The sequence below is a fragment of the Xenopus tropicalis genome, chromosome 7, assembly GCF_000004195.4.
Source record: "Xenopus tropicalis strain Nigerian chromosome 7, UCB_Xtro_10.0, whole genome shotgun sequence".
NCBI lineage: Eukaryota > Metazoa > Chordata > Amphibia > Anura > Pipidae > Xenopus > Xenopus tropicalis.
In genome coordinates this window covers 55,025,455-55,097,543 of record NC_030683.2, presented here as the reverse complement: position 1 = coordinate 55,097,543, position 72,089 = coordinate 55,025,455, and the positions used below count along the sequence as shown (strand labels likewise).

At 38.2% G+C, this 72,089-nt stretch overlaps 2 protein-coding genes across 2 annotated transcripts in view; both read right to left on the bottom strand.

The window, feature by feature from the left end:
• Nucleotides 1-28,787, bottom strand: part of LOC105947969 (dual specificity protein phosphatase 13) — a 29,509-nt gene extending 722 nt beyond the window's left edge. Inside the window, exons 1-4 of the mRNA XM_012967573.2 lie at nucleotides 28,702-28,787; nucleotides 20,585-20,710; nucleotides 8,291-8,511; nucleotides 1-1,368 (exon numbers count right to left, since the gene is read on the bottom strand). The exon at nucleotides 1-1,368 is cut by the window's left edge and continues 722 nt beyond it. Of these exons, the coding sequence (XP_012823027.1) occupies nucleotides 1,145-1,368; nucleotides 8,291-8,511; nucleotides 20,585-20,709 (570 nt within the window). The 5' untranslated portion in view covers nucleotide 20,710; nucleotides 28,702-28,787 and the 3' untranslated portion in view covers nucleotides 1-1,144. The remainder of the gene's footprint in view (nucleotides 1,369-8,290; nucleotides 8,512-20,584; nucleotides 20,711-28,701) is intronic.
• An 8,384-nt stretch (nucleotides 28,788-37,171) lies between these two features.
• On the bottom strand, nucleotides 37,172-61,116 carry LOC100492691 (dual specificity phosphatase DUPD1). Its single transcript, XM_031906393.1, has 3 exons — nucleotides 60,951-61,116; nucleotides 52,333-52,550; nucleotides 37,172-38,224 (listed from the first exon to the last, which is right to left on the bottom strand). The coding sequence occupies exons 1-3, from the start codon at nucleotides 61,067-61,069 to the stop codon at nucleotides 38,013-38,015; spliced, it is 549 nt and encodes a 182-aa protein (XP_031762253.1). The 5' UTR covers nucleotides 61,070-61,116; the 3' UTR covers nucleotides 37,172-38,012.
• Between the last annotated feature and the right edge of the window lie 10,973 nt (nucleotides 61,117-72,089).

Below are 72,089 nucleotides of genomic sequence, written 5' to 3'. Positions count from 1 at the left end.
TGTTTGGGGAGTAAGTGGCGTGGAATGACCCACCCATGTGTAAGGGACAGAGTTTTGCTACCCAATGGGGGTTCCTATGCTTTCTGCCTGACCACAATTGAGGAAGAATTTGTCCCTGAAATAGTTAACAGTGAAACAATTGAACAGGTTTGACCACTCAAAGTTGTAGGTGACATCAGAGAAGAGGCAAGGTAACAGCAGAAACATATTAGGCCTAGGGCCCGCCGGTCATGAGAAATTATAATAGACATGAACAATAGTAATATGGCATGGAGCCACCAGAGAGAGGGTTATGCAAAAGTTATGAAAAGTTGACTGTACATAGGAAAGATAGGATCCATGCGTAGGCATCAATGTAGTTGTTGTTTTCAGAGTTTAAATGCAATGTGGCCCCCTTTGGACCCCCCCTAAATAAAAATGTTTGCAGGTTTGATCTTTCAAGTACCATTGAGTCCTATGGAGGCTTAGAATAGCAGAGGCATTGAATAGTCAGTGACAGCCTGTCCTTGACACCTTTGTTAAAATTAATCTCTACATTGTTTTCTATTTCATAGACTTTCAAGGGGGAAATTAATCCCATCATTGTTTTTTATTTCATAGACTTTCAAGGGGAAATTAATCCCATCATTGTTTTCTATTTCACACATTTTCAAGGAGAAGCTAATCCCATTTTTGGTTTATTTATTTCAAAGCTAATAATAATAGTTATTCAACCCAACTTACTATGTTACTATGTTACTATGTTACATACACACAAGTAAAAAAAAACCAATTACAGTAAATCTTCAGACCTTAGTAAAAAGCATATAGACAAACTTGCATTTGCATACAGCTTATGCAACCTCCTTGATTGAATGTCTGTCAATGTAGTTTGGGACCCACATCATATTTACTTTTGATAGGACAATAGGACCATAGGACAATAAATCACAATCATGCAAGTCTTGCCTCAATCAATATACAAGCTTATACAAGCTTTTTTTACAGATACTATTGAATGGAAATAAAAGTAGGTAACCATGTAATTCTATATTGCTTTGCATTATCTACTTCTTAGATCAGTAAAGGTTCTATGTTGTCCAGGACCATTTATAAGGGTATTTTTTTTTTTACCAAAACAGCTGTCTTGGCTGTTCTTGGAAAATTATGTATTTCTGGTCCTACTACTCAAGGACCTTCCCTTGCCTGCCAGTTCTATATCCAGTTGGCGTAACTGTTCCAGGAAGCCATGGTTGGGTGAAATGTCCCGATGTTCACTCACACTTCTAAGGGCATCCAGAAGAGAAAATCCCTCAGAGATCATTAGAAATGCAAGGACAAGAGAGGCAGCACGGCTTATTCCCATTGCACAATGCACAAACACTCTTCCTGTAGGGACAGAAATGGCATAATAAAATACTTATTGCAAACTGTTTGTTGATTGAATGAAATGTGTCACCTATATTTACACTGAAAAAACTAGAATAAAAAAAGGTACATAAATATATCTCCAGCCTTTAACATGTAAGGTCTGATCATGAGCATTATCTTACCATTATAGTGTAGTCCTCAAGCAGACTTTCTATTTATGATAAAATGATACTATCAAACACACATACACATACATACACAGTATTTGTTTAATATAAATCACTTTGATAGCTTCTGCTTCCATGTTCTTGTTTTGCAAATAGATATGTAATGACCCGGATGAGAACAGAAAGTAACTTATTTAGGTCCATATTTAGACAATTTCCTGAAATAAACAACATCATGTTATAGAAAACATTTGAAGCTTATGGCTTCAATCATCCCAAATGACCTCCAGTAAAGATTAATTATATGTTAGTTGGGATCAAGTACAAGTTACTGTTTTATTATTACAGAGAAAAAGGGAATTATTTTTAAAAATTTGAATTATTGTATTAAAACAGAGCCTATGGGAGATGACCTTTCGGTAATTTGGAACTTTCTGGATAATGGGTTTCAGGATAAGGGGTCCAATACCTGTACAAATAAAAAAAATATATACCAACTGGCTTGTGGTTTCTTATTTTCCAATCATGTGATGTAATGGAATATTTATGCTTCTGTATTCTAATGTTCAACTGTCTGTATGTTACTCATATGTATGTGTAGGGGATCAGAGAACCTTTTCCCCTGTTTTTTTTTTTTTCTGTGACATCATCCAGCCCCAACCAGGGGTGGGGCCAGCAGGTTATAAAACAGCCCCTGCTACAGTGGGAAATCTTGTGTTCTTACCCCCTCACATATGTCTGAATTTACCAGTCTGTTTGTAGGAAAACAGTGGTGGGGATTTGGAAATGTTCCCTTTGTAAGGAAAATGGTGTGTGGCCAATGTTATAATGCCAGTTTTTCCAATTACTTTTGGGATCATGTACTGACTGCCAAAAGAAATTCTCTGCTCCATCTGCTAATAAAACTTAATACTACCTTCCTATCCTCTTCTTAAGTATCTTATCCTGTATTCTACACAATGTAAGGTAATCATGGCCCTTTAGTAAAAGTCTTTATTAGAGTATTGGCACTTAGTAAATACATGTCTTCATTGTACTTGGGGTGTGATAGCTCTCTGGCCTCAATATAGTATTTCTCTCTGTGGGTTTGTAGTATAAATCAGTGACAATGTGTTAATAAATGGCTCCTTACACCAAGGTGGATACTGTAGTTACAAGTTACTGTAGCTACAAGTTAATGTAGTCTAAAAATGTTAAAGACTTCCAAACTACCTAAAATAGCAGTGGATCTGGTCATTAAAACTGTAATATCAGTTTTTGTTCTAATGTATCCTTAAATATATTAGCATAACTGGCTGTTAAATTGCTTTCCCTAGCTGTACTTTGGATCTGGACATAATATGCCTTGTAAAAATGGAAATAGTTTTGTTTCAATTCTGGAAAAAGTAGCACTATAAGAAAAATATTGAGTGTGTGGCTATTGTACGCCATAGTGCTTTCTAAGTGATCATATGATATTGATGTGTAAATTGACTGCACATCAGTAGTACTTAGGAACCAATTTGGAGAAATTTCCTGTAACCTACATAAGAAATCGGTGGTATCTTGTAAGCATTGTATTTTTTTTCATAATATCCTGTATGTACAACCTATGAAAGAGGTTGTAAAATAGGCCCAAACCCTGAAACAATAGGTCTCCCAGTGGGTGGGCTAAAATTTCATGTATTTTGGCCAGGAAATATTGTACTGGAGTTTTGGGGTGCTCAGTAGTAAGGAACGCCATGTTCATTTCAACTGATAATTAGTGCTTACACAAAGCAACATTTATTTCTTAATCTCCCAAGTAAGATCTGCATGACAGTGTTTATATCGCTGTGCCCCCTCCCCCATTTGTTAGCCTTTTTAATTACTATAAAAGCCTGAATAGGGTGTATTGCCACCATGTCTGCTTTACAATTTCTTTTCAACTTAGTAACACCATGATTTTACCATAACTTTGCAGCCTTGTGCAAAATGATTTTAGTCTATGAATGAACTTAAATAGATCAACTTTACAAGAGAAAAAAGTCAGATGTATAAGTAGGGATAAACCTAAGCCTTTGTTAATTACACTGTGTTCTGTCTCAGTTAAGTTAAGTTATAATTAGAGAGATTAGACCGTACTGTGCTCTGTAGAACTGTCTCTATATTTGTGTGCTTGAATACCTGCAATGAATCAATACCATAAGTTACTGTTTGTGCTCTCTAGGTGATTTTGTATCTGTTTGTACGAAACTGCAGCCAACACAGTGTTTGCCACCTGTTAAGAAGCCTGCACTAAAAGACAAAAGGACCAGGTAAAACTCTAAATTTTGCTCCACCTGCACCCAGGCAAGTCGTATATACATATTGTAAGCACGGCGGAAATCTGACACATACAAACAAACTCAGTTTAGTTCACCATAGAGTGTACTGGAGGGCAGATTTGTGCATTGACTGGGGTCTGTAACCAGAGAGATAAACATATATATGTGTGTATGTAAAATTCAAACTGAAGAATTGGAAGATCTAATAGCTTAACCAAGTCACAATTTTTTTTTGCACAGCTTTATCATGCACAGTAATCTCAGTCTATGTTACCTAATCTTTCCCTTTCAGGCAAACTTCTCCCCCTATCTCTTACAATGGTCAATCCATATTACAACTATTACAGCTATTTGGCTTACAACTAAAGATACTTATCTTTGTGTTGCACAGATGTATTACATGTACTCATATAGAATTGAATTCTATCTTTGATGTTAACTTTTACGTTCCCTCCAAGTGAGTTTGCCATGGTATCAATATGTTTTGTCCTTTTCTTGTTTTCCTTTTTTCCTTTCATTTGGTTTTAATTGTGTGATATCACTAATTAATGGATAATTTAAACTGTGCACTTTTCTTCATTGCATGCCTATGACTAAGTGTGCATGCGCACAAAATACGTCAGGCTTGTTGGTTTTAAAGGAAATGAATAAAGGCTGAAGTTAGATATTCCATGGCTGTCTGGTGTGATGATTGAAGCTGCATTTCGTTTCTACACCAAACTATCAAACTGCAAAGCTTTACTAAAAATGGAATGGCAAAGTCTGAAAATTGCCCCAGAATTAGGGACCAAGATAAAATATCCTAAATATATGAATGCCAGGGATCCACTGAATAGTTTAATGCCTATTGTGTATAGCTTTTCCTAAGTATGTGTCAAGCAGGGACAACAGAATGTAAAAAATACCATATGATCTATCATTTCTGTAACTTTAGCTAATTATTATGAAATGACCTTGTGGGTCAGGTACACATTTATGCAGTTTACATTTGTTAATCCCCAAAAAAAAAAATCCCAACCCTTTCCTGTTTGTTTTCCGTGGTGGCTAAAAAAGCATGTGGAAACATCCGATGAAAATATGTATGTATTAAAGATCAGGAGACATGTGTCTTTTGAAAAAAAGTACTTGTGTCCCTAAAGGTTTCTAGGAGTGGAAGGCCATTGAAAGTTTCTGGTATCTATTAAATATTTTGATGTTATGTGTGAGGAATGCAATCATCATGTCAGGACAAAAGAAACGTATAGTAAGGATGATATCACACAGGTCCCCATGGCAAGGTCATATTGGTGTATACTTGGTCAGATAGTTGAACAAAAGGTACCCAGTGTAACATCAAGAAAAAGAAGAATAGAAGAACATAAAAAAATAAAACACAAACAAGCTGTTGAGTTCATATAGAGCTAAAACTAGTAAAACATTGAGAGCCACATTATGGCTACAGTGTGGACAAGACCACATACAGAACAAACGCCATCCATGGGGAAAAATTCCCCAATTTTAGGGGAATTTTAGGATGGAGCATCCTCCCACCTGAAGATTATGTCTCAAAATTCTGTAAATTGAAACAGAATAAAAAGCTCCAGAATAAAGTCAAAAGCAGTAACATATATCATTATGCCCATTAAATTGAATAGCTAGGAAAGTCATTTTGGTGGTGACTTGTTAAGGGGCTTCTTGGAGAAGTATTTCCTAGGATTGTGGAGTAGTTTATGCAGCGCTGTCTGTAATGATATGTAAAGTATAAAGGAGTTTTAAGTGTGTGTTGTCTGTTACTGTAAGTAAATATTAGTTTTAATGAAAAGTCCCATCAATACATAATTTTATTTTTCTAAAGGAGTTGTGTCACACAATCAGAGATTATTTGGTATGGGTAAGCCTTGTAGTTCAAATCAGTGGTTCCTTGTACTGCCACCATAATAGCTTTGTTAATGGCATAACCTGAGATTAAGGTCCCAAGGTGGTCCATTTTCTCTCCTAGGTGAAGGAACAGGTAGGGGGAGTTTTATGCGTATGGTGCATATTCTCGGCAAGTGTTTTTCAACTTGCTGAAAATATGCGCCATACACTACGTGTGACACAAGCAGGTATAGCTTGTCAATATTTCTGGGCTCTCTGCCAAAAGCTACTTTTTAATTAAGTTTGTATCTTTTTTAGTGTTCAGTGAGGAGATAAAAGGGAAATGAGGGACTTTTCAGTAAGAATCCGGGACTGGGGGCTGAGATGTTAATAGAGGGACTGTCCTGTGAAAATCAGGACAGTTTGGAGGTATTACCCAGTGGCAATAAAAATAAAACTTAATAATAGTCAATTGGTAGAGACTTAGTAATTTACTCTACTGAATCGCCAAAGGAGACTGAGAGTTGCAGTTGCACCTAATATGAAAGGCTTGTATACAGGCACTGTCTCCCTGCAGCAAGGGAAGAAAGTTCTGACTATATAACAAGACTACCCAATTTCCCCCCAGTATGCTTATTAGCCACCCATCCCATATCAAGCTAAAGCCAAGCAGTACAGACCAAAAACAGGGTTAAGTACCCTAAAAGCTCTCTTACAACAAGACAGGTTGGCACACATACACCAACTATCTCCAGCATGACTCCCCACCTTGCTTACACAACCCAATACCTTTTTGACAATTAAAAAAAAAGCCAGAAATAATCCCACACCTCTGAAAATTAAAAAAATATACTGTATGTAAGTCATCATATAAAAATATACAAACCCCACAAACTTTACATATTTTATGTCTTAACAACACTTATTCATAGGCATATATATGCCCAAGCACTGTGGCACAATAGATATAATGCAAATTCTAAGAATAATTATGGAGAAAGTCTTATTTTCACATAAACATTGGACTAGAGTATGAATAGCAGCACACTTATTGTTGAGTAACATTCAGGGTCGGACTGGGGGTGCAGGGACTACTGGGGCTCCCGCCCTCACTGGGAGGGAGCGGGGAGTCTTGCTAATTATGCACATGCATAGTAAATAAGGTGGGCGCCCACAATTGGCTGGATGCCCCAGTGCACTGTTGGGAGAGAGGAGGTGTGCCTAAGTTTGGAGCCAAAAATCAGGGGAGGGTCCATCAGTTTATAAAGGGAGCCCGTGTTGTTTTGCCAGCACTTGAGAGATAGAGAGAGAGATAGAGACACCTGAACCATGAGTGATTTCCCAGCAACTGTACTTTGTCTGGAATTTGAGTTTCAGACTCTGCTGCTGGTGACTGGTAATCTCCGGTGTGTGTCCCCTGTGTGAGGACAGGTGTTGATTGTGTGCCTGGGGAAACTAAAGAGCTCTGTGGAAGGGACTTGGTCAGGACTTAAAGGACATGTAAACCCCACACACAAAAATTTAATCAGTGAACAGCCTCTTTGAAATATTTCAATACCTGCCACTCTGGTTGTCCAGAGGTTAATAGTAAGACTGCAACATCCCCTTAATCACTTAGATTTCCTTCTACTCCTGTAACCCACTCGCCCCCCTCCCTCGGGAATTTGCTTTGGTTGTTGGCTTGTGGCCATGCTCAGTTGTTCTTAGATCAGATTACTAAACACACCTCCCAGTCTAGCAGCCAGTGAAGAGATGGCATTGCTGGTTCCCATAGAAACTCAGCTCTAGCTGCCTGCTTCAATTTTTTTCTCCCAACAACTCTCCTGAGCTCAGCTCAAACAAAGCAGAACTTTTATGAGACAGTTGTGCCTGTGTGAGGCTGTATTCTTGATGAAATGTATGCTGAATAAGGGTCTGTGTGTGTGTATTCTGTTTGCAGATTTAAATGTGTCCAATTATGTATCAGAGGAAAAATGGCCACTGGTTGAAAGCTGCTATAGGAAAATGTGATGGTGCTAGCAAGCAGAGGGAATATATGCAGTACAAATTATGCCATTTGGGTTGGGGAGACGTGCCCAACAGATATACATTGTAGGCAAATGTAGGCTTTACATGTCCTTTAACTGAACAAGGGTGTTTACTCCAGGAGGGGAGTGTGGGACTGCGTTCTGGGAGAGACTGAGCCAGTAGTTGGCTAAAACCACACAGGTTTTCCATAGCAAGGTTATGGTATTTGCATCCTACAGTTATGGCTTTATTTCAACTGTTATATAAAGTTTATCTTTACTGCACAACTGTGTGTGATTATTTTGCTAGTGGAATCCCCCTGAGTGTCCACTAAGTGGAGGCACTGCGATGTAAATCCCAGTTCCCGGTATCCTTATGCAGGAAAAATCAGAGATCTTCTGAACTAAGCAAGTAAATACAGCCCAGAGAAGTGAATGTAACACTATTTCTGCAGAGTGTGCCAAGAAAGGGTTACAATTACTATACAAATCTGTCAAGTATTTTACACATTAAACCCCAGTCTTGTTTATTAAATTGTGCTCCACAGGATACCCCCATATCAGCAGCCAGTTATGTAATTATTTGTTAGAACATACAGTGCAATCAGCTAGTGCTTTATAGGATTATTGTAACAAATTGATTTACCTTTGGCAGATTGTAGACCTGCTTTTATAAAGTGTGCTGCTGGATGAAAGTAGACACTCAAATCAAAATTTGGGTCATCAAATGCTTCTATCCCATAGTAATCAATGTTGAGGTCTCTGTAAAATTCTGGTCCAGTGTTGATTTGATACTTCCCAGAGGCAGCGTTCAGAACATGAGTGATACCTAATGCACGCAGAGCAGCTTTATCTCTAGCTGTAAACCTGAGCAAAGAATATGTTGCACAGATTATGGTTAAAGAGATTATTTAAACCATTTTTTAATGTTGATCCAAACAAAGTCAGCCATCACAGGTTTTTTTCTCCACTTTCTATTCTGCTTTTCTGTACACTGAGGGGCATATTTATTAACATTGTAGACAAACTTTACCGGTGATATTGCCCATAGTAACCAATCAAATCTTTTCTTTTGTTGGTGACCAAATCTAATTGCTAATTGGTTGCTATGGGAAACATCACCAGTGATGTTTGTCTCCGATGTTAATGAATATGCTGACTGTGCTGTTCAATTATTGGAGGATTCTTGAAGTACAGTTATAGGATCTACTATCCAGAATGCCTGGACTTGGGATTTTCTGGATAAGGAATCACCATACCTTAAGTCTATTAGGAAACATTCAAAATTTGTTTTGCATAGACCCTTTGAATATTAAAGACAGACTACGTGGAGTGCTATTGGGTGTTTCCTCTAGCTGAAATATGCCAGCAGTAAAAATGTGTGCAATAGGCCTTCATAAGCATTCTTTTAATGCTTAATTAGTAATAGATTAGATGCAACATGCAAACTGTTGTAGTTTATAAATGCAGTAGAATGTAAATGGCAAATGTATTCACTGCTAAATGAATTGAAATGTAATCTTTACCTCAATAAAATATTGCAATACAAATGCAGTTATTTCGAAATAGTTACACTTTTAAAGTATAAATAGTTGTCCAAGTCCATCTATATGTTCTTGGAAGGAAGGCTAAATGCGGCTTTTGCACTTGCAATCAATATATCAGGAGTGAATAAATGAGCCCTGAGATTGACCGATTTCATAGTTTTCTGTTTAAAATGTTTTAACCAAGCTGTTTTACAAGATCATAGTGAAATATTAATAAAATCCTTTGTCCACCATAAAATGTGCCAGGATTTTACACTTGGATTGGATCATTCTGAAATATGCCACAGTAAGGCTGAAATCTTGCTGTGTATGAATACCTTATGAAAAGAAAAATGTGGTTGTCATAAAAAAGAGGTTATGGGAAATATTTATAAAACTGGCAATAAAGTAAACTTTTAGTTTTTCATAAGTCCTGTGAGTGCGGCTTCCGTTTTTTTCCCTATATATATATATATATATATATTAAGCACAAACAAACTGCACCTGCACTCACAGGACTTGTATGAAGCAAAAAAATGTTGTTTAATTCAATGTTTGGCTTAGACTCAAGCCGTCTTCAGGACACACAATTAGGGGCACATTTACTAAGACACGAATTCAAATCCGAATTGGAAAAATCCGATTGGAAAACGAACATTTTGCGACTTTTTTGTATTTTCTCTGTGATTTTTTCGACTTTTTCGGAAATTGTCGCGACTTTTTCGTTACCAATACGATTTGCGCGAAAAAACGCAAGTTTTTCATAGCCATTACGATTCGCTCGTATCTTGTCGCAACTTTTTTGTATTGAGCGCTCGTAAGCGGCAGGCGAAACTTTCAGACTTAGCATGATTTTGGAAGCCTCCCATAGGACTCAATGGCATCCTGCAGCTCCAACCTGGCCCAAGTAAATTCACCATACTGAAGCTTGAATGAATCCGAATCTTTCGTACTTGGCACGAAGGCTACGAAAAAGTTGCGACAAAATCCGAGCGCATCGTAACGGCTACGAAAAACTCGCGTTTTTTCGCGCAAATCGTATTGGTAACGAAAAAGTCGCGAAAATTTTCCGAAAAAAATCGCCAAATACCGATCATTACGAAAAAAACGCAATCGGACGCATTCGGCCGGTTCGTGAGTAAGTAAATGGGCCCCTTTGCTTCTGAACACTGAATATTCAGTTTTAAATTTAAACCAAATGTTACACTTTTTGTATTAATTTGTGTATATATACACAAATTAACACAAAAAGTGTAATATTTGGTTTAAATTTAAATATTCAGTGTTCTAATACCAGTACTCCTGCTTGGTGTAACTTTTAACTGTAAAAGCTCTAGGAGCACTGTTTAAAATTGTGTGTAAAGTGTGTTTATATAATTTGACTGAAATTTATGCAAAAATGAAGTGCATGGAAAAATTGCTTAAATCTGACACACATGCACAGAACTTGGGGGGATAAGAGGGTAACATTATAGGGGCTATTGCAAAAATCTAAATTTTATATAAGCTTTATCTCATGGAAATAAGAAACTTTCTAAATATAATTAATTAGAATTTCTATACTGTTTCTGAAGGAACCAAGTTTATCTTCTTTATTCCCCTCTGACTCCTGTATAAAGAGAGACAGATTGCTCAGTCAGATTTCAATTAACAGTTAGGTCTCATATGTCAGTAAGGAGGGTTCCTTTACCTAAAATAAGCAATACATTTCATTATTTTATTTCATTATTTTAAAATAGTTGTCTATAACACAAATCCTTACTCTCTACATGAAGGATTTGCACTAGCTAGCTTCGCATTAGTGCAAATACATCTTCTAGGCAAAGGCATTCCTCCAAAATTCTTAGTAGATCTTTCAGTAGAGATGTAGCGAACTGTTCGCCGGAGAACTAATTCGCACGAAAATCGGGTGTTCGCAAGTTCGCGAACTTTTAGCAAAGTTCGCAATTTTGGGTTCGCCTTAGCTGGAGCCAAATTTTGACCTCTCACCCCAGAGCCAGCAGATACATGGCAGCCAATCAGGCAGCTCTCCCTCCTGGACCACCCCCGGACCACTCCCTTCCATATATAAACCGAAGCCCAGCAGCCATTTTACATTCTGCCTGTGTGTGCTTGATGAGTTAGCATAGGGAGAGAGCTGTGCAGGGGTTTGAGGGACAGTTTAGGTAGCTTTGCTGACTAGTAATCTACTTTCTACTGCTCTGTATGTAGCTGCTGGGGACAGCTGTCCTGCTGATCTCATCTGCTGTAACCCAATAGTCCTTGTAAGGACTGCTTTTATTTTCTGATTACTGTTACTCTTCTTTTCATTGTGTACTGCAGCTCCGTCTGTGTGTGTTTGCTACTGTAATTTATAGAGCCCAGTGCTATTAGTCTAGCTGTGTTGGGGACTGGTGTGCTGCTCCTAGTAGTTCACCCCCAGCACCAACCAGGAATTTAAGTTACTGTTCTTTAATGTGTCCAGTGCTGTTTGCTGTCGCTGAGCGATGTTTTTCCACCAGCAATAATATATTCCGTATCCACTACTGCGGCGTTTTGTCTTTGCGTGTGAACCGGCTGTAACCTTTACACGACTTGATTGGCATGTAGACGCCGGACATTTTAAAGCAGTTTATTACACAAGTTTAGAAATGTAGTGTGATTTCTGCCCTTTACAGCACAAAATGCAACGCTGTGTCAACAACGTATTTTTCAGAGACATTTTTGCCCTTGATCCCCCTCCTGCATGTCACTGTCCAGGTCGTGGCACCCTTTAAACAACTTTAAAATCAGTTTTCTGGCCAGAAATGGCTTTTCTAGTTTTTAAAGTTCGCCTTCCCATTGAAGTCTATGGGGTTCGCAAAGTCCGCAAAAGTTCGCACTTTTTGGCAGAAGTTCGCGAACGGGTTCGCGAACTTTTTTTGTGAGGTTCGCTACATCTCTATCTTTCAGTCACAATCTTACTCTGACTTCCTCATGAAGAGAGACAAATTGCTCCAAGGTGAATAGTGAAGATTAACTTGATTATTTAGATACAATACAGAATTTATAAACAATATATGTAATGTTATTCAAGATGCAGTGTTATACTGTGTATTACATTTCAACAGAAGATGCTTTTCACTTTCCACTCCCTAACAGTGCAAGCATTACATGGGGCTTTGTCTTTCAGGTGGGCCTTTGATTTAGGATGTAGGGTTAATGGCTCTGAGGCCTTTCACTAACTTGGGCTCCAGTGGTACAATAATTGACAGTTTATGCTGAATCATAAAATAGTCTATTTGATGTTACAACCAGCAATAGTGCTTACGTACTGTTCTGTGAACTAGTTCACAGCTAGAAGGGTTACTGACAGTGGTGCTCTTAGTGCTCAGCAGATACATCTGTCCATGAATATGGCAGCTTGAGGACAAACAATGGGGAGTGACACCCTGGGGTATAAACTATTCTGCCCTCCTTGCTGGAGCCTCTGACTACCTGAGCCTAACTCTCACTTTTACAGCAATAACATAACCTTACTTTTCACTTCTCCTAATTAGACCTTCAACATCAGGCTCTTCAGCACGGACTACTCTTTCCAGCAAATAGGGTCCAAAGAGACAAAACCACATGGTGACTCCCCTTTTAAAGACGAAGCACACCCCTGACCAATACAAAACATATAGGGGAACCTCTAACCTGCAAAAAGAAGCAGCTCCCCCTTCCTACTTTTAGGGTTAGAATTATCAACGTGTGAGCTTACCACTGTTTTCTAATGGTTTCTATGGAATTTTTAGAGGCATATTTATCACATGGTGAGCTCTACCTAACTTTCACCCATTGATAAATATGTCTCTAAAAATCTCATAGAAATAAATAGGGAGCGGAGGAATTTTACTTGTGTAAGCTCTAATTTCACACCTTGATAAATCTGCCCCATTAACAAGTCCAGCCCCTTGATGATTAACCCTTCTAGGCTTGTTTTTAGAAAGTTTCTCATTTCCGTGAGATGTTAAATTTTAATTTACAAAACAAGCTTTTATATCAGTCTTTAGATTTGTATGCTGCTGACATAAAAAAATTAACCTCTGAACTACCTCTTGTGATTCCCACTGACTTCCAGGGTTACCGTGCAAAAGTAAGGGTGGGAGTAAGATTGTAAGCAGGGCAGGGACCTCCATCCTCTTGTGTCCTCGACTCTTAACTTATTGCAGCTGTATTTATCTTGTATTTATTGTTATACTTTGTATTTATCTATTATTATCTTATTAACACTCTGTTTGTATTAATGTATTCTACTGTACAGCGCTGTGTACATAAGTAGAGCTTTATAAATAAAGATATACATACATACATACATAATTTGGCGCCCAGTATACCAGGATGTGCTTCACTATTGCAAATTTTTAACTGTAGCTGTATACAGCATGCAGCATCTTACTATAGCAGTAGGTTTTTTTATTCATATTAATATTAATTAATTAAATTAATTAATTATTAAGTCAATTAATATTAACAGCTTAATAGATGACTCAAAGGAAAATTATATCATAATTACTTTGATTTTTGTTCCCTTGACAACGTCTTGTAAGCAATTGCTGGTGTATGTCCTTGCCTCATTGCTTCCACTAGAATCACCCTAACAAAGGTTTAAAAACCCAACCCCACCACCAATGCAGGGTGACAACCTTTAAGAAAATTACCGGAAAAGGAACATGGAGATGTCCAGGAAATGAAAATTATGATAAATATGATAGCGTTTTTCTTTTTCCCTGTGCAACTCCATTTCAGCATTGACTGGGACATACCAACATTTCAAAAACAGAAGTATCGCAAAATGTAACCTTACATTCCAGAAAAACACAAAGAGAATCAAAACCTCCAAAGGAGAACATAAAGAGAAATTTCAGGTACAGAATCTGTGAACTCCAGAATTATCACATAAAATAAAATAAAATAGGAGAGGAACAAAAAGTATGAATAACCAGAGGAAGAGAAAAATCAATAATCCTTGTTAAAAGAAGAGTTCACACAAAAGTAATGAAGTGAGTATAGAACCAGCCTGGCACTCTCACTAACCTACTTACTCCCGCTACTTATCGAAAATCATATAATAAATACATGCCCAGAGAAAGATGCTATTTAGAATATTGTATTCAAGTCATGTACCAGAAGTATCTTTGACTGTATGTTTCTTTCCTCTGTTATATATTTTCTTGCAGGTGTTCTGCTACCAGTACTGCTACTTACAGGGGTATCACACTGCCTCCACCGTGTTTTACAGATGATGTGGTATGCTTTGGATAATGAGCTGTTCCACGCCTTCTCCATACTTTTTCCTTGCCATCATTCTGGTATAGGTTGATCTTGTTTTCATCTGTTCAAAGAATGTTTTTCCAGAAATGTGCTGGTTTTTTTAGATGTTCTTTAGCAAAGTCCAATCTAGCCTTTATATTCTTGTGGCGTATAAGAAGCTTGCCCCTTGCAATGCACCCTCTGTATTTACTTTCATGCAGTCTTCTCTATATGGTAGACTTGGATATCGATATGCCTACCCCCTGGAGAGTGTTGTTCACTTGGTTGGCTGCTGTGAAGAGGTTTCTCTTCACTGTGGAAATGATTCTATGATCATCCACCACTGTTGTTTTCCGTGGACGTCCAGGTCTTTTTGCGTTGCGTTTGAGTTCACCAGTGCTTGCTTTCTTTCTCAGGATGTACAAAACTGTAGATTTTGCCAATCCTAATATTGTAGCAATTTCTCGGATGAGTTTTTTCTGTTTTCGCAGCTTAAGGATGGCTTCTTTCACCTGCATGAAGAGCTCCTTTGACTGCATGTTGTCTGTTCACAGCAAAATCTTCCACTTGCAAACAAAAGGCCTGGAGTAGATTTGAGGTGTGGTATCTGCTTAATTGATAATGACATAACAACGGACTTGCCAACACCTGCCCATGAAATAGCCTTTGAGTCAATTGTCCAATTATTTTTGAGCCCTTGAAATGAAGGGATTCTGTTGAAAAAAATGCTTTAGTGGCCTTACATTTTTATGCAATAGTTTTGTTCACTGAATTAAAGCTTAAAGTCTGCACTTCAACTGCATCTGAGTTGGTTTATTTAAAATTCATTGCGGTAATGTACAGAACCAAAATTAGAAAAAAGTTGTCTCTGTCCAAATATTATGGACCTAACTGTATAAGTTAGGTTAATTACTCCTTTTTAAAAGAGTGAATGCAGCATACCTCATGACTCAAATTAGTAGAGATTGCAGCACACCCATTCTGTTATAATCAAAAGTACCTTTATTTCACTTATGGCACAGCAAGGTTTCAGACCTTCTGGTTCTTTTTTTCAATCTGACACGTTATTGTTGTAAACACTCACAGCTTCCTTATATACTTTATATAACAATGCCCTCTAGTGGTTATTACACAATTGAACATAATATATTGAAAATACATATACCAGGGTTCTACTAATCCTCTTAGTACAGCACTTTACATATAACTTCATAATTTACAGTAAAAGAGGGCCCTACTTGGCTTTATTACTCCACTTGTGTCAGAAGACTCTTTGGTGGGCACTAAGAATAAAAACAAGAATTAAAATCCAGTAAAACCAACCAAAGCCAAAACTATATCAGTTGACTTAATTCATACTTTTTGTTCAGGTCCCCAGGCATTTAAGTCCCTAATCTCCTTATCTATCCTGCTTCACATTTAAATAACTGTGTAACCAAATCCCCACCTCTTCTAGGTTTTGGAATCTGTTGTAATACTTGAAATCTTAAAGTAGAACTAAACCCTTCTGTGGATAAAAGGCCCAATAGACTGCCCTCAGTTGCCCTGCTCCCTTCCTATAGCGTCTATTAGGTAGAAAAGTGTCTTTGTTTAGAAAGCAGCTGCGTTCATAGGCGCCATCTTTTGGATCTTCGGATCCTCTTCTTTCCCTTTGCCAATGGACAGAGCTTTCTGGTACATGCCAAGTTGGAGCTAGTCCAGGAAAGCCAGAAAGCTCAGTGTTGTTGAACTTGCCAAACAAAATCTGAAGACCTAGAAGATGGCGTCTGTGAAGTATGCTGCACTCTTATGCATCTGTAGGTTAACTTTCCAGACAGGAATACTTTTGCATCTAATAGACACTGTGGGAAAGGAGCTAGGGAGGTGGCCAATTGAGGGCAGTCTATGGGGTCTTTTGCCTAAGGGGGGTTTAGTTCTTCTTTAACTGTGCTACCATGTGACCTGCTTCTACAAAATGACTTGCTACTGGGCTTTGCATTCCTTCATATATCTTAATTATGTTCTCTGATTCTGTACTTCACTTGTCTTTTAGTCTGGTCTACATACATAAGCCCACATGAGCATTTTATCACATACACAACATGAATTGATAAGCATGTATGATATCCTTTTATTTTAATCACAGAACCCTTATGTGGATGGTACACTATATCCCCTTTTACATAGCTGTTGGAAGGTCTACAAGACAAGGGAAAGTACCATTTTTGTACTACATAATGTGCCCTACCGTAACGTTCTCCCCGGCACAAATCAATCTATCACTAATCTATCTCTCAAAGATTGTGCTTTTTTATATTAAATCAGTGGTGCTCTCTGGAATGCTGCCACCCCAGAACATTCAACTTTCAAATAGCCCAATGTTTATAGACTTTCTTACCAATCTGTCTAGATAGACTATTATAACCACTAACAAATGCCAGTCTGTTACTTTTTAGGACCTTCCTTGGATTTCCTGTTAAAAAATGTATTCATCATTTCATCCAGGGTGTTTTTATCCGTTAGAGGGCAATGTTATATAAGGTATATAAGCTCTGAGTGTTTAAAATAATACTTTGTCAGCTTGAAAAAGATGGTTTTATTATAAAGAAATGGGAGTGCTGCAAACTCTACTAATTCAGGTGGATACTATCCACATCTTTGTCATTCAAAAATGGGTCAAGCACAGCGCAGAGACTCCTCTGATGCCACTGAATGCTTCTGTGGATGCGCATGTTGAATTTTGTCTGGAGAATCAGAAAACCAGTGGAATGACCTATAGCGATGGAAGACTGGAGGAGGGAGTCCAAAATCAGGTAACTCCTTGGGAAAATAGGCGGAAAAAGATGCCAATGAAATGCTTCTGTACATGTGCACATTGAATTTTGTCTGGAGAAATCAGAAAACCAGTGGAATGACCTATAGTGATGGAAGATTGGGGAGGGAGTCCGAAATCAGGTAATTTCTGGGGAAAAAAGGGGGAATGGTATGCCAGCCAGGCATCCAGGGGTATAACTCAAAGATAAATTCTGAAACTAGCTCTCATTACCATATACCCGTGACCTCCAGCCACAACTGATTTGTATAGACTTAAAGGACCTACATGTCAAATGATAATAGCAGAAATATGCCCCTGAAAGCAAGCTTAAAGGGGATGTTCACCTGCAGACAGTAGTCGGAATTTGAACAGCCCCATGAAAAAAAAAATTAAATCATCTTATTATTTTGAATGTTTAGTTTTGAAGCTACAGACCATATAAGCTGTGGATCAATGCTGCTAAAACTCTTAACTTCTCTGATCTCTTTGTAATGGATTTCCAACCAGGACTGCTGAATAAGAAAGTTCACACTGGCACTGTGCATGCTTACCATCTCCTGATTCATTTGCATATTTTTGATACCATTGGCTGGCAAGATTTAGACAATCAGATCAATGAAATGTAAATAAAGAAGGAGAGAGAAGACAGCACCAGGTCATGTTAGGGTAGTCTGCTAATTGGTGTTGGTAATCCATCCCCAAGAGAGAGCGGAGAACAGAGCAGAGAGAGTTTTAGCAGCGCTGATCCTCAGTTTATATTGTCTGTAGCCTCAAATAATAAAGAAAAAAATGTTTCTTCTGACACGGGCTCTTCAAATTCAGACTATTGTCTGAAGGAGAACATTCCTTTAAGCATAGGCTACCCATGATGCATGTAAACATGCTTAGCATTTGTTAACACAGCATGGTTGATAACTGTTGCATACTCCAAAAACACCCACCCGCTAATCAGGAATTGGCTGCTGCATTTAAGCAAGTGTGCACTAGATATATACACCGACTGGTGTATTAAAACCAGTATTAGCTACTGCATTTAAGCAAATGTATTAACAATTTAAGCCAGTAATAGCTTCTGTATTTAAGCAAGTATATAATGGGTAGATGAAGCTTGAGTGTTGTATTTACACCAGTATTTGCCACTGCATTTAAGCAAATGTATACCACACATACAAGTATATAATACACAATATAGGAACTCGTGGGTTAAATTCCCTTATTGGCCCAGGAAGTCCTGGTTAGTGATACCTATGTCCTTTGGAAGGGAAGTATCGTCTATTGGCCCAAGGGTGTTATGACAAGTTCATGTCCTTAGTTAATGAAATGGGAAGGAACTCATTCCTCTTCCTTTTTGGACTGGAAAGCCTGGAGCATATTATCCCAGTAAAGAAACTGTGTCCTAAGGGAACCAGCTCTTAGTGAATCAGGGAGACCTAATAAAAAAGGTATTAGTGACAATAAAGCTTATGCCATAGTAATCCTCAAAGGTGTAAGATAGTTAGGACGGATTAGAAAGAGCAGCACAGATTGCCTGGGAGATAGATATCCTAGGTCATACCTTGCCTAAGAGGCTTCTAATGGAGGAGATTTAGACAACTAGCAGGTATCTATCTCTACAGGTCAACTTAACTTTCTTTGCTGGTAGTTGTCCCTATGTAACCTGAATTTCACTACATCTCAAACTGCCGATTAGGGATCACAATTCTGCTGGAATTCTGGGAGGGGCGTGTTGCATTCTGGTTAAAAAAACATGGCAACTTACATCCAAAAATAAATTTTGCACATTGCACTTTAACAATTTAAAGGTAATCTTAAAACAGCCTTCTCTACTTTTGAGCTAGCAAATTAATGGTAATTTTTTTTACCTTTTACATCAACAGCAAGACAGACTTTGGAGGATGGCAAGTGGCTTTGAACCCTAAATTCTTCCATTCAAAGAAAAAAAAAGTATGCCCCAATATTTGGGAAAAAGAAAAGAAGGCCATAAACTGCAGACCCTAACTAATTATCTTGTGGCCATAGAGCTGTTTGCTCACCCCACACCACCAGGCTGACAGCAATCCACCCCTGATACTTCAAAAACCATAAATGGTTCCCCTGTACCTCAATGAGCACCTTAACTAACTGCCACCTCACTCTCAAAACAATAAACATCACAGGGGTGTAGGGGGCACATACAGCACTGCCTGGCTGGTAAGGAACATGAGTGGGGGAACCAGAATTTGCCACCTGATATACTGTAAGCTGGCTGGGGAGTACACATGGATCTAAAACAACCAAGTAATATTAGCCATAGCACCACAATGTAAGGTTACCAGATTTTCAGAGCCTTCAAAAATAGTTGTGTGCTGCTGCAAAAATATTAAGCCAGGCCCATTTTTGTTCCCACCCCTGACAAACCTTCCTCCCTATTTTACAGACATGCCTTCAGATTGCAAAGCTGCAATCCTGTACTCACTCCCTCTTACCAATTTTCTGAGTAGCTCTACTCTACCTCAGTCTGTAGGTTTGCGCTTCTCAATACTATGTTCAATGTTGGGGCTAAAGAATCTGTGCAGGGTCCAAAATCAGCCTCTTTCAGATTCTTCAATGCCAAAGCTCTGCTTTGAATTGTAATTTAAGAAATGAATGCCTACAGACCAAAATAGCTTATTCTTACAGATCGCCAGTGTCACCAGTGCTAGATTCAAATACCAGAGACATTTCCCAGGGCAGTTTTTCCGAGGAAAAGTTTCTTAAACGGGGCAGATGGGAACCTTGCCATCCCTACCAGCTCTACCCGATTCAGAATGTGAAGCACTAAGGACTTCATACAAATGATGTAATATGCTTGAGTGGATTAAAGATTTCCAAGGACCAAGGCCCTAGTCCCTAGGACACCATATTGGAACGCCTAATGTTTTCACAAAACTAAAAAGAAAATTTGCTTCCAAAGTGATGAAAAAAAGAATCAGAAGGACAAAAATATGCTGGATTTTGGGTGGGGCTGGGCTTTTGAATCTTTGGGGAAAGTTGGACAGGTAAAAGTACAATTTTTAAATTAATAAAGAAGTTTTTTTTTTGATAAGGGAAAAATTAAGAAATAAGCAAAATACCATTTTCATAAGGGAAGAATTAGAAATTAAGCAAAACACCACTGTGTAAGTACAGCAGACAACCAGTTTCATAAGTGTTTTAGAATAGTAAATGTTAGTTATTCCAAAAACTAACCCTCAGTCTGTAGCCCTTAAACCACTGCCTTGGCTTGCCTATGGTAGCACCCTTCACAGTTTAACCTATGAAACAATTAAATGGAAAGCTAGCTCGCTCACTTTAAAATGTTTATTTGCCTTTAAAATGTGTCAAATCTTATTACTCCCTGTCATCTTACGCATCTCCGAGGTAGAGTCTTGGCCACACTTGATTGACATGACCAGTGGATCCTCTGTGGCACCAAAGAACGCGCTGAAGGTCAGAAACAGGTAATGGTTCATAGTGGGATTGATGGACTGCCATTCTGAAATAAAAAAAAAAAAACAATTTAAATTTGCTAATGGATGTAGTCTTGCTTAACTTTAACATATATAACATTCATATATAATTATATAACATATAATTGTTTAATAATATTTAAATGTGAAAATAAAAGGAAAAATTGCTCAGCAGAGCACTCTGAACAATTTTACATTAAGTTGTGTGGGTGGTTACATTATATTTAAAGTTATTGATTTCAGTTTTGTGTTTCAGTTTTGTTTAAGTTTAAGCTTTAAGTATACCAAAAAAGTGCCTTAATAATATTTGAAACTCTGAAATAGATACTTCAAGCAAAAGTTATCAATAATATCATGATGACCTTAAAATAGAGAATAAAAAGGTGTTTGGCTATGATTTATTCCTTTATTTAGAGGGAAAAGGGGTAGTGGTTGGTTGGTTCTATGATACTTTAAATTGAAAAGAAAATAATGTTCTGTACTGTGGTAAAAACAATCCCCGTCCAAAACGAGGAGGTCCCACAGTTGGAGAGAGGGACTGTCCAGAGAGAATATGAGAAGGTGAGAAGACACCATTGTCTATTTGGCTTGGGGAAATTACTTCTGAAGTGGTAACTCGGTGAGAACCAAGTCTTTCTTTCTGTCTAGTAGCCAGGCAAACTAGCATAAGGACAGATTCTGTTGAACTCATTTTGAACTCATTTAATACAGCAGTTAACTATGGAGTCTGTAATACCCCTTCTCTATATATGGGTCAAGGGCATAGCTACAAAGGAAGCAGACCATGCCTTTGCAGGGGGCCCAAGAGGGTAGGGTGCCCAGTAAGGTCCTATTTACAGGGCAATATATTGTGGCAGAATTAGTTCATTTTACAATGTTTTGTGGCCCTAAACTGAACTTGCTGTGGGGCCCAGTAACATCTAGTTAGACCCTGATATGGTTGGTTCTCTGGTTCAGTGCTATGTCATCCTTGAGTTGCTCAGCTGTTACTAACTGCAACAGGATCTCTGAGTTTGCCATCAGCTACCCTATATGATACCCAGCTCTGAACTCATTCAATGTTAATTGTAGATCACGTTTGTTTTTTCCTGGTTCTGAATGTTACTCCTTTATTCTGGTTCCTGTCCTGTTCATTCATTTTCTGATTTTGACCCCGCCCCCCCCCAAAAAAAATGGATTTGGATTGCCTTACATGACATTACAACAGTCCATGACTGTCAAAGGAGCCTCATCATCTTCTGTTCCAGCCACGTAATTGTTCTCTGATGAATTGTGATATGGGAATCCCTAAATTTGAGCTTTAAACCTAACAGCTTTTGTATTCTGCAAGAATCACTTTAAAGCATTTTAGGGCCATGGCCTGGCCTTATTCTATGATGACCACATCATTGTGCCTCTATGGATTCTTTAACTTGAGCCAGGGTAAGAGATGTGTGGAAGAATATTGTACTGTAAGCCTGTTCAAGAGCAGAAGGAAGCAGTTTCAAAGGAATAAAAGGAATCATTTTGGAAAATCTGTCAACTCTCATCAGAATAGTCATCATACTTAAATAATGAAGTCCAGGACTTTCCTCTGGGCAGATGTTGAATAAGCAGTAATTTCAGCTTGCATCCCCATAGAAGGCAATTAAACTTGTCTGGCAAGATCTATTGTACATAAAACGATGAAGACAAAGTATTGTTTTGTGCACGATATTCAAGTATATCATGCTTTATTATTCCCATTAGAAGCTTTTCTACTACATAGTAACATTGTGTGTCATTTTAAAAAAAAGACACACGTCTTTCAAGTTTAACCTTTTATGTCTATATAAAAACTGCCTAACTGCTAGTTGATCCAGTGGAAAGCAAAAAAACCTTCTGAAGCCTCTCTTTGCTTTAGAGGGGAAAAAATCCTTTTTGATTTTAAAATGGCAATCTGACCAGTCCCTGGATCAACTTGTACTAAGCGCTATTTCCAATAAGCCTGTATTTTCTTGCTTGCTAAGAATCCATCCAACCCCATCTTGAAGCTATCTAATGTGTCTGCTAGTACAGTGTCGGACTGTATATAGACACATTAAGAAGTGTATGAAAAATAGTTTGTAGAGTGGGCCCCTGCTATCCCAGTCCGACACTGTGCCAGTACAACTGATTCACTGAGAGGATTCCACAACTTCAGAGCCCTCACTGTAAAAAACCCTTTCTAAATATTAAGATGGAACTTCCTTTCTTCTAATCGGAATCGGAATGCTGGCAGGACCTGCTGGAAATTAAAACATTAAAAATAATTATATGATCCCCTTAAATATTTATATATACTGTATTTTTCATGTCCCCTCTTAAGCATCTCTTTTCCAGGGTAAAAAAACCTAATTTGGCCAGTCTCTTTTCATAACTGAGACTTTCAATGCCATTTTCCAGCTTAGTTGCCCTTCTTTGGACCCTCTATGATTCTATAATGTACCCTTTGAGCACTGGAGAGTATAACTGCACAGCATATTTTAGATAGGACTGTACCAGTGCTCTGTAAATTGTAATTCCTCCCGTGAATCTATACGCCTTTTAATACAGCTTAAAACCTTGTTTGGCCTTGTAGTTGCTGCCTGGCATTGCTTGCTACAGCCAAGTTTAAGCCAAGGTCCATCTTCACAATGATTCTTCCTAGTACAGTGAATCTCATCTGTCATTTAGTTTCCCAGATAGCTGGTTTGCCAAGATCCTGCTGCAAGGAGGCCATATCCTGGATGGAATTAATTGGGCTGAATATATTTTCTTCATCTGTGAACACTGATACATTACTTACAATAACCTTACTAGCCTTACTCATTAATGAACAAGTTAAACAAAAGTGGATCTAATACAGAACCTCTGCCCCTCACTACATCTCTTCCCTTGTGTCTCCGTACGTTCCTGGCCGACTCCTTTGTTCCTCGCAGAGCAACCGTTTGGTTGCGCCCCCCACTACTACTGCTGTTTCCCGCCTTAAACTTTTCTGCCTTGCTGCCCCTTACATCTGGAATGCCCTCCCCGATTTCCTCTGGAGAGAATCCTCCCTCAGTCTTTTTAAATCTAAACTTAAAGACTACCTTTTGGAGCACTCACCCAGCACCTGATCTGGGAACTGGCACTTATATTGTAGTGTCACCCACTGTGACCTACAGTACTTACATTTGCCCATTTGTGTCTGTTAGTTACCCCTCCCATATAGATTGTAAGCTCTACGGGGCAGGGACCTCGTTCATCTTGTTTCTGACTCTTATTGCAACTGTACCTTGTATTTATTTGTATTTATTGTTGTACTTTGTATTTATCCATTATCTTTAACCCCCTGTTTGTATTAATGTATTCTACTGTACAGTGCTGCGTACATAAGTAGCGCTTTATAAATAAAGATACTGTATACATACATACATACATACAGAACAGTGTGGGACCCCACATAGAACCTTACTCCAAGTATGTACCATTAACAACCAACCTCTGTACATGACCCTGCATTCAGTTCCCTATCCATGTGCAAACAAAGATCTTAGCTTAGAAAAGCAGTCATTTGTGAGTCACTGTATCAAAAGTCTTGGCAAAATCCAAACAGATCACATCTAGTGCAAGCCCCCTGCCCTGCTTCTTACTAACCTCATCCTCAACCTCAGTCTTTATTTTTATTAAATACATCTTCTGTCCCCCCTGACTTGTAGCTTTTATATGCCTTTTTAGGGTGGTTGTAATGATCCTACATTAACTTCATTCCTACATTAACAATAAATTGGTAACAGTAATAATTTAACATCATTTTTAATGACAACCATTTTTGCTCTGTATTATTAGCAGAAAACATAATGCCCCTCCCACAATGATAAGCCACATGTACTTTTACAATAAGCCTTGTCTACCAACACTTCCTGGTTTCACGCAAAGCCATTTTGCTATTTTCATCTACTGAACAGCTTGACATGCATACATTTATCAATGCATGTGGAGTGTAGGGACCCCAAAATTAATTTTCTTGGCTGGCAATTCAGCTTCTGCAAAGACAGCACCCTGCCTGTGTATAGTATGTTGTAATGCAGCACAACCTCAGCATATTCTATACTGACCCACATTATTTAATATATATTGTGCTCTCACTTTGCCTCAGTCTGCTACTGTTCTTTACCTTTTTTTTAATCTTTTTGTTTCTCCTATTTTCTATCTATACTATCTTTGATGCCACCACCTTCTTCATTTTCCTCCTTTCTATAAGAGGCCATACATGCACAGATTTGAGCTGCCTTTTTTTTTTTGTCGCATGGCGAATTTTTGCGTCCAATGACGAAACTTGGAAATTCACCACGAATCCATGCCTGGCAAAACATTTTGCTCATCACTAGTAGCAAGTTCTAATCTCACCCTTTGATAAAACTGCCCCTTGGACTCTAAACATTTGCATGTCTAACATTAAAGGAGAAGGAAAGGTAAAAACTAAGTAAGCTTTATCAGAAAGCTCTATGTAAATACAACCACAAGCACTCACAGAAACTCAGCACTGAGTTCTCTTTCAAAAGATACAGGACACGCAGCTCTCTCCTCTCTCCCCTCTCCTGCTCCCTCCTCCCTCAAGAATGCTAAGAACTCACTCCCCCCCTTAGGAATGTGGATCTGAGCCAATCAGCAGGAAGCTTCCTCATAGTTTTACAAACTGAGCATGTACACCGGTCTTGGTCTTGGTGCAGGAGTGAGGCATTACGAGAACTTTCTTTACAGAGCTCAGCGTTTTTTTTTTTCCTATGAGGCTTCTGATCATCTGAATGGGGGAAACATGTGGAGACTTAAAGGCACTATTGAGAAAACTGACGGTATGCCTGCAGCTTGAGATTAACTCTTTATTAGCCTTTCCTTTTCCTTAAAAGTCATTTCTGGGCACAAAACAACCATTTTTAGAAATTGACATCCATTATCTAAAATCAATGGTTGCAGAGAAAACTGGGCCATAAAATGCAACTCAACTGCATTAAAATGATGATTTTGTCACACATAACGAAACAAGGGCACTATCAGCTTTAATCGCTTAATGCACATGCTCCAGCAACTGCTTAGAGATCTATATACAGCCTGTCATTGGTTTGGCTAATTATCCAGTAGTATTTTGCTGGCTTGCTGTGATCAAGGTATCTGACATGGCAAAACAATACTATTCGGTTTATTTAATGTTTAAATGTTTTTTTAGTAGACTTATAGGGGCTGATTTACTAACCCACGAATCCGACCCGAATTGGAAAAGTTCCGACTTGAAAACGAACATTTTGCGACTTTTTCGTATGTTTTGCGATTTTTTCGGATTCTTTACGAATTTTTCGTTACCAATACGATTTTTGCGTAAAAACGCGAGTTTTTCGTATACATTACGAAAGTTGCGCATTTTTCGTAGCGTTAAAACTTACGCGAAAAGTTGCGCATTTTTCATAGCGTTAAGTTTTAACGCTACGAAAAATGCGCAACTTTTTACGCAACTTTCGTAATGTATACGAAAAACTCGCGTTTTTACGCAAAAATCGTATTGGTAACGAAAAATTCGTAAAGAATCCGAAAAAATCGCAAAACATACGAAAAAATCGCAAAATACCGATCATTACGAAAAAAACGCAATCGGACTCATTTCGACCCGTTCGTGGGTAAGTAAATCAGCCCCATAGTATAGTGATCCAAATTACAGAAAGATCCCTTATTGGGGAAAAACCCTAGGTCCTGAGCACTCTGGATAACAGGTCCCATACCTGTAATACTCATGTTAAACAGATTAGAACCATTGCCAATAGGAAACTAAAATATTACTATAATACTATTAACTAGGCAGCAATTCCCAATGCTTTAGAGCAGTGATCCCTAACCACTGGCTCTTATGTAACACGTTGCTCACCAACCCTTTGAATATTGCCCCCAGTGGCCTCAAAGCAGGTGCTTATTCTTAAATGTCTTGAAGGAAAGTTTTTAAAACATAAAAAACAGGTGTACTGCCAAACAGAGCCTCCTGTAGGCTGCCAGTCCACATTGGGGATACCAAATAGGCAAACATAGCCCTTATTGGGAACCCCAAGAAATATTTTTTATGCTTGTGTTGCTCCCCAACTCACTGGTAAAAAAAGGTTGGGGACCCCTGCATTAGTGGCTTCCCAAAGGCCCAAAGAAAACAAATTCTCCAATGCAGAACACAGACTGGGTCAACATATTTTAATGTCATTCATTATAGCCAGCAACTGGAAGAAACCCTCATTCCCACTATCAATATTAAAAGCCAAAAGATTGCATAAAGCCACCAAAGAACAACTCACCTATTCTCTCAAAAAGGATATGGGGGCATATGACAAAATATGGATCCTATAGCTAATGCAGGACAACAATGCCCAGCTTTCTTACACCTTACATCAGTGTTCCCCAACCAGGGGCTCATGAGCAACATATTGCCAACCCCTTGGATGTTGCTCCCAGGGGCCTCAAAGCAGGTGCTTATTTTTGAATTTCTGGCTAGGGGCAAGTTTTCGTTGCATAAAAACCAAGTATAATGCCAAACAGAGCCTTCTGTAGGCTGCCAGTCCACATATGGGTTATTAAGTAGCCAATTATAGCTCTTAGTGGCACCCCCAGGAACCCTTTTCATGCTTGTGTTGTTCTCCAACACTTTTTCTATTTAAATGTGGCTCATGGGTATAAAAGGTTGGGGATCCCTGCCTTATATGCATTAAATTGGATAAATCATCTAGCTGTATCTCCAGCTCTCTATTAGTATACCTCCTCCATATTTAACAAACATACACAGCAACCCATCTACTAACTTCCCAATGTTCAGATTATACAACCCAGCTGCCCTCTACTCAATATTTGCAGTATGATATTTTTATTTTGAAATCCTGCCAGTCATTTTGTAGGTTTTTTTTCCCTGTTATCACCTGTTTCTTATAGGGACAGCAGCTCATGTTCCTATATCTTTTATTTGGAAACATGAGTTAAATACTTCATAAAAAGCCAACCTTTTGTCCAAATTACTTATATGCTATTGTGACTCCAACACTTCGTTGACCCTTTTTGTTGTAGTCCAAGTGGTACAAAAATCCTCCAATGTGAACTGCAGGGGAATGCAAGAAATGCCCAAGGAAAGTTGTTAAAATGAAATGCTGTAATATGCAGATGTAAAGAATATGTATTTTGTAATTAGTGAGGATGGTGCAGGGAGAAATGTATTTTCTTCCTGTATAATACAGACATTTTTATAAAACAACTTTTAAAGGAGTAGTTCACCTTTAAAAATTTAGAGCCATTTTAGACCTGAGGGAACTAAACAAGTAACTAAAAGAAATACTTTACAGACTGAATCTGTTCAGTCCACCTTTAAATAGGTATTTAAATAGGTATTAAATCAGGTATTTATTTTTTATATTTTATAGTATAAAAATTATGTAGTTTTTTGTTCAGCAAATCTCTAGTTTGCCATTTCAGTTGTCTTGTAACTAAGAATAAATAATACAGAAAAAAAGTGTCTTTATCTCATTGCTAAGGTCTGTATATGAATACATACAATAAACAACAAATAAGCACTGAAACATGCAAACATTTAATGGTTCTAATTAGTCACAAAAATTCAAAAAGCAAACCATACTATACCAAACACCACAGGTTTCACTGCTAATTTGTTGTTTATTGTATGTTATCTTGTAGCTAAGGTCCAGTTTACCTCAGCAACTAGGCAGATGTTTCCATGAGAGACTGAAGAGATAAAGATAATTTGGCATGAATAGAAAGATAAGGAATAAAAAGTAACAGTAAAATTGTAGCCTTACAGTACAACAGTTTTTTTTGGCTGCATGGGGCAGTGACCCTATTATTTGATGTGAAATATGATAACTTTTTTATTTTTTATAGTTTTTAAAGTAAACGTACAGGTAACTTCACTTTAAATTTTTTCATACCTTCTTCATCCATGAATACTATTGATACAAATACATTTACAGGTAATATTAAACTTGATTTGTACCTTTAACCATGCCTATCTGAATTTAGAACACACCTGTTTCAATCCTTTTCTTCTGTTTCACTTTAATTTTCTCACTCTCAGCGTCTTGTGTTTTCCGTCTCATGCAAAGCTGATCCTTCTTCCTAATGTGTATACAGTAACTCAAGGATATATTTTTTAGAATCTATTTTTATAATTGTTAATTTTATCATATGATGTGCTAGGTGCCACATACAGGAAGCCTGAAAGAAGACCAAAAGTATAGGGTTACTTAGGATAGTGTTCCAAAGTCCAGGCCTAAAAAGCTATTTTTGATAGAGCATGACAGTGCAGTTTAAACTTTCACTGGCAGCAGAATTTCACACTTCATTTGGATTTCATTTGAATGGAGGCATAGCATCGAACTATCCTCCTACCTCAGACAGTCTTTTGCAAGAAGCGTAATAAGAAGAACATTTTAAATATTTGTATTAGTGTTGAGGTAGCTGGCATGGTGCACATCGTGATGAATCTCAGGAAACCAGTGAATTGGATGAATGCTTATGCAGACTCAACTAAATGTAACCATATATTAACTAGAGGACTGCTGTTTCCCAACTTCCTACTTGAGCTTTCCAATGTATAGTATCAGTCTGATGTATAGCATCTCTGATGAGTTCTGTAGTAACCTCTAAATTTGATGTATAACTAAGCAGGCTTAGGGGCACATTTACTAACCCACAAACGGGCCGAATGCGTCCGATTGCGTTTTTTTCGTAATGATCGGTAATTTTGCGATTTTTTCGGCGTCTTTACGATATTCCGAAAAACTCGCGTTTTTACGCAAAAATCGTAAAGACGCCGAAAAACTCGCGTTTTTACGAAAAAATCGTAAAGACGCCGAAAAAATCCCAAAAATACGAAAAAGTCACAAAATGTTCGTTTCCAATCGGAATTTTTCCAATTCGGATTTGAAATCGTGTCTTAGTAAATCAGCCCCTTAGTGTCAGAATTGCCCTTCAATACAATTCTTGCCTTGTGCACTTGCCCAGACATTGCATCCACAGTGCATGAACTTGGGTTGTGAATAGCCTGTCATGCCTGCATTTTGCCACTGCTTTATTCCTGTTCATGAATAATTTGGTGCACACATAGATGACCAGTGGAAGTAACATAACTGAAAGTGTTTCTGGGATGCAGTGCAAAGTTCTGTGTAACCTCTGAGAACTAGCTCATTTGATGAATACCTGAGCAGCATCCAATACATTCCTAGATGCAAATGTTGCTTCAGCTGAAAGAATCATCTGGCCACTTTAATCCCACCTGGATGTTGCCTTAGAACCTCTTCTGAGGGTCCCAGTCCATGCACATTGAAGTAATTAAAGGTTCCCTTACCCAAGAATAAAGCAATTGTTAAAAATGACAAAATCTTTGCCTTTATTGTGGGGAATAGGTTCACTTCCTCTGTATTTGTCTTGCTGTGTAAGTCTGAAAAGATTTGCTTTACGGCCCAGTAAAATCTTCTGTTCCTCTTCTACTACATTTTTATAAACATTCAGAATGTCATCTGATGTTGTTGAAACATTCATTACAAATTTGTAATTTTTAATAAGTTATTTGTATATTTTATTGTTATTAAAAGCAGTGTGTATCTGTCCTTTACTATTCTCTGCCCTGGTGGCTCTGACTTTTGAAACAATGTAACACAAGCTAGAAGCCAGCTGATTGACAGACCTGTCCTGCTGGAGGAGACCTTTGCAACATTGTTTAAAAAGCCACAACAAGCAACAACAAATGCTGGGTTCTATAGCAATTACATTTAAGAATAGCTTTTAAAGCACTAAAAATATTTTAAATAAATTCATGTTAAAAAAGTTGCTTAGAATTTTTTTTACATATATATATATTGTATGTATATATGGAACTGGGTGTGAACAGTGTAGCATCGACACGTAGAGGGGTAATGCACAAGCATCTTCTCTCTTTAAGATTTCAAGCTCTTTTACCCAGGGAACCCTTTACCTTTTACATTAAAGTGGACCTGTCACCCAGGCATGAAAAGCTGTATAATAAAAGCCCTTTTCAAATTAAATATGAAACCAAAAGCATTTTTTATTAACACACCCATACCCATATAAAAGCATTTAAACATCCCAGCTGTAAATCATATATTGCTTACCCCACCTCTATGCCTCAGGGCAGACAGTTACTGATAGTTACAGATAGTTTCATAACCAGTGCATGGACATGGGTATCAGGTCCCCCCATACTGGCAGAAACAAGATTTTGTCAGGATACAAAGCTTGCGTTAATAACAGTGTCCACAAAATGGTGCCTGCCTGCATGCTGCAATTGTGAATTCCAAGGCAGAAGAGAATAAAATTAAAATAATTTCAACAATGTAGGTGAAGTTTATTTTGCTTGACAAACACAATTTGGAACTATTTCTTAGGGTGACAGGTCCCCTTTAACCGATTATTCTTATTATATTTTGCCTGACAAAGGGGCCTTAGAGCTCCGAAACCTTGCAATGTATATTTATCGTCTTTTTGTGGCGCCGCTCCGAACACCCCAATTTTTCCATTTACTTTGACAGGGAAGATTTTCAAACTGCTGCCACACTTGCAGCTTTGAAGCTACACCCCCTAAACTTGAATAACATAATCATGGGGTCACCCCGAATGAAACAACATTTGTTGGATGAGCCAAAATGGGAGGGGCCACCAACAGCCAATCAAATTTCACCCATTGACTTTAATGGGGAAATTGAAACTGCTGCCAATCCTACAGCTTTGATGAAAAAAAAACTCATCAAACTCACCAAACTTGAATCACATAGTCACTGACTATGTGAATGAAAAGATGATGATTGTTGTATGTCCGGAAGTGGGCAGAGCCACCAACAGCCAATCAGATTTTACCTATTGACTTTTAATGGGGAAATTAAACCTGCTGCCAGTGTCGGACTGGCCCACCAGGATACCAGGAAAACTTCTGGTGGGCTGAGGTGTCAGTGGGCCCTCCTGCTCTTGACCATTTGGCCTGCTTCATGATGACTCCCTATTTCTGATTGGGAACAAAGAGGATAAATAGATGGAAGAATAGATGCTAACATGTAAATGAAAGAGACTAGGAGAATAAAGAGGTTGGGTAAAGGACGGAGGAAAAATAGTTTGAGCCTATGGTCTAAAGGTTTACTGGTGGGCCCCTAGGGTCCCAGTCCGATACTGCCTGCTGCCATTCTCACAGTATAACCACCAGGGTCATCATACTTTTCACATTTGGTCACTAGGAGACTGGAGTTTTAGTTTTGAGAAGTGGGTGGAGCCACCAACAGCCAATCACATTTCACCAATTTACTTTTAATGGTGAAGTGTAAAATGCGGAGTTCCCAAACTTTGCAAAGTTGGTCACTGGGGGACTGCAGTTCAAAAATAGGAAAATTGGGTTGGGCCACTAACAGCCAATCAGATTTCATCCATTGAATTTCATTGGTTTAAATTTAAAATGCTGTCATTCTCATACAATTTCTGCCAGGGTGCCCACTGTATGTCACTGGGTGACTTTGACCAATCACAATTCACCTATTGACTTTTATTGGTTTAAATTGAAACTGCTGCCGTACTTTAACCCTAATCCTCGGGTCCCTAAACTTTGCAGAGTTCTGTTCCCTGTGTTGTTTTATTTTTTGTCTTATACCTGTATCTCTGTGTAGTCATTATGTGTGTTTTTTGCTTCTTTCTCCTCCCATGATCTGACTAAAGTGATATCCTGGCCAGCCATGCAATTCTGTGCAGGTTAAAGGAGATATCAAGGCTAATTTTAATTTCAGGTGTAGTGCTAAGGGCACCTTACCCCCACCTCAACCGCATAAGTTCCACTCCTCCACTCTCCTCCTACAGCCTGCATTGCCACATTTTTTTTCTTTGTTTGACATTTCACCCGGCAGCCATTTTGTCGGGGTGATGTCATCAAGCGTTCGTGCGTGCTCCATATGCGCATGCGCGCATAGCCTGTCCTACCTGACCTCTTGGAGCTGTTATTATAAACAAGATTTATTAAAACATGCAAAATAGACACATGTGGGCATGCTAATTAAAAACGGATTAGAAGTAAGCATGTGCACCATGCCAGGAGAGAAGCAGAATTCTGAAGAGAGGGGGGAGAGGGAGTTACAGAGTTGTGCAGTGAGAGAAACTCCAAGGGATTGCTGCAGCTTCACTGTTTGCTTTTGAGGGACCGGAGTGGTAGGTATTTAAAGAATGCTGTGAGGATTTTCACTGCTAAAATATTTGGTTGGTGGGTTGACATGTCCTTTAAGTAAAGGAGACACTGAGGGCGGGAGGGGCAGGGGGCGCAAGAGAAGAGATGAACAGAGAGACTGGAGACTGACTGAGAGTGGGAGCAGAAGGAGCAAGAGCAGGGATGGTCAGAGAGTGGGGGTAGCGAAAAAGAAGTAAGACTGCAAATTAAAGGAGAGTGCAGGCAGACGGAGCAAGACCAGAGAAGGACAGACATTGGCAGGGGCAGAGGGAGCAAGACTCTTAGGGAGCCAGACTGATGATGGAGGATGGAAGCAGCAAACAGAGTAGCACTGGAGAGGAACAGAGGGAGGGAGACCAGAGACAGATGGCTGCATGCTGGGCATGGCAGAAGGAGCAAAGGGACAGAGGACGGGGAGAAAGAGTGAAAACTGAGAGGGCAGTAAAGAGGGACCGAGACTGAGGAAGGAGGAGCGAGTGAGTGCAATGCAATGCAAAATAAGGAAGTGAGAGAAGTCAGACAGGAGCGGGAAAGCCTGGAGGAAAAGCTGCGGGGAAATTATCAAACTGTAGATAATAATAATAATAATAATAAAACACTTGAACTGTTTAATTTTAACTCCTCTACAACTAATTCCTTTTCTAACATCCCCACAACTTTCATAACACCGTCCATATCTTCACCTTGAACTCTATAAATACATATATAACACATTACAGACCACATTGTATATCATTTTGCATTTTACTGACCAGCAACAGAACACAGGGGCCAGGTAGGAATTGCTGTGTGCCAGGCCCCTTTCAAGTTTTGTTTTGGGGGGCTCGGCATACACTAGTTATGCCACTGTCAAGAAGGGTTCTCTAGTCAAGTTGTCATGTAATGCATTTATTGAACACGGTTGATTATATGATGAAGTTGGATTGCCAACAGATTTGGGGAAAGCCAGTTAAGGGCAATCACATCTGGCTGAAACTAATATTTGAGATAATATTTTCTGAGTTCGAGATAAGCTCTGATGAGGTCTACATAATAATGCTGTTTCAGGAGAAGGTGAAATATAATTGTTATAGATTTGTGAAGTTATTTACAGCCATGTAAATTAGTCCCTAAAAGTGCACTGAACATAAAAGTAAGGCCCAAACCTTCCAAGTGTAAACTTGTTTCTTACTCTGGCCACCATATGTCACCTATAGGCAGCACAAAAAGCAAAAGCATAATGTCAGATTTGAAATTATACAGCAAGATCCTTCAGCAATACTAGGTAGAGCTGCGTGTCTCAAATTATGTTTAATTAAAAGACTGTATGATGTTACAAAAGAAGAAGACATCCTTAAGGATTGCATTGATTTATTTAATGGTTTTGGCTGCTTACCAGGACAGCATCATATAGAAATTGGTCACACTATCAAGCCTGTGGTACATGCTGCTAGAAACATTCCGGTAGCTCTCAGAGGCAAAGTGACTGAAGATTTGCACAGAATGAAAGAAATGGGGGTCATAGCCAAGCAATCTGAACCAAATGAATGGGTCAATAGCATGGCAACAGTATTTTCACCAAATGCCAAATACTTTTCAGTGTTACATGCTAATCAAGGTTTCTGGCAAGTAAAGCTGGATGAAGTTCCAAACTATGCACCTTTAACACCCCAATAGGAAGATATTACTTCCTGAGATTACCCTTTGGTATTCATCAGAAGTGTTCCAAAAAACTATTGCACAGATGATAGAAGATCTAGATGGTGTTGTTAACATAATTGATGACTTAATTGTCTGGGAAGATTCCACTGAAGGGCATGATGCCAGACTAAAAAAAAAGTGCGGAAGGAAGAAAATGCAACTTAAAACTTCATGTTGGGTTGAAAAACGTGAAGTAACTGAATGAAATCTGTTGTTGGCTCGCCCCACTTTTTCTAAACCTTGGACCACAGTTAAATGGTAAAAACCACTGTGCAAAGTTTGGGGACCCTGGTTTTAATAGTGTCTGAATGGCAGCAATTTAAATTTCCCCACTGAAAGTCAACGAGTGACATCTGATTGGCGGTTGGTGGCTCTGCCCCCTTTTACTAACCTGGAACCCAGTGACTAGCTCTTCAAAGTTTGGGGACTATTAATTAGTATTAATATTTAAAGAATGGCAGCAGTTTAAATTTAAGTCTATAGGTGAAATCTGATTGGCTGTTGTTGGCCCCGCCAACTTCTCTAAACTTGGAACATAGTCACCCAGTGACAAACTGTGCAAAGTTTGGGGACCCTGACATTAAACATGTGAGAATGGCAGCAGTTAAAATTTCCCAACTAAAGAAATGTGCTTGACTTTTGGTGGCCCCGCCCACTTTTTTTTCTAACCTTGAGTACAAAGTGACCCAATGACTGTGCAAAGTTTGGGAACCATGGCATCAAACCAATAAAGTGACCAACTGTGAAAAGTTTGGGGACCCTGGAGTTAATACTGTGAGAATGGCAGCAGGTTGAATTTCCCCATTGAAAGTCAATAGTTAAAATCTGATTGGTGGTTGGTGGCTCCACCCACTTTTTCTAACCTTGAACCACGGTTACCTGGTGCCTAACCCTGCAAAGTTTGGGGACCCCGGTGTTATTACTGTGAGAATGGCAGCAGGTTGGATTTCCACCAAGTCAATAGGTAAAATCTGATTTGCTGTTCACAGCTCCGCCCACTTTTAGGCATCCAACAATCATCATATTTTCATTCAGGCTGACCCCATGACTATGTGATTCAAGTTTGGGGGGTGCAGCCTCATAGCTGTAAGATTGGCAGCAGTTTCAATTTCCCCATAAAAGTCAATGGGTGAAATTTGATTGGTTGTTGTTGGCCCCTCCCACTTTGGGGTCATCCAAGAAGTGTAGCTGTTTCATTCAGGGTAACCCTTTGATTATGTTATTCAAGTTTAGGGGGTGTAGCTTCAAAGCTGTAAGTTTGGCAGCAGTTTGAAAATCTTCCCTGTCAAAGTCAATGGAAAAATTGGGGTGTTCAGGGGGGGCGCCACAAAAAGATGGCGGGGCGGGATCGCTTAGAAAAGCACAGGCAACCTGCTCCGCTATAGGGCGAAGAAGTGTGGAGAGTTTGGGTGTTGTACCCCTAAAACTGTAGGAGGAGTAGCGTTTAGAAAACGGGGGGCGCTAAGAAGAAAAAGCGAAAGAATAAGCTGAAGTCGAAGAACAGCATGTTGGGTTTTTCAACCCAACACAATTAAATCAAATACATAGGTTATATACTCAGCACTGATGGTCTGAAACCAGATGAAGAAAAAGTGAGAGCCATCAGCTTCTACAACCAAACAATAAGCAAGCGCTAATGAGATTCATGGGAATGATACAATATCTAGCTAAATTCATACCCAATCTTTCTAAAATCAGTGCACCTCTAAGACAACTACTGGAGAAAGGTATTGAATGGCACTGGGAAGAAGCGCAAAGTAAAAGTTTTAAAATTCTGAAGCAAAAGGTCACCAGCGCACCTAAAACTAAGATTCTGTTATGTTGACAAAATATTACCCTGTCTGTGGATGATAGCTCAGAGCAGTTATGAGCGAATTTTATTCACCAGGCATAGATTCGCTGTGAATTTTCACATTTCGCCAGTGGTGAATTGTTTTGAGAAACTTCTGAGAAAATTTGACGGTGAAAAATTTGTTCCACGTCAAAAAAAGTTGCGGTGCATTAAAAAGGGTGTGGCCGCATCAAAATGGGTGTAGACAACACGCTTCGCAAATTTTTCACCATTTTGCAAATTTTGTCGTCATTTCGAGAATTTTCCGGCGAAGCGAAACAGGACAGATTCACTCATCACTACTCAGAAAGTATTGGAGCTGTAATACTACAAGAAGGTCAACCTATATCTTATGTATCAAGAGCTCTCACAAATTGTCAATGCAGATATACTCAGATAGAAAAAGAACTACTTGCCAGACTACTGGCCAGAAATGTCTGCCGATATTGAAATAGACATTTTGTTGTTTTTATACTTGAGGGTGCTGCTCCTAATACACTCAGTAATAAATGTCGAATTGTTTTGATATTTAAGTGCATATATATATTTAAATCTTAGCCAGGGGCCTCCTCTTTAAACCAATTTCACATTTTACATCAGTTTTTTCACTTAAATGTTTGGCTGATTTACTGCCTGATTGCTTGCTAGCAATGGATGTCATTAGCCTGTACACCATAATTGTTCATAAAATAGGTTGCTCTGTCCCCCCTCTATGTGATATAGGTTGACAGGCAGCTAAACGCCTTCTTTCATCAATTAACTGAGACCGGATTAGTATGCTTCAGTTTTATTAACAAAGGGCAAATGTGACACTAGGGAAACAGAGAAATTACAGTGCTTACTGATACTATACACCAAAACGAACAGCATGATATTGCAAGGTACATAATACTGCATAAAGCAACTAAAACAATAGTACATACAAACACATAAAACATTAGAAGCATCTGTTTAGGAATAAGGCATAGATGCCTGTGCAATTACTGATATAACAGTGCCATGAGGTGACTGCATATATGTTACTAAATTTGCATTAAAAAGTTAGGGTATAGAAAAATAACCATGTGTATTTATAAAGCATATAACCTACCAATGATACTACCAGTGGATTAGAAGGGAAAGGATTACAAATGATATTATACAGCTGTAAAGACTATGATGATAGTAGTTCTAAGCATTTCCTGGATTTACACATGGTCATGGTCATATGGTAAAATAAGGTAAGTTGTGACTTTTATTATCAAAGTATTCTCTTATGCTATAGGTGAAGCTTAATAAAGCATCTGATCTCTGCAATTCAACCATCTTTGTTCTCTTCCATAGAGCACTCTCTTTCCAGGGTGCTTGCTTAGGGCAATGAAACACAGAGAGATTTGAAGACAGCATTAAAAAAATGGCCCTTGCTGGCTGCAAATCTTCCCGAAAATACCTTGCCATGGACTATCATTAGGGTTGCCACAAGTAAAGTACATTACTACCAGCAATCAGGCTTAATCGCAGGAAATGACCTTCCTTTGCAAAACAAAAATGGGCGAGACAACATTAAAGTGTTTCTGTAAAAATCCCTTGCACTATAAATATCTTGTTCTTTGTTGCATCTCATCATGCTCCTTCAAAGAATATTACATCTCCAAAGTCTGCTATGCTGCTCTGCCTCCAAACTTTGCAGCTGTTCCAGAAAACCTCGATTAGGTGCAATGCATCGGCGCTTTGCTACATGGCGGATTGCATCTTCCAGGGAGAAGTGCTGGTAAATCATTAGGTATGCCAGCACCAAGGTGGCAGATCGACTTTTGCCCAAGACACAGTGAACAAGGATCTTTCCTGGAAATAAACAAACATGCAGGTAACTCTTATGCAACATGTATGAAATGTTTGGCAAAGAGACAGTGCTATTTTTTAAGACCCAAATTACTGTATGTGATAGAACATGAAGTTCTGAAATATTTTGCTATACACATAAATGGTAACATAGTAAGTAAGGTTAAAAAAAAGACACATCCATTAAGTTCAACCTTTAATGTCTATGAAACCTGCATAACTGCTAGTTGATCCAGAGAAAGGCAAAAAAAAACTTTTCGAAAGCCTCTCCAATAGTGATGAGGGAATCTGTCCCATTTCGCAGAAATATTAGCAAAACTGCAGAAACATTTGTGAAACGCGGGTGTTGCACAACTTTTTTGTTACACGTTACTTTTTTTGACCCGAACACAGCTATTTTGACACAACATTTCCACAACTTTTTTTGATGTGCAAATTTTTGTGGAAGTTTCACAAAACAATTCGCCACTGCTGAAATGTGGAAATCCATGCCTGTTGAAAAACTTTGCTCATCACTACTCTTTAATTTGCCTCAGGGGGAAAAAATTCATTCCTGGCTCCATGATGGCAATTGGACCAGTCCCTGGATCAGCTATTTTCAATAATTCAATACAACTCTGTAAAAACCCTATCCAAATATTAAAATGAAACCTTTTTTCTTCAATTAGAATTGATGTCCTCGTGTCTGCTGGCAGGATCATATCCCCCTGCCTCTTCTCCAGCGTAAACAGACCTAACTTGGCCAGTGCTTCTTCATAACTTTCATACCCTTAGTTGCTCATCTTTTGACCCTCTCTAATTCAATATTCAATAATAATCAATGCAATAATATCCCACTTGAGTTATGAAGACCAAAACTGCACAACATATTCTCATATTCTAGATTGGGCCTCGCCAGCGCTGTGGCAGAATGACCCCCTCCACTTTTACTTGTCAAGGTAAATTTTTGTGGAAGTCCAACCCACCTTTAGCTTATTTATATACATCAGTAAATTGCTAGAAGTCTTTTAAAATAAAACAGATCCACCTAAGACTAAAGGTTGCCATATAGATTTGCTTGTTTGGCAGGGTGCCTAGCGAGTGAATCTTCTCCCAATATGCCCACCTAAGGTGGGCGATATCAGGCTTATTTGATCATTTGGCCCTAGGGCATAGGCTCCGTCGGATCCCTGATCTGACAGAAAATAAAACCTGCCTGATCAAGATCTGACCAATTTTAGGCCAGATATCAGTCAGGTAGGCCTGACAGGGGTGTCAATACACGGGCAGATGAGCTGCTGAATCGGTCTAAAGGACCAGAATCGCCAGCTGAAATCTGCCCATGTATGACCACCTTTACTTTAAAGCAGTGTGCACCACTTTTATTTTTCCATGAGGCATGGCTATACTTCCTCAAGGTTGACATCTACTAAACAACACTCCTGATCCTGGAACCTGGAGTCTCTTTTTTAGGTATTGCCTGCTGAATTGCCTTGGCTTCAAATGTTTTTCTCTAATCATTTCAAGTGGCCAAGTTTGCCATTTCCTCGGAGTATCTTAAAGGAAAAGTATACCTTCAAACAAAGGAGGTATATAATATATAAAATATATTGCTTAAACAAGCTCATATGTAAAACCCTGCATCATCTAAATAAACTATTTTCATAAAATATAATTTTTTAGTAGTATGTGTATTGGGTACTTCTAAATAGAAAAATGCCATTTTAATAATTAAGGGCCACCTCCTGAAATCATACGATTAACAGTGCACACAAACAAACCAAGGCACACATACATTCTAGGTCACATCAGCCAATTAATGGACAGAGTTCTGTCTTTTACACTTCTTCCTGTTACAGTTAGAGCTGAATTATTTCTGGTCATATGATCTCTGAGGGAGCACACAGCCCATCACTACATGGTGGATCAAGGGAAAGGATGTAAAAGGGTAATGTTTACTGATACATATTCCAGTTTGGCAAGATTTTTTAACAGGTTTCTTAACATAATATAAACTATCTGTTGGTTAAGTATTCATCCTTGGGGTATAGTTTTCCTTTAAATATCTTAAAATATTGACTGAAAATCACTAAAATATCACAGACATTGTAATGAAAATGTTAAATATTGTCAATGGTCTAAAAAACAGCAGTCAGCTACTGTACAAATTAATACCTACCAAAAGGGCTGAGAGTGTTCCCTATTACTTTAATATTTTACCCTACAATAGGAGGCACAGTTGAACCCATGGCACAACCCAGCTTTTGTTTATAAAAGACATCCTTATGCTTGGTGTTTACTAGTGTTAAGACATATGCTCAGGAAAGAAAAAACTTGTTTTATATGAATGGAGATGTATATATATAATAACATCATAGAACACCATTGTCTCATCAGTCCCTAGTTTTACCTCAGGAACTTTGTTGATAAAGTCCATGGGGTTCTGAATATGGTGTATTGTAATATCAACTAAGGGGGTTTAGATGAAGTAATATTAAGCAATGTAATAGGTCACCGAGATTTTTTCGGCGTCTTTACGATTTTTGCGTAAAAACGCGAGTTTTTCGGCGTCTTTACGAAAGTTGAGCAAAGTCGAGATTTTTTCGTAGCGTTAACACTTGCGCGCAACGTCGCGCCTTTTTCGTAGCGTTAAAACTTAAAAGGCGCGACGTTTCGCGCAAGTTTTAACGCTACGAAAAAATCGCGACTTTGCACAACTTTCGTAATGGCTACGAAAAACTCGCGTTTTTACGCAAAAATCGTAAAGATGCCGAAAAACTCGCGTTTTTGCGAAAAAATCGTAAAGACGCCGAAAAGAACCGCAAAATTACCGATCATTACGAAAAAAATGCAATCGGACGCATTCGGCCCGTTCGTGGGTTAGTAAATGTGCCCCATAGAGTGACTTCTGCTGGGTAGAGGCAGTGATACAAGTTTTGAATGATAACACCCTTTTTTAAGTTACATATAGTTACATAGTTAAGATGGGTTGAAAAAAGACAAAGTTCGACCCTTCCGAATGAACCCAGCACACACATAAATCTATACTGACCTATCTATATACTCACACATAGTGACATCTTCCATTCAATTGAAAATGCTTTGGGTCTCACCACCGACATGGACCCTCCTTGAGTATGTGCAGTTGAAGCTGATTTCCTGCTAGCCCCAACTGCACATGCTCAAGCAGGGTCTGTATCGGTGGTGAGACCCAAAGCATATTCAATTGAACGGAAGATGGAGCCCAGGTACGCTGCTGCGCTGCTCTGCTCTTGGGCTTTTAGGCTGGGTTTTTCTATAGGGCCAGTTTTTAGAGTTACAGACTATGCAAGAAGGGAGACGTGAGGGGGGTTGATGCAAGCCAGTTAAGGGGGCTTTTATACCTGGGGGGCGTGTAGTTAGATACCTTCCTAAATCCAAGATGGCAATCGGACCAGTCCCTGGATCAACTTGTACTAAGAGCTATCTCCCAATAACCCCTGTTTTTCCCCACTTGCTAAAAAACCATCCAACCCCTTCTTCAAGCTACCTAATATACAGGTACAACTGCTACAGAGGGTAGCGAATGCCACAACTTCACAGCTTCACAGCTGTTACAGTAAAAAAATCCTTTCCAAATATTTATTCTTATCAATATTCTTACTGGTAAATAAAGCATTAGAGAGATCAATATATGATCCACTTATATATTAATACATAGTTATTACATCACCCCTTAAGCCTCTTCTACAGTGTAAACTACCCTAACTTAGCCAGTCTTTCTTCATAACTGAGACTTTCCATACTCTTAATTAGCTTAGTTGCCCTTCTCTTGACCCTCTCTAACTCAATAATGTCCCGTTTGAGCACTGGAGACCAAAACTGAATGGCATATATAGCTCAAAACCTTGTTTGCCCTTGCACCTGCTGCCTGGCATTGCTTGCTACAGTCAAGTTAATTATCTACAAGGACTCCAAGGTCCTTCTCCATTATGGCATTGCCAAGTGCAGTCCCATTAAGGGTATAAGTGGCTTGCATATTTTTACATCCCAGGTGCATGACCTTACATTTATCAACATTAAATCTCATCTGCCACTTAGCAGCCCAGATTGCTAGTTTGTCAAGCTGCAAGGATGCCACATCCTGGATGGAATTGATTGTGCTGCAGAGTTTTGTGTCATCTCGAAACTCTGATACATTACTTATAATACCCTCCCCTAATCATTAATGAACAAGTTCCACAAAAGTGGACCCAGTACAGAACCCTGAGGGACCCCACTGAGAGCCTTACTCCAAGTAGAAAATGTACCATTAACAACCACCCTCTGTACCCGATCCTGTAGCCAGTTTCCTATCCATTTGCAAACGACTTCACTAAGACCAATAGACCTTAATTTAGAAAGCAGTCATTTGTGGGGCACAGCATCAGATGCTTTGGCATAATCCCAATAGATCCCATGTTCTGCACCCCCACTCTCCAGCTTCCTACTAACCTTATCATATAAGGCAATCAAATTGGTCTGACATGACCTGTCCTTTATAAAGCAATGCTGATTGCTGCTCATAATTAGTGATGATTGAATCTGTCCCATTCCGCTTCGGAAAAATCAGAGAAACAGGAAAATTCGCAAAACGCATTTGTTGCGCAACTTTCTTGATTCGGTTGTCTTTTTTTGACACGTCTGCAACTATTTTGACTTTTGTTGACACTCTCTAAAATTTTTGCTGCAAATTTTCACAGAAGATTTGCGAAACAATGCGCCAATGGCAAAATGCGGAAATTCGCTGTGAATCCATGCCTGGCGCTCATCACTACTCATACTGCCCTTCTCCAGAACATAATTTAGTATGTGATCCTTTAACAAGCCTTCAAATAACTTGCCCACCACAAAGAATATCAAACTATTTGTATTGATTCTATGAGATTTATGGTTTTAAATATATTGAAAATTCCTCTTTTCCAATTGTAAAAATAATTTTGCTTTACCTGCTATAGGTAGTGCCCTAAATAAATATTTTACGTGTTGCTGCTATTTGGCCTAACCACAATATTTGAAGAGTGAAAAGAGCTTGTAGTTTCAGTGGTGGGATATTACATTTATATAGTGATTGATATGATTTGGAGATCTTTACTCCTAAATAATCTACTGTGGTAATTTTCCAGTTAAATGAAAATTTTCATTCTAAAAGTTTCAACTGAGGCTTGGGTATATTGTTTAGTAATGCTTTTGTTTTAGTAACAACAAAGGTTGTCAGCATAAAGATTTAATTTATGGGCTTGCTTTAGTGTGTTATACCCTGATATATTTACATCATTGTGGATAAGATATGCAAAGAGGTTTAATAGCTTAAGCAAATAATAATGGTGATAGGGGGCACCCTTGACAAGTCCCTCTAGCAATTGAGATTTTTTAAGATTGCTTTCCCAAAAAATTTATATAGGCAATAGGGTTATGATATAATACTCTAAGGGCATCTAGAAAAGCCATTTTTGGTGAGAATATAATTGAGGTATGGCCATGACAGGCTGGATATCCAGCATTATATACTAATACCAACTAATAAACGGAAGTTGGAGAGGTTGGCGTCTGAAATCACATTAATTCATTTAGGAATGTTATCTACAGCTGGGGATAAATCATGTTTGATCAGAGTGAATTAGACATGGTAAATAAATGCTGAGCCGAGTTGCTAAGATTTTAAAAAACAACTTTATGTCATTGTTCAATACCATGTTATCTTTACCTGGTTTGAGTAGTAGAATTAAATAAACATCAAGTATCTGTGGAGGCAAGGTGTGTCCTCGGAGCATTTCATGAAATTAGACCACTTAATGTGGAAGTAGCAAGGGTTTGAAATTTTTATAATAACTTGCAGTGAATCCATCTGGACCTGGGCTATAGCTGTTTTTCAAGTGTTTGATCTCAACCTCTTCCTTTGTGATGGGTGCATTTAATGCATCCTTTTCAATTGTATGCAACTTGGGGAGAGTTATTTGGTCTACTAAAACCTTTTTATTAATGGAGAAATCTGATTCAGGTTGGGATTAAAGGTTAGTATAGAATTTTTTAAATTCTTTCTAGATATCTAGTGGGTTTTGGACTATTTGTCTGGTGTCTGTTTTAACTGATTGTATGGGTTTAAAGCCTTCGTCTATGCATAGTTTTCTAGCTAGTAAATTATCAGGTTTATCTTACAGTAATTTATGTTTTGTCCATTTTGTTTGTCTTTCTGCTTTTTCATGCATAACAGAGGATATTTGGGGTCTTGCTTCAATTAACTTGTAAAATGATTCTTTGGATTCTAGAAGTTGCAACTGGGCATTATATGTTTCTATGTTAATACATTTCCCTCTTTATGTGTGGCCCATAGAGTTGCCATTCAGTGTTCTTCATCTACTGTATATTATCTACCCAATCATTTTTGAAGGCATCCAAAATATGATTGCATATATTTTGATCTTTTAATAGCGATTCATTCAAGTGCCAATAAGTTCTAGCTTGGTAGCTGTAAGGTGATCTCAACTGAGTCATGATCAGACCATAAAATGAGTTCTATATCTGTTGATTGCAAATGTGGTAAATAAAGACTGTGGGATAAAAATATAATTAATACGTGAGTATGAGTTGTATACTGAAGAAAAAAAGGTGTAATTCAGATGATTTTGATGTTGGTACCTCCATGAGTCAATCAGGTCATTATCTGATCGTTTTATCGTATTGTTTTAGGCATTTTGTTAAGGTACCTGAAGTAGTGGTACTTCTATATAAGTTGGGATTAGATACCAAATCGAAATCACCTAATAGCATAAGCAAACATTGAGCATGTTTAAATTTAAATATTTTGTTATAAAATGTAAATACACCAGTAGAACTGCATAAATATTGTAAAAATAATAAATAAATATAAAAATAAATACTGTAATAATCTTTAGAAAAAGACATATGGTCAGAAAGCTACTGCTACACCTCTTTTCTTGATCTTATAAAAGGTTGCATAAATCTGAGAATAAGACTTATGGATGCATGGAGGGGGGCCAGAAGATTGCCAATGTGTCTGTAACATGGCAAAGGTCATAAGCAAGGGGTAAGTGGTGTAAGCATATATTAATTATATATATATATATATATATATACATATATTAATATATCATACGCAGTTAAAAAAACAAAAGAAAAAAAATTAACCAAACTATAATAAACAAACAATATTTGTTAAAAGAATTCAAATACTTTTTTGCCCAAAGAATCTGTACTCTCAGTGAGGCCACAGCCACTATTGTGAAAGAAGAGAAGCTCACAGTAACGTGTAGGGAAGGACTGTGTTTTGTATAAAGTCAACAAAATACAGTTGACTCCTTTAATGAAGCAATCCTAGAAATTTGGTGTCAGGAAAAATTGGGTAGGTATCCCAAGTGGAGTAGCCAAATCTCTGGCTTTATAGAAGTGGGGTATTGTAAAGGTCCATGGGTTGTGTTCGTGTGATCTTATGGGATTTAGGAGTATCATGCAGCGAGGAGTTGGTAGTTTGGGGCTTTTTGCGTTTCACAGTTTTTCCATCTAGCTCTACTGCGTCATGGTTTCTGGCAGAGCGAAGTAGGTCTTTCTTGGTTTCATAATAATCTAATCTGTCAATTATATCCCTTGGGGGGGTTCATTAGATTGAGGTTTAAGATTCAGTGCCCTGTGGGCTTTATCTGTTATTAATAAGCCAGGAAGAAGTTTGGAAAATCGTAGTTCAATGCAAATTCTTACATTATTGCTTCTAGATCTATTTGTCTCGATGTTCAGTATGATTTGTTAGGGCTGTCATCGCCCTTTGCAAAGAGTAGACTTGTTCATGGGATAATAGCAGTGTGTCTTATTTGTAGTGATAAGTAAATCTGTCTCATTTCGGTTTGCTGAAAAATTAGTGAAACGTTGAAAAAATTAGCAAAATGGCAAAAAAAATGCAAAACGCGAAAAATGGTGTGCGTCATTTTTTGTCACATGACAAACTTTTGCCGCACCCGTTCTGCACCCATTTCGCGCAAAAAATCCGCCAATGGCAAAACGCGGTGATACGCCGCAAATTCATGCCTAACATTTTGCTTATCAATACTTATTTGGTTTCTATTAAATCTGTGCGAATGCCCAGCAAAGTTATTTCTTTTAAGAGATCTGCTATTGCTGACTAAAGTTCAGAGTGAAATGCAAGTAAATTTATCAAAAAGCTTGTCCAGCCCTGCATCCAGATCCTTTTTAAATAAGTAAGGTGTCTGTGTGTCTCCATGTTGTCAGTGTCTGGGCTGCTAGAGGGAAAACCGGGGCCTGGTGTTTATCACTTGAAAAAGGTGCTGTGTTTTGAGCTGGCCATATTATGGTCTCCAGGTAACAATGGGGGCTCACAAGTGTGGTAAAGTTAACATAAATTGCTTACGTGCCCCAAATGTGCTTAGTTTCTAGGAGCTAAGGGACCTATTAAAGGGATACTGTCATGATTTGTATGGTATACTTTTAATTTACATTACATTACATTAACATTTATTTATAAAGCGCCAACATATTCCGCAGCGCTGTACAATAAGTGGGTTACATACATTGGACATACAGAGTAACATATAAAGCAATCAATAACCGATACAAGAGGTAAAGAGGGCCCTGCCCAAAATACCATTTAAAATATTATTCTTAAACCAACAAATTTATTTTTTTATTTGTAATATTTGTATGTCGGCAGCTATCTTAGTGCATTGTGCTGGAGCTTTCAGAAAGAGCCAGCACTATACTTTAAATGAAATCAGTTAAGATGTGCTACACAGTGAAAACAGCTTCTTGTAGTGCCAGGTGCACACTGTACCCTCTGCCTGTGTAAATAAGTACAAAAATGATGAAAACAGCAGCACACCAGTTGATTTGAAAAAGTGATAGTTTTACTCAAGTGCCAAAGGCCTTTGGCACTTGAGTAAAGCTATCACTTTTTCAAATCAACCGGTGTGCTGCTGTTTTTATAATTTTAGCACTATACATTAGAACTACATTCAGGTAACCTATTGATTCTCCTACTCCCATGTAACTGGAGGAGTCCCAAGCTGGACTTGAATTTCTTACTATTGAGTGCTATTCTGATATCTACTGGGAGCTGCTATCTTGCTACCTTCCCACTGGGTTGAGATTATTCCAACTTGCAGCTCAACAGTAAAATGTGACTGAAGTTTATCAGAGCACAGGTCACATGGCGGTGGCACCCTGGGAAATTAAGAATATGGCTAGCCCCATGTGAAATTTCAAAATTAAATATTAAACAATCTGTGTGAAAATTTGTGTTTTTTAAAAATGGATTTCAATGCTGGATTCTGCTGGAGAAGCTCTATTAACTAATGTGTTTTTAAAAAAAACATGTTTTCCCATTAGAGCATCTGTTTACCATAGTGTCTAGCTCCACCCCATCAATGCACCTTTTTAAAAAAGACAGCACTTTATTTGCTTTAGTAGCCACGGAATGACATTTTCTGGAATTAGAATACTTGTTATCTACAAAAATCCCCAGATCCTTCTCAGTTAAAGCGGCCAAAAACCAAAACCTTGTACGATATTCGGTGTATGGCAGATCGATATAGCAAAGGCTGCGGATATTGGTGGTCTTCATAATGAACTCATTCAATATGGTACATAGATAAGAAGATTCGTCAATAGCGTTTTATTAAAATAAAATCCCCTGCTAAATGCAGGCTACTCACAAGCTTCTGAAGAATCACAAAGCATATTAATTCAAGCTGGTAACTGGTCCAGATCTGCAGCTCTATATGTTTCATGTGATGTGCGTCACACTTCTTCAGGAGCAAAATTATTATTATTATGTGCTTCCTCGTAGTTTCTGTTTTGTATTATCAAGCCTTAACAGAGGGGTGAAAGGAAGGGAGCTGCAAGTAATGTGATCACCTATTTGGACTCACAGAAAGACAACGTGCGGTGCTGATTGCTTTTCTCTTTGATGTAAAAATTCTGACTAGTGCACTGCAGAATGCAAAAGATGATGGTTATCTAGTTTAGAAAGATAAATCAGTTTGATGTCTAGCATATCTCCAAATCAACTGGGAAAACTTAGCTGTCGTTGAACCATAGGAATGGAAATACTGACAAGACGGATAAATTCTGGCCTAAACCATTTGTGGTGAAGGGCTTGTGTGTGGTCAAAATCTGGACATACTCATAAATAAACAGAAGTCAGTCATTTTCCACCTTGCTGATGTGCATAATTTCTCACAGCTTAAAAAATACAATACAATACAATAAAAGTGATGCATACACCACATATCTATCTATCATCTATCTATCCTCTATCTATCCATCTATCTAAATATAAAATTAGCAGTAACTGTTAACTCCGTTACACATGTCAATGTTACAGTAAGTGCACTTCTGACAGAATTGTTTATATAAATTAAAATATAAAGCATTAACTGGAGTAGAGGGTCATTTGAGGCACAAGAATATATTAAATTATGGTAGAGGATGTGAAACCAAGCGGTATTAAAGTATGCCTATTTTTGTAGGGTCTGTGGAAGATTTTTTTCAACATAGTTAACAGACACTAGAGATACCCACCAAACTCCAAGCAGACATGTGAGGCAACATGATTAAATACGTACTTTAAACCTACGCTTTAGATAGGATATTTAGAAGTACCAAAGTGTATTTGTATGACAAGTCTATAAGCCACTTAAATTCAAATGGAATTACCCACCTTGAATTTTTCCTGCAATAACATAGTGTCATTTGTCAATCCCCGGGAACCATATACAGTATGTAGACTACAAAAAGGTTGTGGGTGACACCACTTAACGATACCCCCCACAGAGGACCACCGCACCCTACTAAACCATATTGGTGCCTTCCCCCTAAATTCACTGGTCCCCTCATATGGGCTCTGGCTTGGTGGCCACCACATTTTGCCGTATAAAATCTAATTTCTGGCTCCCTAGAAGACATTGCTGACCAGAGCATGAGCACTAAAAGTCAATCTGGTTCTGGCTTGCATTGTGTATGCTGCCAAGGACTAAAAAAACTAGATACAAACTAAATGAATGCAAAGCAAGCCATCAAATAACAGACTGTATGCATGCTGTTCCCCACATAGCATACTATTGCGGTATACCTCCCTTTTTTACCATGAGCTACTTGAATAGGGCTTGTGATGAACAAACATTTTCACAATATTTTTAACTGAGAAATATCTATGGTTTCTGTTATTTATAGCACTAAACAAAAAATTAAAACAGTTTCACTTAAACATTTAAATTGTAACTCCAAAGATAAGAAAGATCCTTGTATAATGAGGTTCTCTATATCTAAATGTCTAAAAAAGGATGCGGTCTAGAGTTTGTTTATACATCTCAAAAAGAATAAATTACCCTGGAAAGGGCAAGTAATTGCAACAAAAAACATTTATATTAGTGGTTAATAATAGCAAAATTAGAAAAATATAGGAAAACAGGTACATATATAATGGACTGTGCAATTAACCTTCTGAAGAGCATCTTGCTTTCATTTTTGTGTATTCAGTGCCTTTAAAATTAAAATAAGTCTGATTCCTCAGAAGCAATATTATATGTATCAAGCTATACAGCTGTGGTTGTCAACTTTTCAGTTCAAGGTCTACTTGAAGGTCCAGTTTTTGGTGAGGGGTATACTTGAACATCCAATATTTGGTCATGAAATAACCAGACTCTTGGGATGGCAGGGGCTCAAACCTAAAGGCTAGTTATTGTGACAATTACAGAGATTGATCATTCTTTTTAGATAATCCTGGAAGTCCTGCTTGAAGCTCAGTTAGGATGAATATGTAATTGCTATCTTACATATACTTGGAACAATAGCTGAACAACTGAAACAATTATATAGTCCTATATTTTTAATAATTTTATGAGCTAGGGGGGCCCTGATCAAAAGTTAGACCTTCAAATGGGCTTGAACAGAAAGTTTGAGACGGGACAATCTGTTTTTAGAAACTGTTACTGGCAAGTGCTATTACCTCACTAAACAAGCAAGGTTGTTTACCAAGCAACATATATAACAATGAACTCTGGGTGTCATAATATCTATACCGAACTAGTGCAGTTACACATTGCCTCTCCCAGAATTGCATTTAAACCAATATCTGGTTAATCTTTATGAACCGTTTGTATACCTCAGTTATAATATGCTGATTCTGGAGGCAGGAGAAACATTTGTCACTATGGTAATGTTTACATGAACTGTGTTTTCAGTCTTTTCAAATTGTGATATCTTTCTGGTTGCTGATTTGTTGTACTGTTTTTTTTTTTTTTAATAAACTACACAGCTTTTTTTTAAAGAAGGATTAGGTTGCAGCTTCAAATAGATCACTTATTTAGATTTGTACGCAAAGCTTTCAGGAGATTAAAAGTAAAAACAACTGAAATAGATCTACTTAAAATTCAGAAAAAAGCCAACCCAGGTTGTCATTGCGAAATATCAGGATTAATTAGACAAAAATAAATTCTTACAAGCATATAAGAAATTTGGCAACCAGAACAGAAAGCCACAAAGTCTTACTATTCCATTTATTTTTCTAAAAATAGAAAGAAATGTTCCTATTTTAGTAGGAAACCTAAGAGAATGTCCCTCACAAGAACCCAAAATATAAAAATGTCAAATATTTTCTTAAATACTGTACTCATATTTTTCTGAAAATATATTTGTACATAGTAGGGAAGCTAACATTTAACAGAAGCTTCTAGAGCGTCTCATACTTCTTCCTTTGCTAAGTTTATTATTCTTGTATAATAAGGTATATGGTTGAACAGGCTTGTCTAATATGACTAAAAACATGTGGGTTTTTTGGTTCCTTGCAGGCACTTTTCTTAGTAAAGGCAGGCTTTAGCCCTTTAGAAAAAAGGGAGTCAATAGCAAAATTACCATAATATTATTCTCAACACATCAAGTTGACTTTGTGCTTAGTAGAGGAGCCAAACATAACTTAAATAGGCTGGAAAACTTAATATATATATATATATGTGTGTAGAAAATAATCTACAAGCTATTGCTCTTAGCTGTCACAGAAAAAAACATTTGTAATGTGTAAATTTGTGCTTTATGAAAGACCATAGGCTCACCCCCAATTTATTATGATGGATCAGTTTGCTAAATCAGAACCCCAATGACAGAAGCAGGATTAACTCTCACTAAATCTATCCCTATTAGCAATGGCACACACCAGTGTTTTCCACTTTCGCCCTTTTGCTCTATCATAAAGGAAAACTATACCCCCAAAATGAATACTTAACCAACCGATAGTTTTTATTATTATTTTAAGTAACCTATTAAACAATCTTGCCAAACTGGTATATATATATATATAAATAAATATCGCTACCTTACCTTATCACATGACCAGAAATCATGCAGTTTTAACTGTAACAGTAAGAAGATTGCAAGCTCTTTTGGGCAGGGCCCTCTTCACCTCTTGCATGGGTTATTGGTTGCTTTATATGTTACCAGAGGTGGGCCAAGTCAGACGAGTGCCCTAGCCACCTCGCCCTCACCCGCCATGTGTGCATGAACGAACGCATGCACACCCGGGGGAAGTGTGGTGTGCTGGGCACACAGTTGCCAGGCCGGGTAAGAGATCCCAAACTAGGGGTTGTCACAGAGGTATGTACCTCTGTCTGCCTAGCACCCCCTCACTGTTGTGCCCTAGGCAGGTGCCTCTTCTGCCTACCCCTAGTTCCGGCCCTGTATGTTACTCTGTATGTCCAATGTATGAAACCCACTTATTGTACAGCGCTGCGGAATATGTTGGCACTTTATAAATCAATGTTAATAATAATAGAGAAGTATGGAAGCAAAAGGCAGAACTCTGTCCATTAATTGGCTGATGTGGCCTAGCATGTATGTGTGCCTTAGCTTGTTTGTGTGCACTGTGAATCCTATGTGTATATACAGTATAATAGAAATCTATTTATGCAATAGCTCAGCCTCTCATAGATAAGGAAACTAGTGTTTAATATGGTATCTTGTAGAATTAAGTCTTAAACAACTGGACTTTTCTACATTTTCTTAAAAATGTTTCACCACTTATTTAAGTGGCTTCTTCAGTTCAAATAAGTAAATAGTGTTTAATATGCTTTCACTGGAGATTATTTAATACTCACCATTTGGTGTATTCAGAGCTTTGTGAATAAACTCTGCTGCAGGGTAAAAAAATAACCTCATATTGAATTGTGGACAGTCTTCTGCTGTGATTCCATAATACTGTATCTCTGGACCATAATCAATGCCATCTCCTGTGCACTCCCAAGAGGCATGGGCAGCATTAAGGATGTGTGTTATACCCATCTTCTTCAGCTTACTCTTATCATTGGCAATCACACTAGCAAAAGACAAAAACGAACAGGTTCTTGACTATCACATATTATAGGGTCCATGTATGTATGCAAGTGGAGTTGCAGTCCCTGCAACTTCCCCGCAATGAGTGGAACCTAACTTCTTAGCACTTCTGTATAGTTGTCCTCATGCCACTCAGTCCTTCCTGCCTTCCATTCATAATAGAACTCTTCTGCAGCTATTGATGCAGGGGAACCCTGGAGCCACGCCACCTCCGTTCCAGGTGGTAACTTCAGGGTTCCCTTTGCACCCAGTGTTAATAGGTGCAGCAGAATTGCACCTGAAGAAATGGGCACAGACGTCACTTATACACTGAACGCTGGAAATGACACCAGATGGACTTCTGTAACATTGCATCTGGTTTGTGGCAAAATGCCAGTGCAGTTATGGTAATTGTGGCAACTTAGCCACAACTGCGGTAAGTGCAGCACAACTGTGCCAAGCACATCGACCCCTTGCATCTTCAATGACGCTGAAATTCTGAGGGAAAATGCTGCATTGTGTGATTGCGCTTGAAATTGCACTTCGCTCACTGCACTTGTAAATGTGCATGTGCCCTCATGGCTCTGTAGCAAATAACTAAACTGTAAGCAGCTAAAGTGTTGACTGCATGCAACATGTTGGTGCAGTTTTACAAAAGGAAATAATGCATGCACTTGATGAAAGGTTGTATTACAGAAGGTTCAACATTTGCAGCATAAAAAAAATCTGACCCATCTTACTAAAATCTAACCCATTTTCCTGTGATTTTAAGTAACAACAAAAACTAGAAAGGGAAGTTTGAGAACAAACTTCATGTTGGGTTGAAAAGCGTGAAGTCACTGAATGAAATCTGATCTGTTGTTGGCTCCGCCCACTTTTTCTAACCTTGGGCCACAGTTATATAGTAAAACCACTGAGAAAAGTTTGGGGACCCTGGTTTTAATAGTGTCTGAATGGCAGCAATTTAAATTTCCCCACTGAAGGTCAACGAGAGACATCTGATTGGTGGCTCCACCCCCTTTTTCTAACCTGGAACTGCAGTTACCCAGTGACTAACTCTGCAAAGTTTAGGGACCATAGGATTAATAGTTACAGAACGGCAGCAGTTTAAATTGAAACCAATAAAAGTCAATAGGTAAATTGTGATTGGTGGTTAGTGGGTGTGCCCACTTTTTCTAACCTTGAGTGGAAGTCACACAGTGACAAACAGTGGCCACCCTGGCATAAATAGTGTGAGAATGGCAGCATTTTACACTTCACCATTGAAAGTAAATAGGTGAAATGTGACTGGCTGTTGGTGTCTCCACCCACTTTTTTCTAACTTTAAACGGCAAATAACCAGTGAGTAACTCTGGAAAGTTTAACAACTCTGGAATTAATACTTAAATAATGGCATCCGTTAAATATAAACCAATGAAATTTAATGGGTGGAAATGGGTTGGCTGTTGGTGGCTCCGCCCACTTTTTCCAACTCTGAACCGCAGTTACCTGGTGACTAGCTCTGCAAAGTTTGGGGACCTTAGTATTAATATTTAAAGCATGGCAGCAGTTTAAATTTAAACATATGAAGTCTATAGGTGAAATCTGATTGGCTGTTGTTGGCCCTGCCCACTTTTCCAAACTTGGAACATAGTCACCCAGTGACTGACTGTGCAAAGTTTGGGGACCCTGACATTAAACATGTGAGAATGGCAACAGTTAAAATTTCCCCACTGAAAACAATGAAAAATATGTGACTGGCTTTTGGCGGCCCGCCCACTTTTTCTAACTTTGAGTATGTAGTCACCCAGTGACTGAATGTGCAAAGTTTGGGAACCCTGGCACCTAACCAATAAAATTCAATAGGTGAAATCTGATTGGCTGTTAGTGGCTCCGCCCACTTTTTCAAAACTAAAACTGCAGTCCCCTAGTGACCAATTGTGAAAAGTTTGGGGACCCTGGTGTTAATTCTGTGAGAATGGCAGCAGGTTGGATTTCCCCATTGAAAGTCAATAGGTAAACTCTGATTGGCTGTTGGTGGCTCCACCCATCTTTTCTTACCTTGAACCACAGTTACCTGGTGCCTAACCCTGCAAAGTTTGGGGTCTCAGTGTTATTACTGTGAGAATGGCAGCAGGTTGAATTTCCGCTAAATCAATAGGTAAAATCTGATTGGCTGTTCACAGCTCTGCCCACTTTTGGGCATCCAGCAATCATCATATTTTCATTCAGGCTGACCCCATGACTGTGTGATTCAAGTTTGTGGAGTGCAGCCTTATAGCTGTAAGATTGGTAGCAGTTTCAATTTCCCCATTAAAGTCAATGGGTGAAATTTGATTGGCTGTTGTTGTCCCCTCCCACTTTGGGGTCATACAACAAATGTCGCTGTTTCATTCAGGGTGACCCCATTATTATGTTATCAAAGTTTGGGGGGTGTAGCTTCAAAGCTGTAAGTGTGGCAGCAGTTTGAAAATCTTCCCTGTCAAAGTCAATGGAAAAATTGAGGTGTTCGGAGCGGCGCCACAAAAAGATGGGGGGCCGGATCGCTTAGAAAAGCACAAGCAACCTGCTCCGCTATAGGGCGAAGAAGTGTGGAGAGTTTGGGTGTTGTACCCCTAAAACTGTAGGAGGAGTAGTATTTAGAAAATGGGGGGCGCTAAGAATAAGAAGAAGCAGAAGAATAAGCCAAAGTCGAAGAAAAGTATGTTGAGGTTTTCAACCCAACATAATTAAAAGGGTTGATTCACTAAGGTGCGTTAAAACGAGCGCTATTTATAGCATGGATTAAAAATTTTAGCGCGTCTTATTTTTCGTGACAACGCACGATTCACTAAAAGGATATTTGCGTTAATTTAGACGCAATGCTGTTTGCATTATTTAAGTCGCGAAGACTATTTTCGTGTGATATTTAACTCAACGAGTGCTAATTAACCCAGCGCGCACACCATATTAACCATACACACCATTACGTTCGTAAAACTACTTTTTTTGAAAATGACCATTTCCCTGCAAACTGGAGGCTGCATCACTCTAAGGCCAACACAGACTTAAATAAATCCCACTGCAAAGTCCTTATTGTGTTGCCAAAAGCTCATGAACTGAACTTTTCTATAATTACCGCCTGCCTCAAGTAGGTGTTAATTTTCACATAGACTAATGCGATATTTAGCATGTCTAAGGGGCTTATTTACTAAGACACGAATTCCGACCGAATTGGAAAAATTCCGATTGGAAAACGAACATTTTGCGACTTTTTCGTATTTTTTGCGATTTTTTCGGCGCCTTTACGACTTTTCGGAAATTATCGCGACTTTTTCGTTACCAATACGATTTGCGCGAAAAAACGCGAGTTTTTCGTAGCCATTCCGAAAGTTGCGATTTTTTCGTAGCGTTAAAACTTGCGCGAAAAGTTGCGCTTTTTTCGTAGCGTTAAAACTTAAAAGGCGCGACGTTTTGCGCAAGTTTTAACGCTACGAAAAAATCCCAACTTTCGGAATGGCTACGAAAAACTCGCGTTTTTCTGCAAAAATCGTATTGGTAACGAAAAAGTCGCGATAATTTTCCGAAAAAATCGCAAAATACCGATCATTACGAAAAAAACGCAATCGGACGCATTCGGCCCGTTCGTGAGTAAGTAAATGGGCCCCATAGTGTTTGTGAAGTTAGTTTTATTAGTTAGTATTATTTCTGCGCGAGAATTAATGCAATGCAGTAAAATTAACGCATGCGGTTGCTCGCTATTTAACGCACGCGATATGCGACTTAACGCATGCGATAATACTTTAGCGAATTGCACGGGGTTTTTTTTGCGTCAATTTTAACGCAAAAAAAGCATGCGATAACGCTTATCCCACTTTAGTGAATCAACCCTAAAGTGTTTTATATGCATTTAAATATAATGCACTATTACTTTGCACTGGTAAAGACTGCTTGTTTACGTCAGAAACACTGCTTTAGTAGCCAAGGGGGCAGCCATCAAAATTATTTACATAGAACAGAAAAACTGTGCAGAATACAATGGTTTAGTTCTTAGATAGAAAGAAAAAAAGTGGGCATGTATTTCTATAGCTCTCTTCAGAACTGTAAAATCAAAACCTTTCTCATATAAAACAGGACATTTATTGCAAAGAAATAGCTTCTTGTGCTCAAGTAACATATATATAACATTAAATAACATGTTAAATTAAATTAGATTTTACTGGTCATTTAATAGCTGTAGTTTAACCATGTGACTCACACAAATCATAAGATTTCCATTATGGGCAGCAAGTGTGGCCTTCCAGCACAGAAACACAGACTTTCATAGCTAGTACAAGTTTACTTTTATATTTATAATGTGCACACTTATGCAACACACAATCTGACAAATTTATGCATTCTGTTACTGTCTTTTTTGCCCAAGAGTATGGCTACTCCATATGGTCCACTTTTTCTGATTTTATTGCATTTCTAGTGATTTTATTGCAGTTTCAGTTACACATTGCTATTCACAGCTGTACAAATTTGCAGCATGAAAGTCATATGAACTATTTTTATTTTGGGGTCTCTGAGCACATACTCTGGCACATACTTCTTTCTTCCTACTGTGTATTTTACTACATGGATCTTAATCTCCAAATATTTTTAATTATTTTTTATAAAAAATGTTTTTCTTGTACAGAGCTGCATATCCATGTGTCTTTTAATAACGTTATTGGCAGGGGGCTGGTTTCTTTTTTTTTTTACTCATTGCAGGTTTACTGCAAACCTAAGTAATACATATAAATAAATGAATGCCCCTATTTACATCCATATGATTGACCAACCGGCACTACCATTGCTAGTAGTTGTTTAATCTTGTGTATAAAACCCATGGCATTCACGTTTTTCCCAGTAACTATTGACATGTGAGATTTAAGTGCTACGGTGATGTTCAGAAATTTGGGAAAATGTTGGCAAAGGTTTGGTAGCTTGGTAGTTTGAATTCATCAGGATATGTACTTTCAAAATATATTTTGTTTTCTGGGGTCAGTATTATACAGTATCTATGCTGTTTATGGACCTCTTTAACAAACAGTATATAGCGATATAAATGAAGATCCAACTTCTTGCTTTATATCCACATATCATAGCTTTATATACGCAGTGACATCTACATGTTTAAAGCCCAAAACACATAGCCAGTGTGCCATAAAAACCTGTTCAAACGTATTAATTCTGCTGAACTGCATCTTTTAGATGTCAGTGGGATTTAAAGTGTTGCAGTTCAACAAAAGATTAATAAAAATACCCTAATTACACATTTTCCCCCAGTGGTCCACTGACATTACTCTAGAACAAGGCATTCTGGGTAATGTACATTTCTTTTTAATGCCATTTTTGTCTTTATATAGATAAATGGATAACAGGACAAATGCATTGTGGTTCTCAATCTATGAGCATTTCCAAGCCTATATGCTAGCAGGGGACAAACTGGCCTGAGGACAATGGCCCCAAAATGGGGTCAGTCCCTAGCAATTAGAGTCAAAGGGTAACCCAATGCTTTTGCCAACACAGGCATATGTTTATTGTGCAATGTAGCTGATGTCATAGCAATGAAAAATGTTAGGCATCCTTATACCCCAAGTTGGTGCTCCTCTTAGGAGAAAACCGCACCAGCCCGTGGTAGTTGTGAATGAGCGATTCTTTTCCTACTGTCTGCTTTTTTTGAGATCCCAGGGTTGACACGTGCAGTAGAGTGAAAAAGACGACCTTTTTTGTTAAAGTTAGGCTTTCCACTCTAGTGCACAAAGACAGAAGAAGGAAGAGGGCAGGTACCGCAGGCTGGTGCAGGGTATAATGTAAGCGTTTGCAATTACTGGGGGACGTCTAACATTTTGGCATCCCCCAGTGATCGTACCTTTCCTTCTCCTTTAATGCATCTTCACATCAAATTTTATCTCCTTACTTCTTACCTAGAAAGCTCTCAATAACAATGCTTCACCTTACATTTTAAGCCTTATCTCCAGGTATGCTCCAAATTGACCACTTCATTTCTCTAATGATCTAAAACTTTCTTTCGACCTCTGAGGCAAAATGGAGATTACTTTAGATAGAATTTTTCTAACATTACTCTGGCAGTAAGGCAGGTTTTATTTAGACAAAACTTGATGGATGTCACTATGTACTGTACATTGGGGTATATACGAACTATGAACAGTTTGAAAAGTAACTGCAAAAATACTAGAGGATTGGAAAATAAATAGTAGGGAGAAACCTGCATGAGAGCATGTAGTGAGCAAGGAACATACATATATCACAACAAGCCAAAAAAGACGTAGTCACACAAATATACAAACTTTCAATATGAAGAAAATTATTATATGATACCGTAATATTTTATTACTTTCCTAGTCTATTAAGGCTGATAACACACTTATTTGAGAATGGGAGATATGACAAGACAAGAACTAAGGCTCAGATTATAGGTAAATAGCAGTAACTTGAATTCAAAACTTATAACACAGAATGAATAAATCTCTATTCCCTACAGGTGCTGCAGAGAATCAGAAAATAGAAAACTGAAAATCGGTACATGCCATGGGTAAGTAATAATATGCAGTTGTAACAAATCATTTTATGTTTATATAAATGTATTTGAAACAGAAAGTTCCAGTGCCAATTGGTAGGCAAGTAGTGACAAAGTCTATCTCATCAGGCCCGGACAGGCAATCTGTGGGTTTTGGCAAATGCCAGAGAAACTGCTGTAAGATGCCATAGACAGTAACTATTTATTGGACTGGTGGGGGGCTGTTTTCTAAAAAGAGAAGCACAGTAAAGAATTGGAATTGATATAGCAGATACATTGTGTCTCACTGCACTGGTTGCACTAGTAGGTAAGTAGTTAAAAATATTTCCTTTCGTTTGAACAGGCTGTAATACCAGATTCCTGATAAGGTGGGCCTGATACTGTTTCCCCACAGAAAATTCCCTTCCTGTGTCATATCTACAGATTTAGAAACATGATACAAAAAGGCCACATATCATACCATGCCATTCTCTTTTCTTTGCAGCAAAGCTATATCACTGTTTCTACTAGGTTCAGTCTGCACCTCCACAGCATCTGGAGGAACAGATCATGCACCCTTGTATAAAAAATGTCTGGAAACAGAATCATAAGAAACATTCAAAAGAAGTTGAGGTAAAAAAGACTTAACAATATTTATGCTTTGCTTATGGGTCAGCCTTATAAGATGTGAATCCTCGGTTTTGCATGCATTCAGTTTCTTTTTTACATTTGCCTTTGCTTTATCTACTATATATCCCAAAAAGTATCCACAAGATTCTGAACTTCTCTGGGGCTACTAGGAAGTCTTCAAAGTGAAGAAGTGCTTTAGAACAAAAAAGACAAAAGTAGATTTAAAGAACAACCTCTATCCTGCTCTCATCTCAAAGCTGACTTTCCAATCATTAATTAAAAAAATTGACACTTTACAATATTAAGCCATCAAATTCTTTCAGGATTTGTACTTTAGCAAAGGAGCTCACAGGTACTCATGTTCAATATTATCAAAATCCTCTGACTTAGATACAGAGATTAAAGATATTTAACCCACTTAAAAGATTTACAGCTCTCCACAGTATCTTATAGTAACTCAGGAATCCCCAAACTTTTCAACTAATGAGCCATACTCATATGTAAACAGTGTTGGGAAGCCACACAAGCATGAAAAAATAAATCTTTGAGGAAGCTAAATAAGGGCTGTGATTGGCTATTTGGTAGCCCCATGTGTACTACTAGCCTGCAGGAGGCCCTGCTTGTAGTAAACTGCATGCAAAACTGACATGAAGATAACCAGTTACTAGTGAGGGTCTATAAAGGAAAATACTTACAAGAAGTTTCCTATTCAGTATCAGTACATGGAATTAACTTTAAAAACTTTAATCTTCCCTTTATCAAAGCTCAGCAAAATACTTAAAACTCCCTTCTGTTGTATCTTGTATATAACCACCACTCATTACAGTCTCTTTCCATTATTAAAAGTGTCAGGACAGATGGAGATACCATAATCAAGTAATTGTAATTAAGTATATATGCAAAAATCCACCAAAAAAAGTCCTGCACTCCAAACACTTTACTGTTACAAACACATAGAAAAAAGGCAACATTTCAGAGCATCCCGTTCCTTTATCAAGCCATAAGTATATATGCAATACTGAAATGCATATGCCAGCCCTTCTTCAGTGTAATCGTACAAAAAAAAACACAGCCAATTTGGTACATTGCAGCAACCATTTCTTCTTTTCTTAAAATTCATCAGACAACAGTGGATGCATTCATTAATTGTCAAGCAAGCAAGAGTTTACAGTGGTCGGCATAAAAATATTTGCAGCAATAAAGGTTAATAAATGTCAAACATATTGTGCTGGGTATAATTTTCTATGAATTATTTAGAAAGCCACTTACACATCACCTAAGAAAAGACTGGGGAACACTTGATCCACATGATGTAAATTGCCTGAGTAAGCATCTAACAGTGCCTCTAGCTGATAAACAGAAGGGGATTCCCGGCAGACTCCTTTCATTCTGGCAGCCCCAATATTATCTATAGCAGACTGAGCATATTCCTGTTTGTGACAGTTGTTGCATATATCAGGCTCTAAGCTATGACACTTGATGTCAAGTAACAGCTGAGGAGTTGTCACCAAATGCAGCTGAATGCGTTGGAGGGGCCACAGACTGAGACACAGAGTAATTGTCTCCTTAATGTCAGACAAGCCTTTGTTTTGCAGTTATTATGTATTGCAACTTGATAAAAACACATCCTTTCTATTCCTGCGTTTCTCAACAAATTTAATTTGATTTAACATGGGAATCTGCAGTTATTTCAGAGGCTGCTAGAATTTATAAATATTATAAAGGAGAAAGAACCAGGCATAAGGGTTTAAAAACAAATATTTCAGAGGCTGCTAGAATTCATAAATATTATAAAGGAGAAAGAACCAGGCAGAAGGGTTTAAAAACAAATATTTCAGAGGCTAAAAGTTAAACCAGGTTTTACTGAATTTAAATATATTACCCTGCTCTTATGAAAATTGTGTATGATTAAATTACAGGTGCAGGCCCTTCATAGTATATAATGTGTTCGGGGTGTCATTATCTACCATTTTTTCTTTGTTTATAATGTACTTGTGTTACCGCCTAGAGCCTAGCATTGTGCCAGTAAGACTTGAAGAAAATGTTTAAAGATTGAGTATTTGTCTTCCTCTGGAGCATCTAGCAGATTTCAAAAGACAAAAAAGACAAGCGGAATAATGTGTCATTTTCTAACCTAAGTGATTATAATATGTAGTATGTTAACAGCCCTAAAGAATTAAACAGACTTGTCAGTTGCTGACGAATCATACTCTCCAAAACACTTTTTTTCTTGTTTTAGAAATCATTATTATTATTAATATTAACATAACACTTTTTCACCTGAGAGCAGTTTTAACCACCATACTTTGGTATAATGCAAACAGGAAAATCTTACCACCTTACCATGACTGGTTAACAAAAAAATTATAATGTTAAAATCATTATGTTAAAATGTTATACGTAAAAATTGCATAATTATAACATATTATGTTTATTCATTGTGGCCACACAGAGTTAAATTTACAAATCCAAGACATTTCCAACTTAAATCTTTTGCCTCCTCTCCTGTCACGGCAGTTGACATTGTGTCTGGTCTCCTTAACTTGGGCAGGTATAGGAATATCCATTTGAGCTGTGCAGATAGTGGATTCATGCTTTAATATCTGATATTTTAAATATTGTGTGTTTTCACCTATATAGGTCAACACACAGGGACTCTTTATAATGTGAATAAAAATTTTTAAATCATACTATTTCTTTATCGGTTAATGCTTTTTGGTGTGGGGATGTGTAAAATAATCCTCTTTTTAACTCAGAGTTCCACATTGCACATTCTAGACAAGGGAAAGTGCCCAGCTTTCATGGGGTTCTAGGAAATAGGTGGTTTCCTAAAGGAGCCTACATCGACTTTAATCAATGTGTCCCTTACATGTTCTTTTCTTTAATTATGCTGCCCTAGGATACTTTAACTTTGCAGGAAGTGCCATTTTTGTTTTCTTTTTTTTTTTTAATGTGGGCACTCTTTCTACTAGCTGGGCTTTACTGATCTGCAAATGTTATCCTAGTACTGTAATTTTTTGCCTTAAAGGACAATGAAAGGTTAATATAAATTAAAAGCTAGTCTAAAGGCATTCTTTTTAAGTACTTACTGCATATCTAAATTCCCAGATCCCTGCTTGCTTCTCTGAGATATGGTGCTGGCAGCCTACAGCAGTGTGAAGACTACAGTGACATCACTGAAATCTCTCTGTCCTTCCTGTAGGCTGCCAGCGGCAACCTTCCTATTCTCTGAGCATGTGTGTAACTTGATCCTGTCTCCTGTTCTGAGCTACACATGCCCACCAGCCAATCAGAAGCGGATCTGGCAGAGGGGAGGGGGGGGGAGGAAATGAAACACATGTGCAGTATGAAGCAAGGAGGGAAAGGAAGGGAGAATACCTTTTTAGAGATGGCTGCCTGTTCTAGAAAATGTGAAGTAAGTGTGACTGAGTAAAAAAGTGAGGTGAGCCAAAAGTGTGGCGTTTTTACTAAACAATAGGAGGACTATTGGGCAGTATGATTTTTAAATTTTGACTTGCATTCTCTATTAATCCATTCTTTCCCATTTTCTAAGATTGCCTCTGGGTAGAATCACACAAATTCTTACATGTGTAAATTTGCACACATTCAACTTTTTTTGCCTAAGTAAACCCTCTTAACTGCTAGATGATTCAGAGAAAGGCTAAAAAAAACTTGCAGCCTCTCCGATTTGTTTTTGACTCCAAAGATGGGTAACAGAATCAGTTCCTGTTTATTTCGGTGACTATTTTCATCTATTTCTGCAAATGGAATCACTTTTCTTTTAATCTGAATTGATGCTTTTGTGATTGCTAGAAGAACCTACTTTGAATAATGCTTTCAAGTGCTTGTTGCAAGGTTCCCTTGTATATTTATCCAAAATAATTATATCCCCACTTAAGCCCCCACTTCCCTAACATAAACAACCCCAACATAGCCAACCTTTTCTCATAACTGGGACCTTTCATACTATTTTTCTTTGGACTTTCTCTATTTCATGAATATATTTTTTAAGGATTGAAGAGCAAAACTGAACTGCATATTCTAGATGAGTCCATGCCAGGGCTTTGTATTATTATTATTATTGTTATTAACATTTATTTATAAAGTGCCAACATATTCCGCAGCTCTGTACAATAAGTGGGTTTCATACATTGGACATACAGAGTAACATATAAAGCAATCAATAACCGATACAAGAGATGAAGAGAGCTCTGCCCAAAAGAGCTTACAATCTACAAGGAGAAAGGGTTGAGACACAAGGTGTGGGAATGGGCATGACAGAGTTGTGATAGGTGTGGCACAGGTTATTGCTTTTAGCAGCACACTGAGGTTATTTTAAACAAGATTAGGGTAAGCTTCTCTAAATAAATGCATTTTTAGAGATCTCTTGAAGGCAGATAGATTGGGAGAAAGTCTGACAGTTTGTGGGAGCGAATTCCAGAGAAGGGGGGCAGCCCTTGCAAAGTCTTGAATGTGAGTGTGTGAGGAGGGAATAAGAGAGGACTTGAGGAGCAGGTCAATAGAGGAGCGTAACAAGCGGGTTGAATGGTACCTAGAGATAAATTCAGAGATGTAGGGTGGGGCAGAGTTATGAATTTTGTATATTGTTGAGCGAATCTGTCCCGTTTCACTTTGCTGAAAAAAATTAGCAAAATGACGAAAAATTTGTTGAAGTGCAGGGAATTTTTTGCCACAAATCCATGCCTGGCTAAAAAATTTGATAATTGCAAGCTTTGTAGAGAGAGAATATTCCTTGTAATGCTGCATAATACCTTACTGGCCGTTGCTGCTGCCTGGCTCTGATTGCTAGAGATAAATGTATTATTCCTAAGTACCCCTAGGTACTTCTCCATCAAAAATGTGTCCCTATTAGTCCCATTTACGGTAAAGGTGGCTTGCATATTTGTATAACCTTACATTGAAAAATATTGAATCTCATCTGCCCAATTTATCCAGATCTGCCTGCAAGATGCCACTTCCTAAATGGGATGAATTGGCCTACATTTTTGACAATTTTGTGTCATCAGTAAACACAGATACAATGCCAGATCATTAATGTGGCAGGGTTTTTTGGAGGTACTCCAAAAAGCTAATGTTCTAATGTTGTGTACCCTATTTGTAGGGGCTTGACTGGAAATTGGTTATGGAAAGCATGCCTCATCTGCAGATAACAGAAGAGCCAACTTATGCTCTGCTCTGTGTACTTGCACTCAAGCGGAAGCTGTACTTTTCACTCCAGGTAAACTGAGCAGTGTAAGGGAGCAGATTCATGTGCCCAAGGCCTTAAGGTCACCTTGAGAAACAATGGGCCTCATAAAAACTCATGGATGAGATTCAATTGCAATTCAGTTTAGAAAAACATATGTTACTGCTTAAAAACTCTATTAAAGTCTATGAGAAAAAAACTGGAATTGAATTAGCAAAGAAGTTTTTTTTTCTCTAATTCAATCTCGTCCATGAGTTTTTTATGCGATAATTCATGAGATAATTTTTTTTCACTGAACTAACTCTGGATCAATATCATAAAACCTTTCAATACCAAGTGGCCAATTTTTCATCTGGTCTTTATTTTTTATGGTTCTACATTTATTTGTCTTTTTCTTCTGAGCTTTCAAATGGGGGGGTTACAGAGTAAACTCACACCCACAACTCATTAAGTATTTTTGAGAGACTACAATTTTATTGGTATCTATTACTAACCTTTCTGTTTAGGGCTCACCTATCCCAGTCTCACATTTAAACCACTGCTTGGTTTATAGGGTAATTGGAACCCTAGCAACCCAAATATGGTGAGCTGCTGAACAAAAAGCCAAATAATTAAAAAATTACATATAATAAAAAATTACAAAATTGGTTCTAAATATCAATGTCTACATCATACTAAAATTTAATTTAAATGTAAACAACCCCTTTAATGAAACAGGAACTCCACTGCCACTGCTTAGTCAGATTGATATGTTTTCTCAGCATGTGGAGACTTATTCCCTCCTTTACCGTAACTTAGCTAACTGAGCATAGCAAAAACAGGACACATAAGTGGGGTGTAGGTTGGCCACAGCTTTTTTAGAAAAATCACTTCCTACTTAATCCTTGCCATCTGTTTTTCCACATGTACCAAAACATCTTAATGACTGTTTTATAACCGAATGCCGGCCACTGCGAACGCAGTGGGCATGTAACAGACATCACTTAACACCAGAAATCAAATGGCCAAGGACTATCACCCGCCATATGCTGTGACAATTTTTCCAACAAGTATAAGAAATAATGTTTTTTATACAACAACATATAATTTATGGGAGAGAGGAAGATGCAGCTTGGGTCTACTGAAGTGTGGGAGCAGGAAAGCAGCACGGGAGCTATGAGCGGAAGAGGCGGGGCAGGCAGTCAAGGAGGGGACCATTCTCTACACGCTGCATCTGCGCGGGAAAAGGGGACTGGGTGAGTTAACCCCTTAAGGGCACGGAGCTCATTTGCATATTGCTGGCTCCCCAGTTTCTCTATGCTTTTCAGCGCTCTCCATGCCTCTCTCTCGGCACTGCCTATCTGCCACAAACACAAACAGTCAGACAGCACTGCCCAAAGGAAGCCTACTACTTTAGCCCGAAAGCAAATGATTGCCTTTGCAGGAGTTACCCACAGTGTGTCCCTTTCATCATACTCCATCTGTTACCCACTGCAATAAGTCTGTCACAAAGTGTTTTATTTTATTATGCTTATAATGCTTCTGTGCATCAGATACCAGTTAGGGCATGTCTCCCAGCTACTAAATTTAAGCTGCAGGGCTTGGAAACTACACACACTCTAAGAACTTCCATGGGCTTTCCATACCATGCAATTAGGGGATGCTATGTACAGCCATCTACTGGCAGAACAGCATATTGCATCTTTCTCACTCTAACTGGGTACTGTACACTGTTAGCTCTGCATTGGGCCAATGACTAATAAAACCATTATAAAATCTAAATATGTAGTTGATGGTTTTGATAAATAAGTCTGAAATTATTTTTATTGGAATTACAGGGGTCTAATAACAATGTCACCACCTTCAAATGAAAAAAAAATACAAGTCAGGTTAACTCAAAAAAAAGAGAGCTTGAAAAAGAAGCAAGAGCAATAGCTTACGTCATTTAGAAGTAAAGCTAAATTATCACAGTTTCCTGAAAAATCTTATACATGAAAAAAGGATGCCGTTCTGAATGATGTGACTGCAAGCCCTAAGCACACATCACAACATGGGTATATCTTTGTCTAAAACAACAGATGATGAAAATATATGTCATGTAAAAGCACAGAGTGAAACTACAGAAAGATGATACTGAGCCTGAGCACATTGATGAACAAAATTGTTCTGAAACAGGTGAAATAGATACAGAGAGTATTTCCAATAGTGAAAAAGATAATCTGTGGCTTCCATCAATTCTGCTTTGCGGCTAAAGCAAAATAAAAATTAGCTGCAGAAATACTGGTGTCATCATGATCCAGATATGTGTAGAAATCTTACTGGAAAGTATAATATTTCAGAAAGACATTATTCTTCTGGTATGAAACTTTCCCTAATTAAATGGTAGAGCAAATAATGCCAAACAGAGAAACTGTGGAAAGGAGATTCATTATTTATTCCCCAAGTGAGCATGCATTGTTTTTATTGTTGTCTCTTATAAGCATCAACTACCTAATTTTCTTATAATGGCTTTAGAGACTGGAAGCATGCATCTAAGCAGCTCATACACGATGAGTAGTGAATAACACCAGTGTTGTGTAAAATCTTGTATTAAAAGGTGCAATGCACAAGGCTGAATTGATTCTAAAGTTCAAAGGGCACTTGAAAGTGGTAAGATGTCTTAAGACGCCTTGTCGCCACAATGAAATTTCTCTCCGAGTATGGCTTACCCTTTCATGGCACAGTGGAGAGATTTGGCTCCCCGAATAACGGGATGTACCTTGTGTCTTCTGAGTACTTAGCTCAGTTTTATCCATTCCTAGCTGCACACATAGAAAAGCATGGTAACAAAGGGCGAGGTAAGTCTTCTTATCTGTCTTTAAATATCTGTGAAGAGATTATCACCCTGATGGGTCACAAAGTCCAAGATCAAATTACTAAAGAAATAATATCCACAAAATATTATTCTTTATGTGTGGACTCCACTCCAGAGTTTAATCATGTAGATCAGTTTCAACTTTATTTAGAAGAGGACGCCCCCCCCCACCCGTAGGTGGGGATATTGGGAGAAGATCTGCTCGCTTGACGACCTCAGCAAGTGAGCAGATCTTACAGTGTATGGCCACCTTATGTTCAGTTAGCACAGTTATAGTCACTCTAGGAGTGAAAAATAAGAAAGGGTTATTTAGTTGGACAGCTCCAGGCCCCAACTGGAGATTAGAGGGGTTATTACCTTGTGGCATTACTGGCCATAGCTTTTAGGAAGTGTTAAGCTCAGGGCATAGGTAGGGCCCAAAGAGGGAAGATCATTTGGTGAGAAACAGTCTCCTAAATTGAATATTAGTAAGGAGATATTTGTGCCACTTTTAACAATGCTGAATGATTTATTTGGAGTTAAATATAGAAGTTATTATTTGGTTCACAAGCAACCTCCAGTGTCCTGGTCAATCACTTCACAGGAGGATTCTCAGCTATCTGGTAAGCACTTTCCTATGGGTCAAAGTTCATGTGACACAGGGTGTCAAGGACCAGGAGTTGCAGGGAGTCGCTTATGAAAGAAGCCTACATAATTCTGCACAGTCAAATAACGCACACATGCTCAAACCTCTCTCAGCCAACACTTACGACTGTGCTACATTTACAGTTCACTTTGTCAACAAATGTACAGGTTAACCAGCAGAAGATTCACACACTGGTGAGTCTCTGGCAAGTACTACATTAAAGACTCTTTAAGAACATAAAATACTGATCCAAAATTGTCGGGTTCAAGCATATGCCAATGCAAAGTTTCCAAACATGAAGCCACTAGCAGAATTTGTACCTTGCAGTTCTCATACCTTGTTGGCCAGCTAAGTAATTGCCTGTATCCCTCCACAGTTAAATGTTTTTCAGTTGTGCAGCAATTAAAAGATTTCTTCTCAAAAGCTACACATCGCTGGGAATTGCTACTCAGTCACTTGAAGCCAAATGAGAGAGGTAGAGTTTTGTCACTTGAAAAACTAGGAGACATACAGTGGCCAATGCAGTAAACACTCAAAAAATAAATCCCTCAAAGTGTATAAAATGCAATGTACTGTTGCCTTTACAGATAAACCTGGTGTGTTTGCTTCATAAACCCTAATGTATTTTATATTAAGAAGTCATGCAGCCATTTGGTGTAAAAAAGGGCTAACTGGCACAGGTTAAATAGCACATAAGATTTATAGAATACAATGGGTTTATATTCCACTGCAATAACTAAAACTATTGTATTCGAAAGAGTCAGTGTACTATGTTACTTGTGCCATTTAACCTAATTTCAATTGCCTTCATTGCTACACAGCAGCTTGTTTATATAAACTATAATTGTGTTTCTGAAGCAAACAGATCAGTTTTACCAGTGCAGGGCAACAGTACATTACGTTTTAATTAATTTAAAGCACACATTTTTTTTGGTGTTACTTTTCCATTAAAGCTTTACATCAGAACTACTGCAACATGCTCCAGTGTCTATAAAACACAGTGGTTTTGCAAGTTTACATACATAATATTCTTCAGTACATTCTTTTTTAATAAATGTGAGAAATGGAAAATGTTACTATGTATGCATTTAGAATCAAATTCTGGAGCAGTTTAACTTACTCAGTGTTTATTTGCAGTCTAGTACAATAATTAAAGCACTCTGATCAATCTTATATTAATTTGTTTTCCACAGGGCGGAAAGTGTGACAACCGATACAGAGTCCAAGGAATGCAAACATCTCAGAGGAGCACTGAAAGCTTGTGGCTACCCAGACTGGGCCTTTGTCAAAACAACAGCAACTAAGCCCAACAGGAACACCAAAAGGAATAACCGTCCTGAGACAGAGAAGGCGCAATATAGTCATCCCATATGTAGCAGGAGTGTCGGAGAAACTCAGGAGAATTTTCAACACCACATCCCTGTGTTTTTCAAACCTAGCAACACACTGAGACAAAAACTTGTACACCCAAAGGATCCAACACCAAAGGAAAAACAAAGCAATGTTGTATACGCAGTCCAGTGTAGCGAGGAGTGCACAGACCTTTACATTGGTGAGACAAAACAACTGCTCTCCAAGAGAATGGCTCAGGATAGGAGGGTGAACACTACAGCCAGGAGTCTGTTGTTTTTTTACAACTAAAAGACAAGGGACACTCCTTTGAAAATAGCAACGTCCAAATTTTGGGCAAAGAAGACCGCTGGTTTGAAAGAGATGTAAAAGAGGCCATTCATGTTAAAGTGGAGAAACCATCCCTAAACAGAGGCGGGGGACTTCGACACCATCTGTCTGCTACATACAATGCTGTTCTAACATCTGTACCCCGGCAGTTTCAGAACTCTTCACACATCCATTCATGCAACTCTAACAAGTAACACCTGTTTTGAAGAGTTGCATGATACTTTGGTAATCCTTTCAAAGTAACTCCACAGGTTCACACCTCTGTGAGTTTCAGGTGTCACCTCTCTGAAGAGTTACAAAGTGCCATTGTGATTGGATTAGTGGAAGAGTAAATATGCTGAGGATTTCCCTCACTGTTGTTAGCTCAGATTACACATTCCAAAGGAAGGGGGGAGTAAGTTTTATAAATTCTTATGGGAGGGGGGAGCAGGAAAAGACAGAGAGGATAGAGCTATGCAGACTCTGGCCCAGGAATGAAGGATTTTTCTGAGAGAGGAAGTCTGGTATCAAGTACATGTGTACATAAAAGAAGACAAGAAATCCTTTCTTTTGATAGAGGTTTAGTGCAGCTTTTCTGTGAGTGCTTATAGCTGTATTCCCTTTCTGATAAAGCTTACTTAGTTTTTACCTTTGCTTCTTCTTTAAAGATGCCCCCAACACACTACCATCTAGTGTATAACTAATATATAATAGTTTCTACCAAAGTGCATAACCTTGCATTTGTTAACATTGAACATCAGTCATTTTGCTATCAGTTGCAAAGTGTCAGCATCCTGCATGAAAGTTATAAATTATAAAGCACAAAAATATTCCGTACTGCTGTACAAACACAATTTTGCTTAATCAGCAAAGAAATCATTGCTGTGTAAAGTGAAGTCAGTGCAATCAGATGCTTTGCTTTGATTTTCTAACTGTTAAAATCTAATTACTGATTGGTTGCCCTGGGCAACATCACTGGTAATGCTTCACTCCACTTTTTATGCAGCATGATAAATATACCCCTTAATCTATAAACCATTTCTTAGATTCTTAAAGGATAAAGAAGGAAAGTCATTTTGGCATTTTACTGCCAATAGATTCGCCACATTAATGCCACCTAGAATGCTATATTTATTCTACAGAAAGCATTACCATACCCGAGTAAAGAGCCCTAGAAGCTTTCTCTGTTTGCTTAAGATTGCAGCTGCCATTTTAGCTTTGTCTTCATAGCTTCCTGCTGTATAACTCTAGCCGTTATAGCTCAGATTACACATTCCTAAGGGACGGGGAGGGAGTTGTTAGCATTCTTGTGGGATGGGGGAGCAGGAGAGGGGAGAGAGGAGAGAACTGCGTAGACTCTGGCCCCAGGAATGAAGGATTTTTCTGAGCGAGGAATTCTGATATCAAGTACATGTGTACACAAAAGAAGACAAGAAATCCCCGAAGAACATGTTTACAAAAAAGGAGACAAGAAATCCTGTGTTTCTTTTGCTTAAGGACTCAGCATTTCTGTGAGGGCTAATGGCTGTATTTACATAGACCTTACTTACCTTTCCTTCTCCTTTAAACACTATATAAACAGTATCAAAGTTTATGGACAATAATTTACCGTGTAAATCATATCTCAGTTTATGTAAAGTATGCCAACTCAAATCTGTTATTTGAACCCTTGGGGTATGATGTATTCCTAACAAAAATCCACATCATAGTAAGTTATCTCTATCTTTTCCTCTCTTTTGTGCAAGCACTCAGTCTATAGCCATAAATTGTAAATCCTTAAGGTACCTCCATGTGTTACCCTAAAATGTTCATATAAATATGATGATTCTCCTTTATTATCTTCCATTTTTTCTCTTCTAATATTATTATTATAGCATATTTTAAGAGGACATATAGGCTTTCCTATGTATTGTATATTACACATGCACTGATTCAAAAATACTATGTACACTGATTGGCAATTAAGATCATTTATTAGGTTTTAGAATTCACAGCAGAATTTAAACATTACACTTTTTCTTACCCATCTATATTTTAAACAACACTCACAAGGAAACATATCTTGTAGTTTTCTTGACAGAAAAT

Excerpts from the sequence above, each read along its gene's own strand:
- LOC100492691 (XM_031906393.1), bottom strand. The coding sequence starts at position 61,069 with ATGAAAGGAGTCTGCCGGGAATCCCCTTCTGTTTATCAGCTAGAGGCA. Across the intron at positions 52,551-60,950 it reads AGTCTTTTCTTAGGTGATGT|TGTGATTGCCAATGATAAGA; the intron begins GTAAGTGGCTTT and ends GTCTTTTGCTAG. Across the intron at positions 38,225-52,332 it reads AGCTCTGAATACACCAAATG|GAAAGATCCTTGTTCACTGT; the intron begins GTGAGTATTAAA and ends GTTTATTTCCAG.